Source organism: Pogona vitticeps, chromosome 6, assembly GCF_051106095.1.
Source record: "Pogona vitticeps strain Pit_001003342236 chromosome 6, PviZW2.1, whole genome shotgun sequence".
Taxonomy (NCBI): Eukaryota; Metazoa; Chordata; class Lepidosauria; order Squamata; family Agamidae; genus Pogona; species Pogona vitticeps.
The window spans coordinates 111,090,192-111,161,649 of NC_135788.1; the positions used below are offsets into that span (position 1 = coordinate 111,090,192).

Below are 71,458 nucleotides of genomic sequence, written 5' to 3' on the forward strand. Positions count from 1 at the left end.
GGATTTTGCCTTGAGATTAACTCCTGAAGCCTTTTCCATGAATGGATACAGCCACAAGGCAGTGGAGGTTTGAAATTGGAGTTTTCCTTCTCCTAGATGGGCTGACTTCCATAGCTGACATTATTGTGCAGAAACAAAGGGGAGCAGGAAGAAACACACACACAGGCCTAAACTCCTTGGAGGACGAACGAGATGGAAATTAAACAAATAAATATAACTAGCTTCTCCTTCTTCTTTGGTTTTTGCCTTTTTGTTGTGTTCCTTTGGATTTTGGCTGATAGGCTTGCACAGACTAACAACGGCTACCTCTTCCAAGACCACAGCTTCCTATAATGTTGTAGCCTTCCTATAATGTTGTATTTATTTATTTATTTATTTATTTATTTATTTATTTATTTATTTATACCCCGCCCATCTGGCCTATAAGACCACTCTAAGCGGCTTCCAATATAATAAAACAATAAAATAATACAAAATAATCTGTTGCCACGTTTCCCAGTGTTGTGTGCTCTCCCCTTTCCTGTTTCTCAATTATCTGACCTGGAGCCTATCCTTCTCTATCCCCCTTTCTTCCCTCCTTCCTTCTCTCTCTCTCTCTCTCTCTCTCTCTCTCTCTTTTTTTATCCCCCTGCAAATAAACCCACACAGACTTGGCGCCAGGAGGGGACCACCATCTTCCCTCCCTCTCCCCTCTCCCTCTTCCCCCTCCCCTGGACGCGTCCTCGTCTGCCTCTCTCCCGGCGGCCGGTAGATGGGGTCCTCCGGCTCCGGCTCAGCCTCGCTTGCTCTGGGCCGCGGCTTTCTCCTTCCTGCCGGCCCACCTTCCTCCCTCCTGCCCGGAAAGATGGATCCGCAGCGCCTCTAACAAAGACCCTTGCCAGGCGGGCGCCCACCCGCCCAGACGCCGCTTCTGCCGCCGCCGCCGCCGCGCTCCTCGCTCGGGGGTTTGCCCTTCTTTTGGGAGGAGGGGGATTCTGCCGGGGGGGGGGGGAGGGGGCTCTGATTACCCCCCCTTTCCTTCTTCCCCGGGGGGGACCCCCTTTTTTTGTTACCGGCTGCAGCAGCGCCCCCCCGCCCCGATCCCCCATGCCTTGCTGAAACCTTGCGAAGACCCCCCTGGGGGGGCAGGTGGGGGGGAGGGACCCCCTTCCGCGCGATGGGCACCCCCACCTTCCCCCCCGCCAATGGAGAGGGGCTCCCGTGTCGGTAGGGTGGCCTTTCCCCGTGGGTTTGGGGACTGGTGCATGCACCACTGGAAATATTTCATTATCTCTGGAGGCCCCCCCCCCCCGAGATTTACCTTGCTGTTTTTGTAGGAAGGCTTCATCTCCTCCATTATTCACGGGATAACCACCCCCACCCCCAATCATCATCTTCTTTTACCCTCCATCTGAACTTCATTCCCATTAGGGGACCTTGGCTTTCCTAAAACCTGCATCATTCCAAGGGGAGGCCTGGCCCTTTCCCTGTCTTCTGGAGTAACTTCCCAAAAGTGATCCCCCCCTCACTCCAACCCCAGACAGAGCAGCCCTTCCTTCATCTTGCAGATCTCATTCACGCCACCCTTTCAAAACTGTGGAGAACTCCCACGATATACTTGAAAGTTTCCCCATTTCTTCAGCCTTGATTTGAAATTCTCATCACTTCCTGAGAGATCTGCTCGCTTACGCCGACCAATAATTTATTTTGCAAACCCCCTCTTATTTCCATCTAATTTTATCTTACTAGAAAGGCAATAGATCCCAGTATTCTGAAGTGCCCTTCCAAAATCGATTCCCATTTGCTTGATTCCCAGAGAACCCCCTGAATTTGAATTTGGTCCTCTCACCATTGCTGCTCTTATTTAACGATATATGTGCACAAGGCTCCCAGAAATTATCATTTCTTTATCAAAGAAGAGGCTGAACTTTCCCTTCAACTCAGGTAAGACCCCACGATTTGTATGAGCTTGCAAAAGGATAATAATACATGGCCTAAATTCGAGTTGCACAGTGAGAGAAAATCGGAGTGCTCATCTACTTTCTATTAGATACCTCTTAAAAATCCTAATCCCAGAGGTACCTCGTTGAAAAGACAACAATAATCTTCCCCGATTAATAAGTGATCCTATCTGATCTTTTCACTTTTTGTTTAGATACCTCAACCTTCCTCCCTCCCCCAATTTATTAGATTTCTTCTGAATTTTCCTTTTAAAAAAAACCTTGAGGATGCTAAATTTAGGATGATACTCTGGAGAAAGCCCCTAAACTTACCATGAAATAGTACCTGGTGTCTTCCCAAATCTGAAAGAAGTGTTTTAGCTAAACTAAGGATTCCATAGATAGAATCATCATAATTTCAACTAAAGAATACCTAATGTAGACATCTGAGACCTATGAAACTATCTCCCACCGTGCCCCAGATCTGAGATACCTCCACTGCCCATTAGCGGCAACTCTATAGGGCCTTCTATATTGAAAAGGATCTCAGGATACCTCCTCAAACATTAGAACATAAGGTAAATTCTGGTGCTGAGGCTGTAGCACTGTTAGCAACACTCCCTGATGAGAGATTGTGGGATCCCATGAACCTCTGAACACTCAAATTTGCAGATATTTCTTCAGTCTTTTATACTTGTCCTCAAGAATCCACTCCTGGATGCCCACAAAGATCCCCACAGTTCTTTCATGCTGAAAGGACGCCTTGAAATCATCATTACACTTTTTTTGATTCTGTGCAAAATCTAAGCAACTACCCTAGAATCCGAAATTGTTCCTTCTCTCTCTCCTTCTCTCTCACACACACCCTACTTTGTCCAATGGCTTTTCAGGACCCCAACCATCCCCTGCAAGCTCAGCTTTGTAGCAATGTTTTTGGGGCACTGACGGGGTTAATACAACCCCCGTTAGCAGCCGGACTAGGTGGGGGACAGAAGTATTATTGCAATAATGGGGTACAAATAGCCTCCCCTCAGCAGCAGCAGACGGCACCCGGCAGTGCGGTGATGGTGGAACCGGAACCAGATCGGCCCATCGGTTATGGTGCTTTTGGTGTGGTATGGTGAGTGGAGCAACATTCTGTTTTGCAGGGTTGAGAACGATAAAAGGAATATAGTGGTGCCTTGCTAGACAATGATAATCCGTTCCACTGAAATCGCTGTTTAGCGAAATCGTCTAGCGAAAAGCATTTCCCCATTGGAATGCATTGAAACCTGGCTCTACTCACCAAAGGCACAGTGGAGAATCGAACTTCCAACCTCTGGTTCTGCAGCCAGATACCTATAAACCATCGAGCTAGCCAGAGAAGGGGGTATAAGAAAATCAGCTGGACAGTGGATTGTACTGTAGTTTGAAAGGCATCATGTTTTTCCCCCCGCAGGTCGGTGACAGATCCCCGTGATGGGTCACGAGTTGCACTCAAAAAGATGCCCAACGTTTTCCAGAACTTGGTCTCTTGCAAACGGGTTTTCAGAGAGTTGAGGATGCTGTGTTACTTCAAGCATGACAATGTGAGTAATACAAGGCTGGCTGTAGGCTTGAGAAGGCCAGCTCTGCACCATATTTTCTGATCACAATCCTCTTAGATCTGAATCGCCTCTCAGAGCAGGGAAAAATTACTCTTTCAGACATCTCCCAAAATCCTCAGTCAGCTCTGGGAGGTATAATTCCCAAAGTAACTTTTTTCAAGCTCTCTTTCTATTGGGCTATTCTCTCGGTGGGGACAGGTGTGTTCTGTCGCCAACACAGTGTGGCACGCCACGTCTTTATATTTCAAATGCTTCTCCTCCTTCCTCCTTTTAGGTTCTCTCAGCCTTGGACATTCTCCAGCCTCCACAAATCGACTGCTTTGAGGAGATGTATCCTTCTTCCCATATATAGGCTAGTGTAATTATTCTCCTGTTCTTACCTGTTCCATGTTGCCTCTTTGCTTGTTTGCTCCGTTTTCTTAATGCTTGTTTATTTTTCTGAAGTTGTATTTGTTTAGGTTTTCTCACCCCTTCTATTAGTTGTGTATTTATTTTTTACGTTTCCCTTTATGGTCTCTTATGTGTGTTTCTTCTCCTTCCTTTACAGTTGCTGTCAAACTTTCTGGGCATTTTGTTTTCTCATGTCATTTTTCTCACAGTTTAGGCATTTTTCTTGCTGTTATCTCAACTCATTTTATTATATGATCTATCGCTCCCACCCTCTCTTTATTGATTACTCAGCCTCTTTTTCTGCATATAATTTTCCCCTTTTCATTCCATATAAATGCCCTTTCTATAATTCTTTTGCATTTGTGTCTTTTATTATTAAAATATAGGGCAGCCTTCTGACATCTAGCATCTTCCAGATGTGATAGATTTTGTATTTTCGTAATCTTTCACGGCCACGATCCAATGGTGGTTGTAGGTTTCTTGAGCTGTTTGATCTCCAGAACACAGCCAAACAGACCGAAAAAACCTACAACCACCATTGTGTTACATTATGATGGTTGTGCCAGGTGGGGACAATGAGAATTGTAGTCTAGCATATCTGGAGGATGCTGGATTGGGAAGAGTATACTGCTTTTTTGCTTATTCGCAATTAAAATGTAGTTTTTATTCTGATTCTCATTTTTCCAATTTAGCCTGTTCCTCTCAATCAGTGTTGGCTTCTCTATTTGTTTGTCCCACTTCTCTTAAGCGTACAATTTTCATTGTTCAATTTTTCTTCCTGTTCTTCATTGCTCTTTCAGTCACATGTTCAATCTGTTTCTTATTCCTTTAATGTTGACTTGTCTGTGGTTTCACACATTCTGTACTTCTGCCTCTTAATTTTGCTAGAAGCAGTTGGTTCAATTACTAAACAGTGGAGAACCGACTTTTCTTTTCTGCCTTTGACGGGAAGGGTTGGGCCCTCAGATACCCGGTCAGTCTCCCTTCACCCTCCTTGACGATGTTCATCAGTTACGTCATCACTGAGTTGATGCAAAGTGACCTTCACAAAGTCATTGTGTCTCCTCAACCACTAAGCGCTGACCACATCAAGGTTTTTCTTTATCAGATCCTCAGGGGTAAGTGTGACGTTAAAATGCTGGCACCTTTCCTTGTAGGGGAACGGGTCTCTTGTCCATCATTCTCTACTTAGGTTTGTTTTGTATTTAAGCCAAAAACAATGAAAAATAGAGTCAACGCTCAGGTATAAGACGTCTTCACAACACTGCTTCAGAAAATTATTGGAACTGGGAATGTTGTCAGTCCACAAATGATACACAACTGAGGAAGATGCGGCTGCCGAAAAAAATGACCGATGAGATCCTAGAACACATTAATAGAACTGAAGTTTCAGTGTTACGAGAAGTCATAGGTCCAATTTATTCCCTATTAGCATGACACGCCCAGAGTCCCATATTTGGTTCAGGGTGTTACAGTTTAAGACAGGGAGTTGGAACAGAGACATGTGGTCAAGGGTATAGAAGACAAATCCTGTGTGGAAAGGGTGAAGGAACTAGGTAGGCTTAGCCTGGTAGAATGAAGACTGAAGAAAATGTGAGGGCCCTTTTTTATTAGGTGAAGAGTTATCCCAAGGAAGAGGGCAGAGTTACCTGCTCCCCCAGAGGATAAGACTATATCTAATACACTTAATACAGAAGGGAAGATTTGGTTAATGTTAGAGCAAACATGGCTTGGGAAGTCCAGTTATGGGTCCAAGATGGGAGGTGAGGCTTCCATCGCTGGAACGTCATTCATGACAGATAGCCGTCGATCAGTTATATTCTTAGTTTCCTTTGCAAAGCAGGGTCAGATGTTCTACAATTTATAACTCTGTAGCCCTAATGGTGCACTCAGGCCTGAAAATGGGAAAGGCTTTGGGTCTGATACAGAGCTTGTGAGCCCATTCAGCTGAGCGTCCTTCCATTGCTTCTGTGATTAGAAGTCTTAACAGGAGTCCTAGTTCTAGAAGCTTTGTAAGTGCAGGCTCTGTGTCAGATCTTCACACAGTGGCTAAAATCTTGTTGCTTAGTGTAGTAAATGAGACTAGGATAGACCCGTTCAACTAGTAGGGATTTGGTGAGTCATCTCCTTCATAAGTTCCACTGATGCAGAAGGGCCTACTTTACTGCAACTTACTAAGCTAAGCAACAGGATTTCAGCCAGTGCATGTGAAGGTCTGATTGACTTCCACAGAAGACAGATGTGGGGTAGGGTACTCTGCCCAGAGTAATGCTGTGATACTAATGGGAGTGGGATACAAATTGAATGAATATCATCAGAATTGAACTTCACAAGTCAGTCTGTCCCTGAAATTCAAATTCATGAAATGTTTCTCGCCTCCATCTTCTTATACTTTCTCCTCTCCTTCTTTTAGCTTCTCTTCTGGGTTTGTTCCATGTTCCACCATGGTCTCTTGCTCGCTTTCTCAAACTTTTTCTACCACAGCACTCTCTTTCTCCCCCCCCACTCTCTCCTTCTCTCCCCTCCCCCTCTCTCTTTGGTCATCTGTCCACACCTACCTCTGTTTTATTTTGGCTACTCTGACATGCTTCTGGTAGAGTTGCACCCTGATAAAAGACATTTTAGATCATTAATTGCATGGCTATTCATTGCATGGCTATTCATTCTCATCTATTACATTGGCATGTGGCTAAAATAATACAAAAAAATAATAGTTCCTCAGATTTCAGATCCTGTATATTTCAGGAGCGTAGCTACCTCTTTCAGTTATCTGCTGGTCATCTACAAGTTTGTTTAAGTGCTTATAAACTGCCTGATTAATTTGTGCCAGCCTAATCAATTACAGTGATGGCCGTGGGACTTTGTTCCAGCCGTTTGCTTCAGTAACAGCCTAGGATAATTGATGTATCTTTCCCTCCTGCCCCCCCCCCCCGCTTGTCTTCACCAGGGCTGAAATATTTGCACTCCGCTGGTGTTCTTCACCGGGATATCAAACCTGGGAACCTGCTGGTGAACAGTAACTGTGTTCTCAAGGTAACTTGCTTTCCTAGGCAGATGCCCTAGGTATAATTTTCTCTGTTACCACTAATGACTGTCAAGGGTGGGGAATCCTCCTTCAGCCGAAGGGCCAAAGCTGCTTTCAGAGAAGTGCCTGGGGACCACATTTGGGTGGCGGAACCGCAACCAATATCAGCACCTCTTACCTTAAAGCTCTTACTGCCAGTGACTAGTCCTTAAGCATCTCAGTACTTCTGTGATTGGATTAAAATTTGTATAAACTGGCAAACCACTATGTGATGGTTTTGTGGGTAAGGAGGCACAGCCATATAGAAAGGATCAGCCTGAGGTTTCTGCTCCCTGGCTCTTTTGATTAGAAATCTTGGGGGGGGGGCAAAGCTTTGGAGTCATGGTGGATAGCTTAGGGAAGACACTACTTCAGAGCCGCTGTTGTACGGCCGCTGTAAAGGAGGCAGTTTTTTTGGTTAAAGATCATTAGGAAAAGGGGTGGATAACTTTTAAGAAGCTGGAATTGACATGCCTGTATATACAAGCCTATTGCCCAGATGTATTTGGAATATTTTATACATTTCTAGTCATGCCTACTTCAGAAAGGCCACCTGGGTATGGCAGTTAAATTCTTTGCGCTGTGTACCCCCTTTCCCGTTGGTTTTCTGTTGATGTGACTGATAATTTGTAGCACGATTCGTAAGACAGAGTCTGCCTCTGCAGTAGAATCACTGGGTGCTCTTCAGTGAGTCACTTGGTTTTGTCTCCATTGTCATTATTGTTCTCCACTTACAGGATGTGTAATAAACCTGCATCATAGGGTTTTCATGAAGGCAAAGGCCATAATGACTGTAAAGTAATGGTTGAAATATTATTTTTGTGATGACAGTTACTCTGTTCTATACAGTAAGACTACCATAGGACCTCAGTACCTGCAGTTTCACTTATTCCCCTGCTGGAAAATATTGAATTAGAAGCCCAGAAATAATTTTTCCAAACTATATTACCAGAACTGGCCACTAGAGGGAACCAGAGACTGCTATATATGTTGGGTTCCTATATCCACACTTTCTGGCTTCCGCAAGGCGTGTGTGCTTAAAACTGATCTGCCACAGATACTGCAGTCTTACTGTGTAATTATATTATTTATTTATTTAAAATATTTTTACTCTGCCTTTCTCCTAAGGAAGATAATGTTATAGGAACCTGTTGCTCATCCATTTGTGGCCATTGAGATGAAGTAGAGCTTTTTTCAAGTAACAACTCCCAAAACAGAAAAGTAACTTCTCCAAGGTCTAAGGCAGAGGTCCCCAACTCCCAGTCCACAGCCTGGTGCCGGTCCATGGCCTGAGCCAGACGGCCACGGAGACAGACCTCCCCCCGCATGCTCTCAACCTGCACAGCTGATTTGCGCATGTGTACATGCTCCAGTGCACCTATGCAAGTATCACGCCACTGTTTGCACATGCACACAAGCATGCACACCCGCACGAGTGCAGCACTGTTGTATGCGCAAATGAGCGCTCGCGCATGCATACAAGTGCGGGGGTGCCCCACCTTCCCCAGCCAGTCCGCAGGGTGAAAAAGCTTGGGGACCCCTGGTCTAAGGCATAGGGGTAGCCTTTGCCTGACACTTTCTTCAGTTGGAAGGCATTTCAGTTTGTTGCAAGATCCAGCATGTAGAACAAAATGAGTCAACAGGCAAAGAGTTAAAATCTAGAGAATCCTCTGGGCTTCTCCTGATGGAGTCTAGCCTCCTGAGAGCATCGCTCTTGGCTTCCCTGACACACTCAGTCTTCCACACTGCTATGTCAAGCTGTGTATCCAAGAGGGAAGTACACAGCATATAATGCAGGAATTAAAAGGAGGGACTTACACACACAAGAGGAAATGTTCCTCTTAAAAAAAACACAACACTCCCCCCCCCACGCACACACACACACAAGAGCTGATATCATGAAGAGGAAGGTTAAAACATGCTGCTTCCTCTGGCAGCTAAGCCTCCCAGGACCACCCACCAGGATAACATGTACAGTGGGGCCTCGCATAACGAGCACACTGTTTAACAACGAATCCACATAGCGATCTATTTTTTTAGATTGCTAATGCGATCGCATTGCAATGTTTTAATGGGTAAAACATCGCATTGCGATGATCGGTAAGCGTTTCGCTTACCTATCTTAGCATTGCGATGTTTCTAAAACAGCTGATCGGCGGTTCCAAAATGGCCGCTGAGTGCCCAAAATGGCTGCCGCAACCATTTTCGCGCCCTGCCCTCGCTTACCGAGGGCACGACAATGGCGGCGCTATGGAGGAACTTTGCTGAACGGTGAGTTTGGGCCCCATAGGAACGCATTAAACGAAGTTTAATGCATCCCTGTGGCTTTTTCCACTCCGTTTAGCGATGTTTCCTCATAGCGACGATTAATCCGGAACGGATTAACGTCGCTATGTGGGGCATCACTGTACTATCAAGGGTATTTTTTTTTCATCCCGGTGACGAACAGCACACAGTGACACATTTTGGGCCACCTCTCTCTTAACTTTTGTCTTTGCTGATACCCATCTCTTGTCTTTCTCCTTCAGATCTGTGACTTTGGCTTGGCCCGGGTGGAAGAACCAGATGAGTCACAGCACATGACTCAAGAGGTGGTAACCCAATATTACCGGGCCCCGGAGATCCTGATGGGTACCAGGCACTATGGGCGTCCAATTGATATTTGGTCTGTGGGCTGCATTTTTGCTGAACTCCTTGGCAGGCGTATCCTCTTCCAGGCCCAGAGTCCCATCCAGCAGGTATCTGTAGTGGGAAAACCAGCACAAGGGGAAAGGGGGCGGGTGAACGGAAGAGCAAATAATTTTTGTAATGCTTGTAATGCTATAAAATGCCCACCAGTTGGCACTCAAGAGCAGTCCACTTTGTAGTGATTTGCATGTTGAAAATAGTTTTTATTTTCCTTAATGACATGGAATTGACATCACATGATAAGCTTCTAACAGTGTTGACTACCCCAGGGAGACCCTAAATGGTGTGAACATGCGAGTGTTGACCAGTGAGATTATTACTGAGGTGGTTTATTGGTTGCGACCATTAAAGGCTTTCCAATTTAGTTACTTCTGTTTGGTGGGAGGGCATAATATATTGTACAGTGGTGCCCCACATGACGACGATAATCCATTCCGTTAAAATCGCTGTACAGAAAAATCGTCATGCGAAAAAACCCCATTAAAATACATTGAAAACCGGTTAATGCATTCCAATGGGGAAATACCTCATAGTCCAGCGAAGATCACCTATAGAGAACTGCCAATCAGCTGTTTAAAATAGGTGTTTTGCGAAGCTTCTATCTGGAAAACAGTCATTTTGCGAAGGGAAGCCATTTTGCGGAGCCGGAAAAATCATCGTTTTGCGAACAAACGGTTCGAGAAGCAAGGACCTAATCAACGTAAAGCGAAAATCCCCCATAGGAAACATCATTTTGTGATCGCAATTGCGATCGCAAAAAGTCATTGTCAAGTTATTTTGTCATTTAGCGGGGTAAGCGTCCAGCGGGGCACCACTGTATTTCTTCCTTACAGTCAGTAGATGATGCTGTCTGAAAGTCATTGTCTCACAGGCAAGATTTAGGAAGTTGGCACCCACATCTGTTGTGATGGATAGGACTGAATCCATTTTGCTATCTGAAAATAGAGATAATTCCCACTACACATTGTCACTGGAACTCATCTTCCTTCTTCTTTATGGAGGAACTTGGATGAGTTTCAAATCAACATAAAAATGTCCAGATGCCACCCCATAAAACAAGCCACCTTCCTGGGGAAACGGGAGCCAAACAAGTTCACCTTGCCCCCAAATCCAAGAAAGAGTAGTAGCATAGGGGGCCTGTGATGGGAGAAAGGTAAATTTTAAAAGGGTCAGTTTCTTGGAGTCACACGATATGTTACTGTGTTAGAGTTATAGGAGCTTTTCGTACTTCCCGTAGCTTGCAGATTACCTTACTTTGTTTTGTGATTGGTCACCGGGAGGTACACATGGGCTGCATTTGTAAGTAGGATTGCTCTGAAATGAAGCTGTGCCAGAACCCCACCTTTGGAACACGTAATGTCATTTCAGGTTCCCACGATGTGCTGTCTGTAAGCTGCAGCTTAACCTTCAGTTGTGCAGATGGTGCTTTGAATGCTTTTTGCAAAGTGGGCTGAGAACAGGCCTTGAATCCCTGGGGGAGAAGTTGGTGTAGATCTCCACTGGGTTTCCTCCAGATGTGTTGTGACAGAACCCCCACCAGCCCCAGGCAGGGTGGGGGCAATTGTTCAACGCGCCTTGAGGGGTGCCTGGCTGGGGAAAGCCTGGAACAGAAAGTAAACGTTGTTTCCTATATCCTTGCTTCCTTGTTTGGGTGGTTGCTTCGAACTGGCCTCTGGCTTGCAGCTGGACCTGATCACAGATCTCTTGGGGACGCCTCCTGTTGCCGCCCTCCATTCGGCCTGCGAAGGGGCCCGTGCCCACATCCTGCGTGGCAATCACAAGCCAGTGAGTACAGCTGCTGGTGGCGAGAGGCTGAATCTGTGTTGGCTGGTGGGAAGGAGAGAGAGGGTGGCACCACCCTCATTCTTCATTGCTCCTGTCATTTTTCAGCCGTCCTTGTCCGTCCTGTACATGCTCTCAGGAGAAGCCACACACGAGGCCGTCCATTTGCTCTGCAGGATGTTGGTCTTTGACCCGGTGAGTTGTCCCCGTTGTGGCAAGGAAGATCTTCTTTTTAATCTACCTGGGTAGTTGCAAAGATAGAAAGGGGGAGAAGCGGTGAATAAGCACGAACCCGACCCTAACGATTCTGGAGAAAAGGCAGGTCATAAAACTAATGAAATCAGTGCAGAGGATGGTACCATGTTGAGCGTCCACTGAGCAGGAGTTCCTGCCCGTGTCATAATTTGGATTTACACCATGGATTCAAGCACTGCGGTTGCAGAAGCAGTGACCTTCCCGGAGAAAGACCACGCCCCTTGGCACAGCGGCCACATTCAGGCACACGGATCGACTCTGTGTTGCTACGGTGGCAAGACTTTTCCCCTGAGAAAAGGTGTAATAGAATATTGGCTGCTCTTCCTTCCCCACTGAAAGACAAGGCAGGCCAACCAACCAACCATTTTGGAAACAGTGCAGCCTCTACCGCAATGGCTAGAACGGACTTGGGTTTATTCTACCAAATTGTGTGAGGCACAAAGTCTTAGTACAGCCTTTGTTCTGTTAGTCACCAAGATCCTCACTTTATTTCTCACTTTGTGAACACTGGTACCTCCTTTTGCCTTCCAAAACCCATTGTTGGTTTCTTTAGTATGAATTTAGTTCCACCTTCTAAAGCCCTGGTGCCATTCAGATGGACTGGATTACGGTTTTCCTCCTCCTCCTTCTCCCTGTCCAACCAGTGTGGCTTTTTATAGGAACTGCGGCTTTCACTGGTGAGGAAAACACCAGGTTGGGAATGAGGAGGTTGATAACTACATCTTCTAAGGCGGCATCTGAACCCTAATGCAGTGCATCTAAAAACAGGATTAATTGCTTTGCTTCCCTCCAGAAATACTGCTTTAATCATATGCAGGAATGCAAGAATATTTTGTAAATATTTTGGTAAATTCTTTTTTGAAAAAAAGAAAAGAACAGAAACAGAATTCTCTCCCATCCATACATGCAAACACATGCAGACTTAATTAATCCACTGTGTCTGATGAGGGAATAAACCAGCATTTCTCTTTGAAATGCCCAGGAGTTTCATTGACCGTGAAAGGCAAAGCTTCCTGTCTTTCACTGAGAGCTTAGCAACTACTATCCTCTTAGCTGTCTAGTTTTTGAAACGTTTAGGCTAATAACTTCTGTGTGCTTATTCATAAGGCTGGTAAGCCCTAGCTAGTCCCATTGAGTTCAGCAGGCTTACTTCCAAAGAAATACACTACGCATAAGATTGTAGGCCAGGTCCCATTGATGATAAGATTCACCTACTCCGAATAGATCTGCCAATTTGGGGAGCCACTTTCTTGCCACCCGCAATGCTGAGTCTTGCTATTTTCCACCTGCAGGCCAAGAGGATCTCTGCCAGGGATGCTCTCTCTCACCCCTACCTGGATGAGGGGCGGCTGCGTTACCACACCTGTATGTGCACCTGCTGCTTTTCCGTCTCCTCAGGCCGCGTCTACACGAGTGACTTTGAGCCCCGGGCTGATCCCAAGTTTGATGGCTCTTACGAGAAGAACCTCACCTCGGTCTGGCAGGTCAAAGGTAGTTAGTCTTGTCCCAGCTGGCCTTGCTCCTTACCTGCTCTTGATTTATCCATTTGCCAGCTCAGCATCTGCTCTGAGGGTAGGCCACCTGGCGCTGTTCAGACGTTCTTCAAATGCAACTCCTATTAACTCTAGCCAACAAGTCCTGAAACCAGAGATTATGGGACCTGTGGTTCAAAAATGTGGAGAACATCAGGTTATCCTCTTACACTATGCTCCCAAAGTGTGTGTGTGTGGTGATAATGTACACAGTTACATCATCATAGAATACTTGAGCTGGAAGGGGCCTATAAGGCCATCGCGTCCAACCCCCTGCTGTATGCAGAAGTCCAGGTCAAAGCAAATCTGGCAGAGGGTTGTCTAATTTTTTTCTTAAATGCCTCCAGTGTTGTAGTGCTCACCACCTTCCAAGGTCATTGGTTCCATTGTCATACTGCTCTAACAGTTAAGAAGTTTTTCCTGATATTCAACCGAAATTTGGCTTCCTGTAGTTTGAGCCTATTATGATGTGTCCTGCACTTGTGGGATATGATTGATAATAATAAAATAAAAAGCATCATGCATAAAAGCAAACACATGAAAAATGAGTAGGTTAAAAAGAAGTCCAAAGGCAAACAGCAATCCACAGACTTAAGTTTAAGCCACCACGCAACAAAACCACTGCTTCCATGCTACTGGATATTCAGCCAAGAATCCAGTTCAGAATGCTTAAAAGGGAGTATCGTTGGTGACCATGGGTTAGATCCAGATTCAGTCATACTTTGTTGAGTAATGTTCCATTGATTTCAGTAGTCCTGCTCTGAGAATGATTAATCCCAACAGACTTACGTGCTTGTAAACCTTAGCCTACATCTCTTGTGCTTTATATATTTGGAAATTTGATGTTCCATGCCTGAATATCATACTCGTAAGGCAGCGAACGATCAGCAAACAGCAACCAAAACAGCAATTAAATCAAGACAACACAATAACTAAAACAATTAACAGCAGAGGCAATAAAAGCATACTAATAGCATAAGACTAAGGCTGGCCCTACAGTTAGACAAAATGAGGCAACTGCCTTAGATGGCAGGTGCTGAGGGGGAGCATGGTAATGGAAGCTTTCTGGCTGTTCCTCTTGAATACCTGTGTTGGAGGACAGAGCTGTGTTATTCCATATCATCAGCAATACTGATAATAATAATGTGCTGTAAAGTCAGTTCTGACTTACTATAACCCTTTCCAGAGTTTTCCAGGTCATGAGTACAGTGGTGCCCCGCATAGCGACGTTAATCCGTTCCAGGATTAACGTCGCTATCCAGATTCGTCGCTATGCGGGGGGGGGAACCCATAGGAATGCATTAAACTCCATTTAATGCATTCCTTTTGGGGAAAAACTCACCACTAAGCAGGAATTCTCCATAGGGCCGCCATTTTCGCCACCTCGGTAAGTGAGGAATCGGCGCAAAAATGCTGCAGGCGGCCATTTTGTTGATCCAGCGGCCATTTTGGAACCACCAATCAGCTGTTTTCTAAACATCGCAATGCGAAGATCAGTAAGCGAAACGCTTACCGATCATCGCAATGCGATGTTTAGCCTATTAAAACATCGCAATGCAATCACATTAGCGATCGCAAAAAATGCGTCGCTATGCGGATTCGTCGTTAAACGGTGCGCTCATTAGGCGAGGCACCACTGTATTCAGAAGTGGTTGACCATTCCCTTTTTCTGGGAGACATCCTAGGACTGTGCCACACAAGGTGGCTCTACTTGCTGGAGGCAGAGTGGGGAATCGAACTTCCAGCCTTTGGCTCCACCCAGAGACCTAAACCACTGAACCCGTAACATAGCATGCGGCCTTAAATATGGCAGAAGATGCTGTCTTGTTGCCTTTACAAGCAAGATGGAACTATCTGTCCAGCCAGCTTCTTTACATGGACTGAGAAGACAGTGGCCATTTTTCCTGTGTCTCAGCAAGTAAAATGTCGCCTGGCCTTGACAGTTAGAATAGAGCTGGATTCAGATATGTTGAAACCCATCAGCGTACAGCGGGCATAGAGGTGGGGAAAGAGCAGTGGAGGAGATGAAAAGCCTTAACTGCTAGATGTAAGAACGTCCAAAGCAACTCATTTCAAAGCATGATAAAAGAGAAATTAAAACAGAAATAAGATGGAGGAACAAAACAAGATGAGGAGAGCCCAGGTGAACAAAATGGAGGTGATTGGGGCTTGGCAGGTAGACAAAATGGGGGAAAGAATGCAGTGTTACCAGAAAAAAAAAACACAGAGGAATTCAAAAGAAGCCTTCTTTTTCAGAACTGGTGCACAGGTTCATTTTGGACCAGCAGCGGGGGAAACGGGTCCCACTCTGCATCAATCCCCAGTCAGCTGCCTTCAAAACCTTCATCCGGTGAGTGTAGGAGGCGTTTTGCCTTTGTTACATAGCTGGGACGGCTGAGAAGCTAAGAGTGCTTATGGTCCTATCCATGAGGAAGATGTAGTTGTTGTTTTCAAGAAAGAAAAACACCTCTCTTTTTTTCCCCTCCCCTTTTTCTTGGCAGTTCCACAGCATGGCACTCTTCCAAAGTGTCCAAAAAGGAAGAGAGATGAAGGTGTTTGTTGAAAGAGGTGGAAGTAAAGTTAAGGAGAAAGGAAGATGGAATGAGAAGAAAGCAGAATCAGCCGATTTTCTTGCTTGGGAGAGATCAAAAGGGAGAGACGAAGAGAAGAAGAAGAAGAAAGAGCCACTCTTCTTAATCCTGCACTCTTGAATATTTTGACTCATGGACATGGGGTGGGGGGGGGAAATGACTGTCTTTTTTATTATTAATATTATTTGTGATCGGGCTGTTGGTAAGGGATGTTTCAGTTTTGGTTTGTTTCTGTTTTGCATTGATGGATGTCTTTTTTCTGTCCACCTTTTACTATTCTGCACTGGAAACCCCTTTAGGTTGTAGGTCTCTTTGTGCAACCTTCGTCCTTGCCCATAAATCTGCACTGTTCCCTGACACCTATATTTTCCCCTTTCCTCACCAAGTTACCTGTCCCTCACACAGTTTTGTGAGTGAGGCTGCATTGTGTCAGTTCCGAAGGGGTGGCGATGCTGGAGTGAATATGTTTGCTTTCCTGAATATACCTGGGCCGTGTCTCCTCTAAATCTTATAATCTTCCACCCTTTCCATATCCTTCCTCATCCCTGAAGCCTTAGGATCTGTTTGTGTTCTCTTTATTACATGGCTATGTATCTCCATTACTTCAACAGTGGTATCTTTTTTTGCTTAACCTAGATTTGCAGAGAGGGCTTTGAACTTCAAAATGTCTGGTATACAGTTCCTGTCGTAGCCACCCAACATGGCCACAGGTAAAGATTATGTGAGTTGTAGCATAGAATAATTAGAGGGTCAGAGTACTGATGTAAAATTTCCAAAACTGTCCTTTTTTTCGGGAAAAAAAAATAGAGAAAATAGGGGTGTTTTTTTCTGGAGGAAATGGGAAATTTTCGGAATTTTACATCTTTAGGTCAGAGGTTCTTCTGCTTTGCCATAGATTTCCCCCCCCCCCCAAAAAAAAATGAATATAGCTTCAATACTTTTACACCAGGGTTAGGCAACTGTTGTCCTCTAGATGTTTTTGGAGCACACCTTCTATAATCCTTTAACACTGACTATGCTGGATAGTGCTAAAGAGGATAGTAGGCAGTGGCGTACATTTGGAATCGCCAGTGCTCCTTATGACAGTCCTCTTAGCCAGCCTCCCCTGCTTAAGGAGAGTCTAGAAATAAATGTAGCTGGATTGGTCTGTACAAGGAGCAGGTCTTCTGTAAAGTTAACAGCTCTTAATTGCTCACGCAAAACCCAACCAAGTCTCAGATAGTTTGCATCAGGAACAACAGTTCCTGGGAAACACTTTTTTTCACCGAGCTACTGTGAGGGTTGCCGCAAAACTGAGGTAGAACAGGCAAGCCTGAGCAGGGGCGAGATAAAATTATCATCTCTGCTACTCGGAAAGTTCTGGAACTTCAACCTGGTGAGCTCCGATGCCACTTCATCCCTGGCCAAACGCCGGACCACATGGAGTCCTCTCCACTCCTTATAGGTGTGAGAGAGAATGAGAGCCAAAAGAAGCTTTGTGTGCTTCCAATTGGAGGGGGGGGGGGAGAAGGCCATTTTGAGAGGGGGGGGATTTTGAATGGTCTGTGGTTGGATGCCTGGCACTCTGTTGCCCCACTGTTTTCGTGCTCCAGATGGCACTATCCTCAGGGGTGGTCTCTCCCTCCCCCCCCCCGAGACTGCAAGGGGAAAATCACCTTGGGTAGATAATGCCTCTCCCAGCTCCTTTGCTGTTTTCTGCTCTAATTTGCCATCTCCTAAGACAGCTTTTTAAAAAGAATTGCTTAGGGTGTCATATAAGTTAGGCCTCCATCTTCCCATAAGAGTCCATTCCTGCCTCTTCTGTAGCCAGATAGCATGACCCTTTCCATTCTTCCTAGCAGCTTCCTCATTAAATATATTCCTTCACTATTTTCATACCCCTTTTTAAAAAATCTACCTCTTTTCTCCTAGTGGTTTTTTCTTTTTTTACGTTTTGTGTATTAATTTGTTTGCTTATTTTCCTGGTGTTACGTTTGGTGCGCTTTTTTTAAAAAAAAATGCTCCTGTTTTAATTTGTTTTGCCGGTTTCCATTATTAATTTATGATCACAGCAGTTTTTCTGTACTCGTTAAAATTCTGAGAGCTTATGTGTCTGTGTGTATGTATTCTTCTCTTCCCCCTGAAAAGGGAGTCGGGGAGGACCCAACCCTGAAAACTTGAACTGTCTTGGCTGTAATAATTTTTCCCTCCCTAATTTAATCGTGCTCCATGGTACCTGAATTAAATTTATGCTGTGTATTTTTCTCCTGTGAAGTTTATTTTGGGTTGGGAGAGAACCTTTTCCTGAGGAACGGGAGACGTGTTTTCTAGCAACGTAAGACTTCCAGGTCCTCTCTCTCTCTCTCTCTCTCTCTCTCTCTCTCTCTCTCTTTTGTTTGTTTGTTTATTTGTTGGTGGGGGGCTACTGAGGCTGCATCTGCTTCACACTGATGGTGTGTGTATGGATGAGGTTCGGAAGTGCCCTTCTGTGGGCTGTCAGCCTCAGACGACATGCTCAGGAAGTGATGTGAACAGGCCCCTATCGCCACCACTTCCTTATTTCTACTGTTGTCAAAGACGAGACTAAACTTTGCTTTTGTCCCGGAGCTCCCCTAAAGCAGTGCTGCCTGCATTGCTGCAAAGAAACCAGCCTTGAGAGATTTGAGGTGAGTTATATTCACCCTTTCCTGCCCAGTCTCTTTCTCCACTGGGGGAATTTGCTAAATGGGACCCAGTTGGCAGGCTTCTCTTCCGTCTAATATCCCTGCTACTGATGAGATGAAGCTAGGAAGCTAGCTGATACTGGGTCAGGCCACCGATCTTTTTTGCTGATACTTTATGGTTAACTTCGACCGGCAAGCAACATTCCAGGGTTTCAGGCTGGATTCCTTCTTAGCCTTGTCTGAAGATCTTTGATCTTTCTTGGTGGGGCCATACCTAAGGATTTACCATGCCTAACTCAGCTTAGCTTCAGAAATTGGACAAGAACAGGCATTTTCCAGGCAGTATGGTGGTTACCCAAAAGCTTAAGAACAGTAACGAGAAGTGAATATTGAGTCAGATGACTGGTTCGCCTTAGCCCACTATTGTCATCTCCAGCTGGGAGGGGCTCTCCAAGGGTTCAGCTAGGATTATTTCCTTGCCGTTCCTGTAGATAATGGGTTTTCCCTGGTGGGTTTGCATTAAATCAGGAAAAGCATTCACCTCAGAAAGAAAGAAAAACAAAGAGGCCTACTGTATAGCCTGCTTTTTATAATTATTTTTTTTAATCCGTGACCTGGCCTGTGGGCCTTGTGGCCGGAGAGGACTTAAAGCTAGGTCTCTTGGTTCATGCGAGCCAACATTTTAACCAGTCTGCTATATGCACTCTCAATTCCTCAGGCTCTAGGAAGTTGGGATTTCTGTAGTCTAATGTCTCTGGAGATCACCAGGTTGGGTCAGGTTTCCCTAAGAGCCCCTTCAATACCCTAGTTCTGCAGGAGTGCACAGAACAGCCTTAGCCCAACTTGGCACCTTCCAGATCTGTGGAACTACAGATCCCATCATTCTGAGCCATGAACAGTTGGCATCCTAGCACATTTAGAGGGTGCTAGGTTGCACAAGGGTGATGTAGATCACTGGTTCTTAACCTTGGCTTACTCAGGAGTTTTGGACTGCAACTCCCAGAAGCCTTCACCACCAACTGTGCTGGCTGGGGTTTCTGGGAGTTGCAGTTCAAAAGCATCCGAGTAATAAAGGTTAAGAACCACTGATGTATATGGCAGCCTTGGATGTGAAATTAGAATCCTTTTTAAAAAATCAGTTTTCAAGTTTTTTTTTTAAAAAAAGACCTAATGGAAAGCGGTTAGGGGCAGCATGTGGAGCAATATCAAAATACGAGAGTAAGAGTAAGCAAAACTTTGAAAACAGTGTTCAGCTTTGGAATGCTTGTCATTCCTTGCTCTACCCTGCGACAAGCTTAAATATAAATTATGCAAATATATGCCAATGCAACCATTGATGGTTTTTCCGTTGCTTGTTCTGAATCTCCACACTTCTATCTGGAAAAGAACAAATATCTAGTCTCCCATTTTTGCACAGTCCATCTGACAAAACAATTTTTGCTCCAGGTGAAACTTTGTTCCGGCTGCACTCGTCTAGCCCTCCTGATCCGTTTGCCACATTGGTGCTTGCTGCGGGTGCCGTGATGCCTCCCCCCACGGTGGACTCTCCACTCAGTGACTGCAGCAACTGCTTGCTCATCATGATCATACTTGCCATCATTGCAGGTGTATTCATAGTCATTTCTGCCATCCTCTGTGAACTAGTTTTTCGTGGGTCTCTGTCCCCGGAGAGAAGAGGGGTGAAATCCGTCTGGAGGCAGGGTGGGGCTCTGTGGATTGAGCCAACCCAAAGGCACAAAGAGCCGGATGTCTTTTTGAGGCCATCAGAAACTGTCCCCCTGTGGATCCAGCGCTCTAATAATTGGTTTCTGCATGACCAATCAGCCCAATCAATTACATGTGATTCCACTGAGGACCTCCAGAGGGAGACACCTAGTCCATGCAGTTGTTCTCCTTTGTGGGATGAAGATGAACACATTTGGGGGGTCCAGCCAAGAGTAACCCTTCAGGAGCTCGAGGGTTTCTTCCGCCGGCATATTTAGCATACACTGTGACTACTTAAGACCTGGCACCACCGCTGCTGTTTCCTGAATCCAAGAAAGGTCAAATCTTATTGTTGTGTGCGAGATACAAAAATTTGCCCTTTACAGTGTTTGCCCAATGGAGGAACAGAAGGAATGCAGGAAGATGTGGGGAATGAAACATGAACAAAATCCAGAATGGTAGCTCGTGCAAACGTTCAAAAACTGATATGAAAGGCATCAAAAACGAGAATTTTAGAATTAAAGTGATATTTTATGTCAAGGAACAGTTGATTTGGAGAAGGAGGCGTGTAAAAAAAAGTCAGTAAAAAACAGAAATGAGATACATCCCAGCTTTCTTTAAACATGTTTTTCCGTATCACACATCCTTTTTGAAAATAATTTTATTATGTTTTCTTCCATGTATCATTTTGACCTTTGGGTGGAGGAGGCCGGCACTTATGAGCCCAAACGAACCATCTTGTCCTCTGTCAAAACATTAAGATTAACCTTGAAGATTCTGCTGAATTTCCAGACTAGGGAAAGAAGACGTTGTGTTGTGGTGGCTTGACTGTGGAATGCTCTTCCGGGTCCTTACCCTGGTGGCATCAACTGAAAACCTTTGTAATTTATCTGGGGTGAAATATGCAGTGTTTAGAAAAGTTACCTTCAGGGAGTATTAACTCCGAAATCACTTTGGCAGCATGAGGGCTGGGGGATTCTGGGAGTTGTAGTCTTGGAAAGTAACTTCAAAACTCTGGAAATCCCTGGCAGAGGTAATACTACTTCCTAAGGCCTGCCAAGTCACAGCAGCCAGGATGTACACATGTACGTGTATCTTTGTTTTCTCCCTCCCATTGGGAGAGAATTTCAATTTACTAGGCCATCTTTGTGTAGCTTCTTAGCTGATCGTCCAATGCTGCATGATTGCAACAGCAGAAAAGCTTCCTATCATCTGGGAAGGGATATTCTATGTGCAGAGCTCCCTCTCCATAATCCAGAGCATCCAGCATTCCCACCAACATCTTTTGAGGCATCATAAGAACTCCGGCCAGCGTGACACTGCAAAAACAATAGAGTGCCATGGGACCTTGTGGGCTCATAAATTGTAATTAATACAATCCTCAGAGACTGCAATTCTACCTCGTCTGAAGATGTGGGCCACAGTTCATAGCAGCTTACATAAAGTGAAACCTGGTGGGCTACAACAGGCCACAAAATCTGTGTTTAAAACAGAACAGCAAAAGAGCTATGTGGCCCTTCCACACAGTCGGAAGCCAAGTGGTTGATATCTTTGTTGTTTTCATTGCAACTTACTGCAGATGAACATGGCCACTCTTATCAATTAGACAACTTTTTAATCTTCGAATAATCTGTGTCTTCTATTTGATATGTTGATGAAGCTTTAAAAATATTTATTGCTGTGTTTTATGTTTTATTCCTCTCATCGAATGGCTTTCATGTGGCCAAGTGATAAAAAAAATCTTGTGTTACGAGAGAAACAAATTGTTTTCTGTAATAAATAAGGAAATAAAGTCCTGCTTCCAGAAAATGTGATTTTTAACTTTCTGTTTGAGTGTCAAAGAGGCTCTGAAGGATGGAACATTCCTGGCTCCTGAGGAGAGCAAGATGTTGAAGCTGCCAGCATTTAGAGGCCAGGATGAGACCCTGATGTTGAGATCTGGGGAAAGAAAACCTTCCTAATCTCAATCTTTGTCCCCTCCCTCCTCTCCTGAGTGTCTCCTTGGTTTCTTAATGTCTTCTAATGAAGCACCTTCCAAGGCTATATAGATTCTTCCAAAATCATAATATATCACACACTGTTGTAGCTAGGGCCTGATGGATTTAGCGGTTTTCAGGCAAGCTCTCTTTATATGGGTATAAATGATATCTGTTTCGAAACACAATTTAACATTTCTCTCCCTCATTGGCATTACATGTCTTACAACTACTCCTACACTTTTGACGTGTTTGAGCAAGAACAACGAAAGGCTTGCTGACCTTGGAATTTAGAAAAGAAATTGTTTTGTATTTTAAATTCTCTTAAATTATAGAATTTAAATCCCTTTAATCTAGACCAGCCTTTCTCAATGGGGGCTATATCCCTCGGGGGGGGGGGCTGACACATTTGAAGGTGGTCACAGACTAGAAACAGTTCTTCACACACCACGTTATAAGGTTCATTAAGTGGCTTATATAATCCTGATTCGGCATATATTTCTTTCATATTGAGTTTATGGCTGTGGCAAAAAATAAAAATAAAATAAAAGGCTGAGAATGGCTGATCTAAACTTTAGGAAGGTGCATGGGAGGGTTGTGTTATTGACTGGAGTTTCTTTGTCCTGCCCTCACAGCAAACATACTGATTCAGGAGTAAACACCATTTTGTTGCAGAAAAATATATTATTTTTTAAATATAAATCAAATAAGCATCTGTAATCTTGCATATGCCTGGTCAGCTCCCCTGACTGGAAAATGCTCTTGAACATGAGAGAGAAAGGATATTGAAGCCACCAACATTGGTTCTGAGCTGGAGCCGTGGATTTTAGCCCTAAGGTTCATTCCAGCTGCCATATGTTTTGACAACAGCTGCAGAAGTAACAAATTAAAGATAATGTAATTATCTGTGAAGAACAACAGTGGGTGTGGAGTTAGTAATGCAGCAATTAAGATGCATTTCAAAAACATCATAATGGACCCTTTTAAGGATACAACATTTCCTAATCACATTTAAGGACATTTTTAGAGGTTTTCAGTGGAATTTTTCAAGTATTATTCCATTTTCATCAACCCTATAATTTTTTTTAAGTAGAAAGAAAGCAAAAGTAAGAACTCGTTATTTAAAATTCTAGTACACATTGTCACACATGGCTGGTCTGAATGGGCTTTGCAACGTGTTAGATTAAGAAATTCTCATTGGAAAGTAAAATTTCAAGCTTTGGATCCTTGACACATAGAGACACAGAGTGCTGCCTGGCAGTGACTCGGAACATTGATCCACCAAGCCCAATATTGTCAACATAGAGCAGGAGCAGCTGTCTAGGTTTTTAGGTTGTGTTATTTCCTAGGTGTACCTGGAGACTCCCAAGCCAACCTCAGATATGCAGATGATACCACTCTGATGGCAGAAAGTGAGGAGGAATTAAAGAACCTCTTAATGAGAGTGAAAGAGGAGAGTGCAAAAAATGGTCTGAAGCTCAACATCAAAAAAACTAAGATCATGGCCATTGGTCCCATCACCTCATGGCAAATAGAAGGGGAAGATATGGAGACAGTGACAGATTTTACTTTCTTGGGCTCCATGATCACTGCAGATGGAGACAGCAGCCACGAAATTAAAAGACGCCTAGGGAGGAAAGTGATGACAAACCTAGACAGCATCTTAAAAAGCAGAGACATCATCTTGCCGACAAAGGTCCGCATAGTCAAAGCTATGGTTTTTCCTGTAGTGATGTATGGAAGTGAGAGTTGGACCATAAAGAAGGCTGACCGCCGAAGAATTGATACTTTTGAATTGTGGTGCTGGAGGAGACTTTTGAGAGTCCCCTGGACTGCAAGGAGAACAACCCTATTCATTCTGAAGGAAATCAACCCTGAGTGCTCACTGGAAGGACAGATCCTGAAGCTGAGGCTCCAGTACTTTTGTCATCTCATGAGAAGAGAAGACTCCCTGGAAAAGACCCTGATCTTGGGAAAATGTGAGGGCAAGAGGAGAAGGGGATGACAGTGAATAAGATGGTTGGACAGTGTCATCGAAGCAATCAACATGAATTTGACCCAACTCTGGGAGGCAGTGGAAGACAGGAGGGCCTGGCGTGCTCTGGTCTGTAGGGTTCCTGAAGAATCAGACACGACTAAACGACCAAACAACAACAACCTGGAGACACCTGGGAGCCTCCCATCTAGGTACTAACCAGCTCCTCAGATTTCAAGTGGGATGTATTGGATAGCGTGATGGACTTACTCAGGAGAACAGGGTTCAAATCCCCGTTCAGCCATGGAAAGTCACGGGGGGAGTAGAACTGCTAAAACCACTCCTTAAATATCTCACTTTGAAAGCCCCGGTAAGATCACTTTAAGTCAATTCTGGCTTCATAGCATGCAACAACAGCAGCAGCAAAGTCTCTAAAATCAAGAGAAATTGAGTGTGTCCAGAGCAGGATGTGGTTCACCTGGGCAGAAGAGACAGATGTTGCCCTCTTAAGTTGTTTAACCAAGCCCCCACCACTCCTCCCTAGTTAAACGAGAACACTGGCTGACTCTTACCTGGGAAGGAGCATTCCCCCCTCCACATATGTAAATCCTAAATCTAGCCTTGGGAGGTGCATGAGAGGCTTGTGTTATTGACTGGAAATACATCCTGGAACATGTCCTCCACCACCTCCATCCATGGAAGTCCCACCAACTGCAACACGGCTCCTGCTCAAGTGTTGATCATCAAGAGAAGCCTTCCTCTCAGTCCCGCCACCTGCACAGGTGCGTTTGGTGGGGACACGCGAGAGGTCCTTCTCTGTGGCTGCTCCCAGGCTTTGGCACTCCCTTCCACAGGAGGCCCGTCTGGCCCCATCTTTACTCTCTTTCCACAAGCAGGCGAAAATCTTTCTCTTCTGGCAAGCTTTCCCTGAGTGAATGGCTGCTGAGTGGGGTTTTAAACATGGTTGGTAGTACCTGTACACTACTTTACTGCATTGGCTGTGTTTTGGTGCTGCTTATGTTTTTTCATATCGTATTCACCGATCTTTTTACTATTGTATACTGACTGCTATTAGCTTAAATACTGTCTTTTAATGGTTGTAAGCCACCTTGGGTCCTTTTAAAGGAGAAAGGTAGGTTAAAAGTAGTTTAAATAAATAAATTAAATAAACTACCTAAATCCTGCAGCCAAGCTGACTCAATAAGGGGTGGTGGTGTATATAAACAAATCCTTGGAATAAAGACCTTCAATAGCCTGAATCCCGAGCCTCCACCTCTCCCAAGCTCTCTATTTTCACTACATTTAAAGCAGGGCTGTAACTATGGTGGAGTGAGTAGGGCTCTGCCCCACATCATTCAAATCTAGAATCACCAACCTCTAGAGATGAATGTACTGATGAGTGTTAGGAAAATAATCGTCATCACCGTTCACTTTCCTTCCTTCAAAAGCATTAAGCTTCTCTTCTCTCTTTTTTTTTGGGGGGGGGGAGGGCATCACACTCTCCCTCCTTTTTCATGGCCTTCTCATATCCATGCCTTGTAATGTAATGGCTGTTAGGTAGCGCCCTGTTGTCTGCTGTGTTGTAATGGCTACTTGTGGTTCTAGTTTAAAAGCAGAGTTTTATCATCCATGCCTCACCAAGTTCTGCGGAGAAAAAGAGAAACTAACAGAAACCCCAGAAATTAATCTTTGCCACTCTGCTACCAATGCTTCCCGTATCTTTCTGTTACATCTGGTTTTTTTCGATATTAAACAGTTGATGATCCGTTATCGGGTTATCCCACATTGCCCAGCAGTTGGTTTCCCCTTTACTTTCATTTCTTCCTCTCTCTCTCTCTCTCTTTCTTTTCTGCTTTAAACCGTGCCCTGACGTGTCAAAAAATAACAGGATGAAATTTTTTCTGTCTTCCAATATCTGTCCTACGTGTGCATTATATCATGTTTTGAGGGCGGCTGGAGACTCCAGGGAACAGGGGAATTTATTTATTTATTTATTTATGTATTTATGTATTTATGTATTTATGTATTTATTTATTTATTTATTCATTCATTCATTCATTCATTCATTCATTCATTCATTCATTTATTCATTCATTCATTCATTCATTCATTTATTCAATTATTTATTTATTTATTTATTTATTTATTTATTTATTTATTTATTTTGGGATAATCAAGGGTCAAAATCCAAACTAATTCAACAAAAGTTACATTTTTGCACAGTTTTTTTACTTTCAGCTTTAGCTGACTGGAACTATTGGCATGCACAAAACATGTTACCTTAGATGAAAGAATCACTAAATCAGGGGTATGAGCTAAAAAGCTAACTCAGACCCTGGTCAAAGGGATAAGATCAGATGAGAGAAGTTAGTTGGCATTGCTCAGTAAAAGGTGTGCATGCTAAACCAGTACTGCATGTAACTTCTAGATGGCTGTTAGTGGGAAGAAAATAAAATCAGTGGATTTGGGTTAAGATTTAGGTGCATGCTTTTGAGGATCTAGACTAGACAGACAGATGGGGGACTTTGAGCTGCATTTAATGAGGAAATAGAAGAGGAAAATAAAAAGTTTAAGTACATAATTACATCCCATCAAGTCAATTCCAACTCATGGTGATTTTTTTTCAGGGTTTTCTAGGTATAGGGTATTTAGAAATAGTTCACCATAGCCTTCTTCTAGGGCAGGGGTGGGCAATTAATTTCTGTAGGGGGCCACATGAAAAATCTGAACTCTGTTCGGGGGCAAACCAACTTTACTTAAAAATAAAATGAAACAGTGATGTTATGATTGTTTTTATTTAAAACTTGTTAATCTTCACAAATACTAAAGAGGTTTTTTTTGCGGTATGTTAAAGATAAGCAACTGATCAACTTTAGACAAAAAGCTATAAATGGTTTTGATGTTCAACTTGTTCATTGAGAGAAATCCAGTCTGTCTTGGGCTTGAACAAGTGCTTGAACCCTGGACTCACGGGCCATATGTGGCCCTTGGGCTGCACTTTGCCCAGGTCTGTTCTAGGGGCACTGTGGGACTGTGCAGCTTGCCCAAGATCATACAGGCTAGAGATGTATATTCCAGTGAACACATGTGTGTGCAGAATTAGGAATGATAATTCTGCATCTCAAATTTTATTTGGCATTTAGAAATTTTTAAGCAGCTTTTCCCTTTGTTGTCCTCAATCACTAGGATTCAATTATCCAAATTTAATATATATGTGAGAGAAGCTCCAATCCAATTGCTAGTCCCAATGACAGCAGTCCCACTGAATCTATGGAAACTTGATAAATAGGTCACTGTGGATACAGACTTCCGTCCATCTGTCTATCTGACCCACTGAATCAATGGAACTTACATTTAGTGCTTACTCGCCAAATTCCCACAGATTCAGTGGGACTACTGTACAGTGGCATTTCTTGTACTCGTCTGTTTCCATTCTAGTCATGTTCTCCTTTTAAAACAATAAAATATTGAAATAATAATAATAGTTATTGCAGGATGTGATCCTTAGGTCCAAAAGGGACACTTTCCTCTCTAAGACCCTCATGGATTTTTGTGTATAACAGACAAGAGTTGCAACTGTGCAAAATGTATATGTGGCAAATTAAAACAATACACGGTGGAATCAAGTAATTAAAAACTTTTTAAAAGAGCTATGAGGAAAAAGAGTGTACAGCGACAAAACTGAATAAAATCAGACATATTAAAACAAATAGTGGCAGTTGCTTAAAACGCCACCCACCCATCCTTAAAAGTGCTAACATTCTGGATGTTTTGATGGTCTACAGAAGGCAAAGGATGTCCATGTCTGGGGGCCACCACCAAATGAAATGAAACCCTGACGGGAAAGTTAAATGGGCAAAAGCAACTCGTGCAGAAGGCAAAAACCAAAGAAAGATTTAAAAAAAAGTAAAGAAGACAAAAACAATGTGTCACCTTAACGACTAACTGCTATATTTTAATGTGAGCTTTCATGGACAAGTCCGCTTCCTCAAATATATGAGTGGGACTCGTGCCAAAGTCACGCCTTCAAAAAAATGACAGGAGGCGGACATATGAGGAGAGATAAGTGCTTAATTGATGCTTCACAGTTGGGCAGATGTGTTCTTTCTGACCACAACCAGGAAAAGAGAACCATCACCTGGTAGGGCAAAACTCTACTATTCACCTACCTGCATGTTTCTTTTCCTTTTATATGCTATTCTCTCCCCAGCTTCAGTGTTTGCCTGTTAACTAGACCCTTGGTTTGGCTGTGGCATGTTTGCATTGCAATGTTTAGCATCATCCTCAGAGTCATGCTTCTACCTGTCTTCCCCTGCTGCATTTCTTTCCTCTCTTATTTATATCTTGGTGGGGCAGAGAGTGGAAGTGTTACCTGTTGAATTTTTGCCTGCAGCAAGCTCTTGCTTGCCTATCCTGCTAGGGAAAAGAAAAAGAATTGAGTTACTTTGTCCTGCCTTTGTGTGTGTGTCCTGCATTATGGATGCAAGAGATTGGAGATGTTTGCACTCTGCGCCAGCTCAGAGACACTCCTTGTTTCATCCTATCACCTAGAAGAAAATCGTGGTGCTATAAAAAGAAATAATAAGTGTTTCCAGGCACCAAGTGAATATTTTGTTTCACGCTTCAATCTCCCTCCCTCAGGCCTAAAGCTTTGCCCCCCAGGAACTCAGATCTATAACACTGCCATCCCACAAAGCCACTTCCTTTCCATATACAACGGTCGCTTCTTCTTTTTTCAGTATTTCAACACTACTGCCACCTTCTCAGTTTCATTTACGCCTTCCTGCCTGGCCAAGTAAAAAACTGAGGTGTGGCACGCAAGAACCTTTCCTCAAAAGCCGGGCCTTGTTCCGTCCTTCCTGGAAGCCATCCTAACAAAAGGTAAACTGGGGCGCAGCTGAATGGGTGGGAACAGCAGGCTGAGGGGAGCATCACGTCAAGATTGGGAGGGATGGTAGAGGTGTGCCTGCAAAATGGACGGGGCATGTGGGCTGTGTTTTGGAATGGCGTTAGTTGGGTTTGCTTTGCATTCTTCTTTTTCTCCAAGGGCCTTGGGGTGAACTCACTACCTTGTGAGATAGGTTAGGATGAAAGAGATTACGTAGATCTATCTGCTATTATCAAAGCACCCCAATCCACTTCCCTCTTAATCCCTTTAAATGCCTCTTAATCCCTTTAAATGCACCTCTTAATCTCAATGTTAGGGACAAGCCATTCCCCCATGTGCTACCTTCCAGATCTCTCTGGGGCAATGGGAGTTGTAGTCAATCATATCTCAAGGGTACCAGACTGAGGAAGGCTTGCACTAATTGCCTCCTGCTGGGATTAAGAGATGGGCTGAGATGAAAAGGGTGGCGTTACGCATGGAGACGCGGCGACACTTCCCGTGCAATAGGGTGAGATGACAGAAGGAGAGGGGAAGGCAGGGTCTGGGTTTTTGAAAGTGCTGGTCCTGATGTGTGTGGTGTGTTGGGGCTCTGCTCCAGGCATCAAAGTATCTTGGACCGGTACTATAGTATGCGCCAAACGTGTAGAACAGCAGATTTCGGACTTGCAGGGTCCATTTTGGTTTTTTGCTAGAGACCCCCAGATCTACAAAAGACATGAGCCTAAAACTAAAAAATTCAGAACTTCCACAAGTTCTGTGCCCTCGGAACTGTCTGTGTTCCCAGTTCTTTAACACAAAAATATGTACCCAGTTTCCTTTATTTAAAATACTTTCAAGTCATTTTGTTGCTGCTAAAACCGGAGCTTGGATAGGTTAATTTAAAAGGCTACAATTCCCCAAATTTCCCAGTCAACATCTTAATATTGGCTGGCAAATTCTAGCAGCTGTAGTCCAAAGACATTAAGCTTAGATGTTCTAGCAACATGTTTGTTGTTATGTGCTGTTGTAAAGTTGTGTCTGCCTCATGGAGACCCCATGAATGAACAATCTCCAAAATGTACTGTCCTTGACTGCCCTGATCAGTTCTTGCAAGCTCAAGCCTGTGGGTTCCTTTAGGGAGTCAGTTCATCTTGTATTTGGTCTTCCTCTTTTCCTGCTGCCTGCAACTTTTCCCAGCATTATTGTCTTCAATCCCTGCCTTCTCATGATGTGACCAAAGTAGGACAGCACCAATATTTTTTGTCCCCAGAGATAGTTCAGGCTTCATTTGAAATAGGACCCACCTGTTTTTTTCTGGCAATCCAGGGTACAGTATCTGCAAAGCTCTCCTCTAGCATCACATTTCAAACAAATAATTTTTCCCCATCAGCTTTCTTTCATGTCCAGCTTTTATACCCATACATAGTGATCATAGACACAAGAGTGTGGATTATCTTGGCCTTGGTCTCCAGTGACTCATCCTTTCATGTAATGACATTTTCTAATTCCTTCATTGCTGCCCTTCCAAGTCTCAGTTTTCTTCTGATTTCTTGGCTGCAGCCTCTCTGATTCATGATAGAATCAAGGTATACAATATCTCAAACTATTTCAATTCCTTCATTGTCAACACTAAAGTTGTGTAGTTAGAAATTTTTCTGTCCCCCATGACTGTTGCCGTACAGAATCATCCCATGTAGGCTTTTGTTCCACTTAAAACAAACATATTAAAAATCTTGTAATCCAGACTGCTTCATGGCTACGTTTTCCACACAAGAGATGCTGACTACATTTCTTAGTATTTTCACTGTTCCTAAAGGCCGAAAGCCATTGCATGGATGTACAGTACCATGACATTTTTCTTAGTCATTATTTCCAAGCTGACAAACTGAGTGAAAGTGTACGCCCCACCTCCCCCTCAGTCTCTCCCACGTTTTCCTTTGATGAGCTTCCTTGAGTTGCCTCAGAAGCGACAATGAAGCACTGAACTTTGTGTGTTTTTGCTATCTTGCTTCCTTTGTAACACCCGTAAGGGGAACCCACAGATATACATCAGGGGAAGACGAGCAAATGCATGCTTCCAGTAATGCACAAGGAAAATGCAAAGACAATGTGCTTTTTTTTTTTTTTTTTGCATCTATGGCTTAATCAAATTAAAACCAAGGATGGAAATCTGGAATGACAAATAACATAGGCTGTAACCACATTGACAAAAAGTGCAGGAAACGTTACTGGATTTGGATTTCTGATTCATGTTGTTGTTGTTGATCTCATGACACAAAAGCAAATACAAATCAATCTGGTATCCCCCCCCCACTCACCCCTCAAATCCATAGTTTTTCCCTCCACTCTTGAGGCTTCTTCTTTTTTTTCCAGTAATAGATCCATTCTCATCTGTTCAGGCATTGTGATAACTTGAACCCAATACAGAAAAGTGTGTGCTGTGGTTGGCATAACGGCATGGCAGCTGATGGAGGAGGAAGATCCATCCCTCCTTCATCCACAAATAATGCAAAATAACAACAACAACAATGTATTCACGAAGGCTTTCACGGCCGGGATCTAATGGTTGTTGTGGGGGTTTTGGGGCTCTTTGGCCGGGTTCTGAAGGTTGTTCTTCCTAACGTTTCGCCAGTCTCTGTGGCCGGCATCTTCAGAGGACAGCACTCTGTGCACCAGTTGCACTAGGGCACCTAGACACCAAGAGAAGAGGCGGGGGAGGAATTTGCCACACTGTTCTTGTTTACAGCTTGTTAAGGCAGTTTGCCTCCACACGTCCTGCAGAGCTACAGGAAAGCTATGTTAACAAGTTGTAAACAAGACAGCTTTTTTCTACTGCTTATGCAGCCAGTTAATGTGAACAGACCCAAGTTAACTCAAATTCCCAGTATGACTTCACAGCGAGTGAATCCACACTTCTCTTGCTGCATGGTTGTACCTCTAAATTAGGTGTTTCCCCTTTACACCTCCTACTCAGTTATCCTGAGCTGCTACTGTATTTGCCTATTACATTCTTTCTTTTCCAATCACTTTTTTGCATCTTTCAGTTCCTCTGGTTTTGCTAGTTAGGATATGACCTAAGCCTGCAGATGAATGGGGATGTGAGTAGCCAGAAATTTGTCTCCCAAACTGTTAAGTGCCAATACATACGGCAACCCATCAGTGGTTATAAATGTTTTGTTTCCTTTGTCTCAGACAGCAATCAGCTTGCTTCCTGTCCTTCTTCCCAAACAGCACTTTATAGCATAAACTGGTGTTATAAAATTCCCCAGGCCTTGCAAAGTTATAGATAAAATTAGATAATTTCAGCAATAGCACCCCCACCCACCCAAGTTGTCGGTTACCATTATATAGTTTCAGTGATGGCACCGCTTCTAAAACTATATAGTTACAATTATAAGCTACAGTCATGGGCAGTGTTGTAGAGTTTTGAATTTGTGCTAAAATCCCTCTTTGCTATGTGGTAGAAGGACAGAGATCCACAGAGGAGATTAGCTTCAGGTTTCTCAGAGATGCACCCCTTTCTCATTTACAAGTATTTAAAGTCTCAGTAACTCACCCTGAGATATTTGTAGGAGAAAAAGCACAAAAAAGTCTACTTACAGTTGATTGAAATTACAGACTTGTGCATTTTACTGCACACATACTTAACAACCAACTTGAACAGATAAACACCAAATAAACAGTTAAACCACACCACTTCCAACAGACTAATGAGAGGGAAGGAACACTTAGCGCAGTGGTCCCCAACCTTGGGCCTCCAGATGTTCCTAGTCCAAGAACATCTGGAGGCCCAAGGTTGGGGACCACTGACTTAGCAGAAAAGCTGTCAGCCCAGGAAAGCGGGGAGGTAGATGGATAAATAGCAAGAGGTGGATGCCACAAATGTCGGAGCATGTCAAGAATAAGTTCAAAACTACTTCTGCAAAATAAAAATGTCATGATTACTTGTCATCTAGGGGAGAAGAAAGCTCTGGATGACCACCCATTCTCTTTGGTTTCCATAGGTTTGTAGCAGAACTGACAAACCACTACCAATTGCCATCTTGAATGACTCTTAGCCCCAGGGTGGTGACAGATTTATATTGGGGGGTCAGGCAACTGGTACAGCTGCAGTTGGCCAGAGTACAGGTAGTACATATATTTTACAAGTGACATCTGGAGCAGCCAGGATGCAAAACAAGCCTGTCTCTCCCCGGTCAAGTGGTCTATGTCCTCTGAAGCTTCGAGAGAGCAACACACACATCCTTAGTGGGGAGAGAAAGTCATCCTTAGCCAGCTGATCCTAATGTTCCAGGGCTTGGTTGACATGATGGAGGGCATCATGATGGGACAGTCTAGGTGGACGGGGGATTCCACAGAGGGAAACAGCATCTTTTTCTGGCCTGAACCTTTAACAAACTACAGGGCCTGCTCCACTACAGGAAGGATGCATTCTAGCAACCCCCTTGAACCCTGAATTAAACAGTGGGCAATAGATATTAAGCAGCAGCCAGAGGAGGAGGGCAATGCCCACCAACCTTCCATTCCATGCAGCAGCAGCTAGTGAAGAAAGATTGGCTAGCGCAGAGGGGGTTACACAGAGCAGGAATAAATTAGCCATGTCCATAACACCCCAAACAGCAGTATTAACAGTTGTGTTCAAGAGTCCAAGTTCCTCATCCCTGCGGCAACAGGGCAAGCTTTCCGAGGCACTCAAGTATGACAGGGGCAAGTCCTCCAGAGACACCACCCCAAAGGAAGAACGCGACAGAGGCAGAGGCATGTGTGCCGAGGAGCTCTGCAAACCACATGAGACCCACCCCTTAGTGTACAGACTCCGGAAGGTCCAAAATGCCTCAGGAAGATTGTTAACTGGGACTGGTTACAGGGAACATAAAAACCCCCTTCTTACAACAGCTCCGCCAGCTACCAATATGTTTCCGGGCACCATTCAAAGTGCTGGTTTTTAACCTATAAAGCCCTAAATGGGTCCAAGCTTTCTAAAAGACCACGTCTCCTTCTATGAGATCATCAGGGGGACTTGGTGGGGAAATGGGAGAGGGCCTTCTCTGTTTCTGCTCCCACACTCTGGAATTCCCTCCCATGGAAAGCCAGGCTGGCCCCATCTTTGCTGTCCTTCTGGAGGGAGGTGAAGACCTTTCTCTTCAGACAGGCTTTTCTTTAGTGACTGGCAAACTGAGAGGGGGTTTTCAAATTGGATTGTTGACTCTGCTGCTTTTAAGTGTGTTTTTAGTATTGCTTTTATTTCCTGTTTTTAATTGATGCTCCTTTAATTCTTCTAAAATGTTTGCATACTTCATGTTTTTAGCTTTCAAATATTGCCCTTTTGATCATGTAAGCTGCCCTGGGTCCTTCAAAGGCACGGTAAAAATATTTTAAAGAAAGAAAGAAATAAAATTATAGGGCTGAGAACGAGCCTGTTTGGGGATGCCCGGCCAAGTTGGCAGGGAGGCTGCTGTCCATCAACCAGTCTGCCCAGTGAGAAAGTAGTGTTCTCCCACAAAGGGGACATTGTCAGCTCACATTGCTTATGCCTGGAATCTGGATCTATAGAAAAACCTATTTTCCTTAAAGTCAACGTACCTTTGCTGGGCTTCCCTGAAGTCCCGTGTAAGTAAGAGAGAATGGCACACTCTGCTCACAGTATGTACAAGGTATGCTATGCTTTCGGCTACTGCCCCCTCCTTCTGCGTCTTTCACACTTCTAGCTGCTACTCTAAGGTTGTGCTTACTCACTCAACGGTGCTGTGCTCCATGCTTTGGGCACAGTTCCCACCCACCACAGGCTATTTGTTGCTTCAGTCTGCCTGCCAGGGTATTCACCAACCCTCCAGTGCAACCTGCCCTCTGCTTCCCCAGGGATGCTGGCCTTTCCTGCTGTTATTCCCACTCTTCAGGATTCAACCAGTATGCCCAGTTATGGCCATTTCATAATACCCAGGCACTGCTGGCTATTTGTGCCCATTCTTTTGGTTTGGCACAATCACCGGGAAGGTGTCAGAAGGAGAAATCCTTTCAAGATGTTTTACCTGTTTCTGTCTTTTCTTTTTAAGGGGGATATAACAGCACAATAGTGTTCATATCTGAGTGTAATGGAGCTCTAGATATCCAGGAATTCCAAATTTTTTAAATTCCAAATTCTGAATCCAAAGGGCTGGAAATCCAAATTCTGGGGGGAAAAAAATCCAAATCCAAATTTTGGTGCTAGTGTGCAGTCCACCAGAGTGGACTGGTAGCCCAGATAGGCAGGGTATAAATCAAATCAAATCAAATCAAATCAAATCAAATCAAATCAAATCAAATCAATCAATCAATCAATCAATCAATCAATCAATCAATCAATCCCTAATTCAGGTTAATGCCATAGAACTCTTGCTCTTTGATCTTTGCAAAACACCGTTCTGGGGGGAAAATGCTACAACTTCCTTTGCTTTTGTTCTCAGGTAATTGTTGGTGCTTGCTCTGCACAGTGCTAGCCCAAAATAGCCAGCACTCTGGAATTCTACTACGATGGAGACACCAAGATCCTTCCATGGGCAGATATTTGGCTACAGCATCCTGTTTGGCTTCTATATACTTTTAACTATGGGCACCCCTGTTAGAGGAGAAGAGAATACCAAAGTTTCAAATCCTGACAGCAGTATCATGCCCAGTGTTGTCACTGAGTCCATTGTCACATCTGAACAAATGGAGAATGGAAGCAAGACATCTCTTCCAGAGGACCATCCTCATTCTTCATTGACTTCTCCTACGGTGCTTTCAGAAGCAACTGAATTATCTCCCAAAATATCTAGCCACAAAGAAACGAATTTAACAGTCAAAAAGTCTCCACAACATCAACCACCCCCCAAAACTGAAGAGTTGGCCTCCCAACATGAAGAAAAGGTTTCAGAACCTTTGGTCCCATTCACAACGACACTACGTTTTCCTGCCCAAAGCAGCACTTCAGCTGAGCAGGGAACTATACCTCCTGCTATTAACACCCAGAGCACCATTGGGCAGTCAATCATCATTACAACAAAAGCAGGCATCATAGAAAAGCCCCTTACAACCACTGGCGGGGTGAAGGCTAAGGTCAACACAACGTTGAGGAGTAAGTTCGACCTGAAACCATCAGAGAAGCCAAGACCAACAGAAAAAGAAACCAAGAGGACAACAACGTCCAGACAACACGTGCCGGATGACAATGAAAAAACTTCCTCCACCACCCACAGCTCAATCACGGTGGCTTTTAACACAAATGGATCAGAGCTTAATTCTTCTGAGCCACAGTCTTCAGGGAACAGCCACACTGGAATAATCTTGGCAGTTGTCTTCTGCGTCTTGTTTCTTCTGGTCATCGTTGCTTTCTTGTTTCGTCGGCGCCAGCGCCGCTCCGGCTCTACGAATTTCAACGCGGCCGGATGGGCTGGGCAGGTTGCCCTGCCGGATGACTCGGGCTTGGACAGGGATACAGAGCAAGGGGCCGTGACAGGGCCAGCAGGGGAAGGGGAGACAAGACGCAATACCCTGGTCACCTTCTTTGGGAAACGTCAGTCGAGAGTGCCTTCGGTGGCCATGGAAGATATCAGTGGAAAAGGAGAGCAGGAAGAATGCCAGCAGCTGCTCAATGCAGGTGCTGGCACAGCCTGTATTCCAGAAGGCACTGGGGAAGCCAATGGTAAATTAGCAGAGGGCTCCATGAAATCTTCTCAGGAGGTATCCGCTTCTAGCACAGCCAGAGAATCCTCTTAAACAATCAGTATAGGACACACCCACTGCTTAGGCTCCTCCTCCTGCCCAGTATGCCCATGTCTTACAACATTGCAGTGCTCTTACAGTACCACATTCCTATGTCTTATGCCTCTGACAGTAGGTCAGAAGTGAGAGACATTCTGGCCCAATCTGCCTCTCCAGGATTCTCCAAATGGCTGTGCCCCCTTTTTCCTATTACATTGTTGTTTGATGGTTTCTCAGGTCCTGCATGGAATTTTTTCCCATTCAAAAATGCTGAAATGTCGTTCTTAAGGCTGAGGAACCGGCAATGAGAACATTGAGCTAAACTATTGTGGTATTTTTAGCCCCACCTTTTTGCTGTTGGGCCTGCCCATGACTGCAACGCAGCCCTCCCAAGAACTTTTTTGAAATGGAGGTTGACCCTCAGGCTTAAAAAAAAAAAGATTTATTGCCCTTGGAACAAATGGCAGTACTCTGCCTTCTTATTTTCATCACCTTGATCCATGGTGTGCGGTTGGAAGAGCAGGAGAGAGTGAACCTCTTGCTCCGCCCTTGTTCAGAAATTTGACCACATCCCTTTTCCTGTTGATATAGAATACGTAGGGTGGAGACCAACGCAGAGACAACTCAAACCTTCCCCATCTCCCAGGCACCTCCACCAAACCTCATTTGGGTGGTTTCCCAGGTTTTGTACGGAAAGCACTGTGGGTCGGGCTTTAACATCTATACATGAGTCTACATAGGGGAGAAAAATCTAAGTCTGCAAAGAAGGTGCTGGTTGTGGATGTTGCGTGAGCCCTGTGGCACAGCGATTAAACTGCAGTGCTGCAGTCAAAGCTTCTGCTCACGCTCTGAGTTTGAAGCCAACAGGCTGGGCTCAGGGTTGACTCAGCCTTCCATCTTTCTGAGGTTGGAAAAATGAGTTCCCAGCTCCCTGGGGGGGATATAGTTTTCCTTGCATAATTATGTGGTAAACCACCCAGAGAGTGCTGTAGCACTATGGGGCGGTATATAAGTCAGGACAATAATAATAAGGCGGTTTTGTTTGTTTGTTTCCAGAGAGCTATTTGATTAGAGTTTTCAGAAAACAGTTCTCAAAACCGATTGGCTTGCTGCATTATGATGACTAAAATGGCTGTGGGTGACTCATGGGCCTTTATGTCTAGAACACTCTTAACACACGAGGAGGAATGAATAGGAAGACTATCCACTAGCTCAAAGTTTCAGTCTTGTCATTTCAGTGTTTTTTTTTTCCTTTAGGCATTCCTGAAAACCTCCTAAATCTGGAAGTAAAATGTATAGAGGCTTATATACTGTATATATATATATATTTCCCCCTTTTTAGTGCAGGTAGTGGTGAGTCAGGGATCTGGATAGAGAGCCAGCAATTAGAAGTTCGATTGCCCATTTTGCCCCTTGGACAAGCTGTGCAGCCCCCGAGCACCCCTCAACAAGAACAGTGAACGGCTTCTGAACGCTAGGAAACCCTGGGAAGGTTTGTTGTAAGCTAGAATGTACTTGGCAGCACATAATTATTCTTAACCCTTCGAAAAGGGCTTACTCCTTTGTATCATCTCAAAAGTAAAAATTTACCATAATTTAAATCACTAGGTGGATTCCCCCCCTCCCAGCTAAAAGAGCTTCTGAACAATATAGGTGGAAAAGCAAGGAAGCCAATACACAAAAGTAAGTTTTATTTAGAAAAAAACATTGTTTACATTCTGCCATATAAGAGATCAAACAAGGGATAAAATAGTATTTTGTCCAGTACATACAAAATACATTTGCCTCCGTAGATACAAGGCGTATTGGAAATCCTGGCAGGCTAAATTAGCTCTGCTTGAAAGACAACTCATGTTTCAGGGTTTTTTCTAGGTGACCATTCCTTGATCTTGAATGACCACAGTGCCTTGTGGGATGTAATCAATCACAAGCCATCCAGACAAGAACTGTTTTGCTAAGATACAGATTTATCCTCTGTACAGTTGGATCCCCAAATCTGTGGCAGATCAGTTCCAGAATCCATCGTGGATGGCTGAAACCACAGATATGAGGGAACTTGACATACAAGAGAGTGGGACAAAGGCTGCAAAGAGGTGCCCTTGTATGTTGTATGTGGAGTTAAATTAAACTGTGGATATCAGTCCTGTGGATATGGGGGCCCTACCGTATGTCAGAAATTACAGGGCAATCCTGTGCATGTCTCCTGAGAAGTAACAGGCGTTTCCACTCAGGTCAGTCAAAACCTTTACTCCCAGATAAGTGTATACAAGATTGTGAAGATACTAGATTTCTTACTAGCAGGTCTTTAGAAGCTAGATCATAGTCATCCTAATATACCAATTACAGGTACCTCCTATATGAAAGATGAATTAAATCAAAATGGATTGGTTAGACAGCATGGGATTTGAGATTCTAGTAGAATAACCTTTGTTTCTCTGGAGCAGCATTGTGAAATGTTAGTTAGTTAGTTTGTTTTAAATGATAACTCCCCAAATAATCCAGCCATCATTGGCTCGTCCAAAAGGAAAGCAGTTTCCCCTATCTCTGGTATGAAGCAACAAAACTGACAGCAACTTCTGACACCTTCAAGACTAATATCTTGTTCCAGCATAAGCTTTTGTGAATGAACTAGAGATCATTTTAAATCAGATTCACCTGCTGGGCTCTAGTCTCAGAAAAACCTGTACTGTAATAGGTCTGCTGGTCTTCAAAGTGCCAGAAGCGGTGGTTACTGTTTTTGGTGGAATCAGAGATAATAATCATCACATGCAAAATAAAAAAAGCAAAGTATGCTTTGTTTTAGAATATGCAGTAAGGGAATGTTTCTGTGTCTTACACTGTACTAAATTGAATTCACTGTCATGGCTCCCTACCCATCCACCCCCCCAAAATTCCCCCTGCAGTTTTCTGAAGGTACAAGAGCACTACAGGAAAAATGCCTTGATTTCCAGACCAAGTTACAGATCCCAAGATTCCTTAGAGAGGAAGCCAGGGCAGTTATTTGGGCTTTTGCTACAATTTAATCCTGTATTTAGCCTAACCAGCCACAGTACTGTATTCTCCTGCACAAGACCCAATGAACTGAATGGGAACTGCTGTGCTAGACCCGGTGTACCATTGCTGCATTACTCCCCCCCTCCCCAACCTCCCATTCGGCTTCCTGACATCTCTTCCTGTGAAGAGTCCACTGTAGATTCTAGTGCTGCTCAATATTGTTTTCATATTTTGCAGAAATTTATTTTCATGTGTGCATTTGGCTGCTTTTAAGTGTACCAATAAAAATGTTTTAATTTTGGAGAGTATAGCCTACGATGAATGATGTTGCGACCAATCGATCAGTTCAGGCAATGTGAGTTCATATTTATTCAAATCAGGATGGTGGTGACAAGAGGGAGGAATGGGGAGGAACTGGGATATTCCAAACTCTTTCCTACATTTAAAAAACAAGGCAAGCAGCCTAAGGCCTAAAAGCGGAGTGGAAGGAGAAATGCGTAAGTATTCCTCTGCTCTGACAAAAGCTCAACACTGTGTTCCTGTGCTCACACTGGCCATGAGATAAGACAGACAACCAGCCACACAATGAGAAGCCTTCTGGATTGGACAGGGGCACTTCTGTAATTTCCATTCTATTCCACATTTTGCTAGGAAGATAGCCCCCATCTCTAATCTTTTTTTAACCTTGTTGGTGGCTGTTTTGATTGGCAAGTCTATTATTATTATTATTATTATTATTATTATTATTATTATTATTATTATTATTATTATTATTATTATTATTATTATTATTATTATTATTATCATCATCATCATCATCATCATCATCATCATCATCATCATCATCATCGAAAAGCAGGTAGGTAATAGATAAAGCTGCTTGCACCCACTGCTTTTACCAGTGAATATAAGGGCTGGAATAACTGACAAGTTCTAGTCTAGAGTCGCTATTTAAACTACATATTTAAACTACTTTGTAAAAATATAATGGCACTATGGGTACTCTTCTATGAAGTCAAAGGATCCCATTTGCTACAAGATTGTTGTAGATCTTTTCCTTTCCCCTCTCTTTGAGTAGAAAAAGCACACCTTTACAGCCCTGATAGACTGGGTGACTGCAGTTCTTTCTGGGCTATCAATGGTTCAAAGGTAGAGACAACAAAAACAGGGAGCTTATTTATTTGCCTCTTATATCTCATAATTCCTTCAAGGAGCTCCTAACAGCACACACAGTTCTTTTCTGTACTTTAGAACATCTCTGAGAGAAGTTAAACTGAGAAGCAGTGACTGTCCCAAGATTACCTAGTCAGTTGCATGTATGAGTGATGGCCAGAATCTGGATTTTCCAAATTTCAGATTAGACTCTAATTACTTTGCCTCATACAAGGACAAATTGGTGGCATATGAAGACAAACTTTAGATCCACAGCTGTTCATTCCCCCAGTCCCCCCTCTCCAGATGCCATATTTATTTTCCTTCCCACTAGAAACAATTTGAAAGTCAACTTAATGAGAAAAGGAAAGATTACAAGGGCAAGGGTGGGAAACACTATCCTTCCTTTATGATCTGCTGGTGGAAGCCCAGCAAAACTTTGGATCTGATGGTCACTCTGAGACACAGATTGTCCTCCCCTGATCCCAGGCCTGTTAGATTGCTCTCTCAATACCTTTAAATATTAGACAACCATCACTTACATCCTGGCTATTTTGCAGTACTGTAATTCAGTGCATCGTAATAGCAGATCTCCACAATATTAATGGCAATAGAATTGATTTAAAATACTCCTGAACAAGCCTTCTTATGCCCTGGGCAACTGTCCAACACCATTCTTGCTATATCCATGTCCCTCAGTTAGTACTGGACATAAATGACTTCCATAATTTCAGATAAACTATATTTCAGTATACACAGCACATCCCATAGAGGCTCAGTCGGACTGAGATCTGGGGAATTTGGAGGCCAAGGCAATATCATGAAATCTTTGTCGTGTTCCTCAAACCATTCCTGAACAATTTTTGCAGCATGGCAGGGTGCATGATCCTACCGAACAAGGTCACTGCCATCATGGAACACGATTGCCATGAAGAGGTTTATGTGGCCTGCAACAATCCCCAGGTAGTTGGTACATGTCAAAGTAACATTCACATGAATGCCAGGACCCAAGGTTTCTTATCCAAACATTGCCCAGATGTTCTAAGTCATCTAGCCATCACTATTTGGTCCTTGTCAGTCACTCAGATCTTTTCACGTGCCCATTTTCCCCGCTTCTAACACACGGAATACAAGAAATGACTGTTCACTTACTGCCTAATATATCCCATCTCTTGAGAGTTGCCATTGAGCAACGATATTCATTTCATCTGTCAGTGTTTAATGTTGTGACTGATCATTGTAAGCACACAGTATACAACACCTGTATTGAATCTGCCACGTCATCTACCTGGCCTACACTTTCCTCTGTATCCTTCCTTGCCTACTAAACCTAATGTTGTTGCTAGGTAACCACAACTATTCTCCCATATAGAAGAACTTCCCTCCAGATGGGTTGGGCTGCCATTCTCATTGTTCCCAAACAGCATGGTGATTATCTCATCAGAAGGTGACCTCCTTTGATGAAATACCTCCAGATGGCGCTGGGTGCCAAGCACGAAGCAGGAGATGAGTCCAACATGAGGAAGATTTAAATAGTCTTCAGGGTATAATTATTCAAGCAGAGGCCTGCTTGGGCATAATTAGGCTGGCTTCCTTTGCCATGCTGCAGTTTTTCTGAGGCAAATTTGTAATGCATATAGAGACAACACGATACATGAAGTTTCCTCCACCCATGGACATAAGCACCACCAAAGATGCAAAATAATACAATTTTAATAACACCTCTTAATCTTAAAGGAAACAATGACATGTGAAGATCAAAATTACTTGACCTTGTACTGTATATCCTCCTGTTGTTTTCCTTCTACAAAATTACCATTTAGGAGGTGTGTCTTGTATGCAATTACCATTTAGGAGTCGTGTGCTGGGACTTCTGTGGTGGAAACTGGTCCTTGTCAGTGTGTGGACACAAAATCAAATTCCCAATTAGGGACCCAACACAAGTTAATGCAGACTAAGTATTACACCACAATGGAGCCTTAGGCATCACTCTGGAAATAAGCTGGAATGGGGCATTTTCCCCGGCTAACCTTGCACTCCTTCCTCCATCTATTAACACTGCCTCTTTTTCCTTTTGCTTAAAACTAGCTCAGTATTAATTCATTGATTATATGGTGGATTTAAAAGAAACAAAATTAACAGCCTCTCTCTGCCTTCTTTTCTATTGTCTGCTTGTGTCTATCAGGCGATTTCTTTTGAACCACATCCCAAAGAGATTTTTTCCTCCTTTGATTGCGATTTTATTAAAAATTAATCTTGAAGTCACTATAGGTTTTGCATCAAAGTAATGGGTCAAGAGCATCTTGCATTGTAAACGCCAGTCTCACAATCTGATCTGACATATTTAAAATCCATGTAATAAATTGTCTGAGCCCCATTCATACAATCCCACACCCACTTTTTCCCAAAATCAGAAGTGACTACATTGTTCTGATTTTCCCAGCTGAGATTTTCGATGTTTTAATATGGGGAGGAGGATAATTCAGTGCAGAACTATGCCCTTAGAAGCCTCCAGAGATGTGATTCTCCTTGATGGATGGATTCCACCCATCACCCATAATAGGGAGGCTTGAGTATCAAAGGACTTAAGGAACTCCAGTGGGTAATGCAATTGGACCGGTGTGCGGCACAATTCTCTTCTTGATCTAAAGTACAGTAAGCACCTTCCTCTGCCATGGGAATCTCTCTTAGCTGTGTGTCCCTGGTAGCTGAAAATCTATAAGCTGTTTATAAATTATAGCTTTTTTTAAAAAAATGAAAATAAAATAAAATAATTTCCAGAATTGTCTCTCACCGCATGCAGCTCAAAATAACAAGCAAGTTTGACTTGGATCCTGCATGGTTTATCAAACAATAGATGATGAAGGGAGATCTGTGCATTCTGATAAAGCGGTTAGCACTAAAGCTCTAAAATATTCAGTGCATGTGGAATGATTCTGTGTAAAGATGTTTGAACTGACATTCAAATCCTTAAACAAATAGTAATCAATATTCTAGTCTTGGAGCAGGTGGGTGGTTTTAGTCAAGGGTCAGAAAATTCTTTAATTGAGCGACAGTCATACAGCAGTCAGTGAATAGGTTTTGGGAAGCTCATGTTACTTTCTGAAGAAAAGCAGCAAGTGATATATACTCTCTCTTTTTCTGTCCCTCAAAGTTAATTCATAGTACCCTAAGCTATTCAAGTTATTTTGGTACCTAAGACTGAAAATCTTACAGTCACCACTTACCCCCTCATGACAATAAGCATACAATAACAATAAATTAAACAACTGACCCTTTTGTGTTATCCCAAATCTGAGTTGGCTACCCAGTGGTCGCTGCCACATCCTGCCCAATGTTAGGGCCTCTTAACAATTTCTGTCAGCTTGCTGAGCTTGTTGAAAGGTCAGTTTTTAACACAGAGGTACATATAGTGTAGATTTTGCAGAACTGCAGTTTCCGTGGCCTTGAATGTCACCCTCCCCGGTAGTTTAATTTAGCCACAAGGAGGAGATAACTCAATGCACATGGCACAAATATGTAAGTGCTTTGTCTCCACCTCCACGATAAATCTCCTTTCTTGTCATCTACATCTGCCAGGAGTATATATTCACACACATTATCTCAGAGTCTTCTCAGCTTCTCTTTGTTGACTTCAGCAATTCACCAACCTTCCAGTGTCTTTCACACCTAATGGTTAACCTGTGTTGTGGTGTAGCTTCAGATTTGAGGATGCCAAAGAAAACATATCTACAAAGAGCATCCACGTGTTGTTGTTTTTTTATACTTCCCACAGTGTTACAGTAGATCTGGGGAATTTCTGGGAATAGCAAACTATCTGGGGTGTCAGGCCAGGAAAACAAAAAGAGTGAGCCTAATGCTGCCAGGTGCTGGCATTACTCCCTCAGAAGGCAAGTAGGGCCTTTCAGGAGTGAATTCTCTATTCAAGAAGAAAACCTGGCAGATAAAATATTAAGATGTCAGGGAACAAAGTTAGGATAGAACCTTCCCCTTGGAAGGTAGTTTTCTACATGAAGGAGGGGATACATTTTGTTTTGTTTTATCCTGGACCCTATATAAGAAAAGATAACCAGGGAACAAGGATGAACCAAAACCTTTCACTTTGACTGTGATGGTTCTGTGTAGAGGGAGACTTTTTGCAGCCATTCCCAAGTTTGACTGTACAGAAATTGCTAGACAACAACACCCTTCCATTGGCTCTAATTATTGGGTGTGTTGATTGGGAATAATAAGAATTAAAGTCCAGAAACAACAAGCCTAGGAAAAGTTCATATATTGAGTCAGGCAAGTCTGAAGTAGTACCAGCCTGATATATCCTGAGTAACCCTCACTGCTCTTCCACACCCCCACCTCCTTCTCAGACTCCTTCCTTATTCTCCTCATCACTACCTTCTTCACCATCCTGCTCTTCTGTGTCTTCAGGACAATCTTCATTACTTGCTTCTTCTGTTTCTCCACACATTCGACGACACCTCTTATTCCAGCAGAACCGAAGATTAAAGTAGCCACTACAGGCAATTATGAAAAGAATGGCAGTGAAAGCCAGCCCCCAAAGCGCAACCCGTTTTTCAGCCCTTGCTTTCACCGTACACTCAACAACTGGGGGGCAGCTGACTGCTCCCGGGGAACATATCCATGTTTTCCCTAAAAGAGTGGGCATCTGGAAGAGAATCACAACACAAAGGAAACTAATCTCCATAGCTAGAAGAAGCCCCACCCAGATATCAAAAAGCGGTACGCCACAAATATTAGTGATGGAGCTCTTGGCAATCTCTTGGGGCCCAGAATGGGTCTCTCGATGCCTGTGTCTGTCATGAGTGCACTCTGCATCACAGCAGGGTGCACATGGAGGTTCGTATTGAGGAGCCATATGACACGGATCAGCATATGCGCAGGCTGCATCGTCATGGCAACAGACTGTAGCCACAGTAGGCCCCGTCATTATATTCTTCCCACCAGTGGGCCTGCAATTAGAATCACCGGCCATCCATGGCTGGGTGCATGTGTTGCTTCCATAGCCCATGTCACTTCTGCCAGCAGCATCCAAATTCCTGTGGTGTTTGGTATGCATCTTATTTCCCTGAACTGCCCTACGTTTGATGGCCATGTTTGCGTTGTCATCCAACTGAGGGGGAACAGCAAGTTGTTCCATGCTCCCTTCAGTGTCTGGTGTGCATTTGGATGCCATGCTATACTGGCCATCTTCACAGTACCTGGGGCCCATCTTGCCCTGGCTGGTGTATCTTGTACGTGTGCCTGCATTGTATGCATAGTCTGGACATTTGACAGCTCCATATTCTTCAGGCCGGATGGTCTCACCGTGTTCCTCATTTGTCTGGCAGTGGGGAGGCATTTTACTTATATAAGGTGAGCTGTTAATGGGAACAGGGATACACTTGGTGGGTGCACTGTATTGCCCCTTTTCACCACTGTGGGGTGCAACATGATTTTGCCTCATGGGATTTTGGTGCGTGTGCATTCCATACTCATCTGTTCCCGTGCAATGTGTGGGCATCTTCATTCGCCTATTGTCTGTGGGGCATGTGCCCATTTGGGGCTCAGGCATAGCATAGCAGTGGTCAGGCATTTTGGGCTGGCCCATGTGCTCAGCATGGACTGGCATGCCATACCCTCCAGCATCACAAGGAACAACGCCAATCTCAGCACCATGTCCACCAGCCGTGTGGGCCAAAGGTGCCCCAGGCCAATCGTCCCAATGATGCCAACTACTATAGTGGGGATGGTGGATATGGTGCATATGGTGATGCGGGTAAGCATTGTTGCCATAGCGTCTAGGGAGACCACGGCGCCCGACCCAGTAGACATGGGAAAAGTCTGTCCCTGCTCCAGGAGGCGAAGTTTCGACAATAGCTAAACCTTTGTCTTTATCCCGCTTCTCGGTCTCTCTGCCATTTTCCTTCTTTTTCTTTTTCTTGGGGCGGGTAAGCCTCATGAGCCCCACCAGAAGGAGCAATGCGAGGAACACCAGCCCCCATGTGCTTGATATAGACACTGGGAAACGTTGGTTGTGGCACACCGCTAAACAGAAGAATCGTGACCTGTCTTCTATGGGTGCCACAAAATTGCAGGCCACGTCCTCCCTCACCGAATCCCACGGGCCGTTGGAGAAGAAGATGGCCACAATGCGGAGGCCTAGCAGGAAGTACCATGGCCCCAAGCCCTTACAGTCGAGTGCACCAGAAAGGGAGGACAGCAGCGGTCGAAAGATGTGGATAAGACCGGAAAGGATGATGGACATCTGTGGCAGGAGAGAAAGGAAAAAGAGACATTAAGTCAGGAGATGAACTGAGGCAGGCCATGGTGGGGATCTGGCTCGAAACCTCAACCCCACCAACCAACCTGGTCACCATACTTATGCCATGTGACATTAGCCACAGAAGGCTGTGGGGAAAGGGTGGTATTACATTCTTGAACAACTAGCATGCCTTCACCCCTAACAGCATCCAGGACACATCTGAGTAGCAATCTAGTTAGGTTTTAATCTGACCAGCTCATTAACTTCTTCTTGTGAATGTTCCATAGGCACTAGAGTCCTATGGAACATTCACATTCTCTGAAATTACATTACAGTATTTCCACTTTTAGGAAGCTTTTTAGATAATTTTGCCCTTTATCTGAGCTCCTTTGTTCTCCTTCCTGTCTTCTATTTATTTATTTATTTATTACATTTATAGCCCGCCCATCTAGTCATATAAAGACTACTCTGGGCGGGTAACAACATATCATATAACAATTTAACAATTTAAAATCATAACAATATATTACTAAGTAAACAATGATCCAAGATGGGAGAAAAGCACAAGATAACAAAAATCTGTTCTGCCTCCTGTGTTCTCCTGGATTGACTCTTCAGCTTCAGCACTGGCTAGTAAACAACTCAGTGTTTTGGCAAACTCTTTCCATACCACATAAACCACGTATGCTACAGGGAGTCGAGCAGAGTTCCACCTTCATAACCTACAGCCCATCAGTGACCTTGCCTACTGTCTTCTTCTCTTCTTTTACTCTGCTATTTCATCTAAAGGTCATTCCCCCCACCTTTTACATTTACATTCCAGAAATTACATGATTTCTACTTTTAGGAAGCTTCTTAGAGTGGAATTAGGTTTTGGAAGAAAAAAAGATCATATTTCACACAGCTTCAATTCTGGCACAAGAAGGATTCCACTACAAAGAAGAGATTAGTTGTAGAAGGGATGCCCACCCACCAGTGACATATTATGTCACCATTCTCACTGATGGGGAAGAAAGTTTGGGCCCTACGTCCTTTGCTCGAGGGTAGATGAGTCATGTCATGTTACTTCCGAGCCCTGGTTGAGCGGATGATTAGGAGATGATCTTCCAGAGCCTCTTTCTGTCTTTGGAAGATGAATGCATATAGAAGGTGAGAACCATTCAGCTAATAAAGGCTAAACTGGCACCCCTTCTCCTCTTTTTTTAAAAATTTAAATGGCAATTGAAAACATTTTTTCCAACAGGCTTTTAGTATTTAATATTTATTTTTAACATAGTTAGTCACCCTATACTTGCTGGTGCTATATCCTTTTTAACATGGTTTTTTTCCTAACATGTTTTTAAATTCCTTAATTTGATTTATGGGATGATTTTAATATTCTTATATTTCATAATTTTTAATGTTTCTTGTGTGTGGTTTTAATTCCTGTCTGTTTTAATGTTTGGTAAGCTGCCTTGAGTCCCGCTGATAGGAGAAATGCAGCACAGAAATACAGTAATTAAAGAAATAATACAAGATAGCAGATGTAAGAAAGGAGTAAGAGAGGAGTAGGATCGGCCTAAGGCACATTGGTGCCTAAACGAAACATCCACTCCAGTATCACTCTGCATACAAAAGTGTTGCCTGAATTGGCACTTCAACTCCAGTGTCCTGCAGTACATCTGATGCCAGTAGGTTAGCTTAGGAAGTGCTGGACAGACTACACAAATCTGTCCTTCAACATCTGGTTGACACTCCTTGTTTTTCAACATCTCCTGATATCTTGGGGACCTCAGAGCTTTGGAACATTCCTTTTTGGGACACTTCCAAAATCCAAAAATCTATATGGACATGCTGGTGGGGGGATTCTGGAAGGTGTAGTCAAAAGAGTATACTGTACTCCCTTTTGGCACTGCTGTGGTAGTTCTAGTTTTGTTTTTTACATGATTTGTAGAGCTCCCAATTAGCCCGTTCTGTAGCCCATGTAAATAGTTACCAAAATAGAGCCGTGGATAGTCTGATCTGAGGTGACAATACTATGATGTATTTGGTGGATTATGGCATCGACAGGGACAATGGAGAACTTTTCCTCTATTTTCCTCTACTCTAATATTTTAAAGTGTTTAAAACTTATTTTCTTATTAATGCAGCACTGTCCTAGATAAATGAAATACATTGATGGTATTATGTGTATCATGCTAGGTAGATGCATTGCTGTTTCGCTATGTCGCTTTATTTAACAACAAAAAAGGGAAGCTGCTGCAGCCCGCTGAAGGATGGCTACAGGAAAAGAGAAGGGGGCAGGAAGAAGAGTGTTTGTAATTAAAAGGAGGACAAATCGGGGTGATCCAAAGCCTTATCTGGACCCTTCCCACAGGAGAAAAACATTGATCAGTGTCAACGGAAGGATTATTCATGTGAGATACAAAATAGATTGCACTAAAGATAAAAACCTTTTAATCGTGAACCAGAATACTCCAACTTCCCATGTCTGGATGTGACCTATGTTATTCCTTTTTCTTTCCTTCTGAGCTGACTCCTGTCATTTATTTTGTCTACACCCACAGATGATCATTGATACATTCTATTAATTTATTTAGCTTCCTGCTCACTACGCCCAGAAGGCAAATACTGTATTGCCCAAGGCAACAGACAAAAAACTTTATAAATATTAATTTGTATTATACATCTGATTCAATTTTAGTGAAACATATTTATGAGAAGGACGTCAAGGCATGCATATATGTAAAGCTGGTTCCCATCTACATAAACAAGAAAAAAATGTCGCTAAATTCAGGGACTGACAGATATATGACACCAAAACAAATAAAATCACCCATCCCCAAAACAACATCCCCCCATGGTGAAATACATTTAGTGAAATTTAATGTGAAATGATACAGGGACGTGGTGGCGCTGCAGGTTAATCCACAGAAGCCTCTGTGCTGCAAGGTCAGAAGACCTGCAGTCGTAAGATTGAGTCCACGCGACAGAGTGAGCCCCACTCACTTGTCCCAGTTCCTGCAAACCTAGCGGTTTGAACGCATGCAAAATGCAAAAATGTGAATAGGTACCACCTCAGTGGGAAGGTAAATGGTGTTCCATGTCTAGTCACGCTGGCCACGTGACCACGGAGGATTGTCTGCGGACAAATGCTAGCTCTTTGGGTTGGAAACGGAGATGAGCACTGCCACCTAAAGTCAGACATGACTGGACAAATTGTCAGGGGGAACCTTTACCTTTACCTTTTTAATTTGAAATGATGGATGATGGTGTGAATAACCCACACTGTTCAAACATGCACTAATGAGGGTAAGTTTCAGCTAATGATTGAGAATGATTTTATGAAGAACCAAACAAAATGTGTAGCACAGTCTCATAATATAATCCTATGACAGCCTTCAAATGGACTACAACTCCCTGAACCCCGAAACATGCTTTCTAATCTATGATGCCACAGCATAGCAAGTCCAGGGGACCCACAAAGCTTGTGGGGATTGCTGTTGACCATGTCCTGTTTAAGGGGTTCTGAGAAGCATCTGGTTTAGGACACATCGAAGAAGGGCACTATGATGTAAAACAAGATGATGGACTTGGTCTCTTTTAATATGCCTTCCTCAACCTTGAGCTCTCCAGATATACTCAAATCAAGCCTGTTTTGGCCATGCTCAGTGGGGATAATGGGAACTGTAGTCCAATATAGTTGGAGAATGCAAGATTGAAAAACACTATACAATATTATATTCTTATACAGTGGACCCTCGACTTACAGACAGCTCGACTTACAGACTTTTCGAGTTACAGACTTCTCTGGCCGCAAAATTTAGGTTCGACTTGCAGCCAGAGAATCGATCTACAGACCAGAAAAAAACCAAAATGGAAGAAAAATGGAACAAAAAAGGCTGGTTACGGGATTAATCGGTTTTCAGTGCATTGTAGGTCAATGGACACTTGATCTACAGACTTTTCAACCTGCAGCCACCGTTCCAATCCGAATTAATTCTGTAAGTAGAGGGTCCACTGTACTAGCTGTGTTGTCCTTCTCTATTTGGGACTGGGGTTTGGGGAGCCACTATATGATGGAAAACTCCTGCAATGCTGAGAGAAAACATCCATTGTGACACCTAACGTGAACACTGTATGCATGCTTCTTTCGCAGTTGCTCCAATTCCATACAACAATTTGTTGCTTCAGAGTTAAATTAGACTTTACACTTAGCCTGCATTTAGAGAGACATGCCTTCAAATTATTAACGATGCCTGTTTGCTACGGTACACATATGTATCTTGCATTTGGTGTGCTTTTTTGTGGAAAGTAAACAGGAGCTTAATTTGAAAGTCTGATTGCTGAGGCATACATCTTTGAGGAAACCTCATTGGCAGGAAGGAAACAGGTTAATCAGAGATCATTTCCATCCCGTTTAATGTCTAGTTTGTCCCTAAGACTCTGTTCTGGAAGAATCATATGTGCATCTTGTAGGCCTAGCTCCATCTTGGAATCATCTTCTTGCTAAGCTAGAGAAGGAAGAGGAAGAAAAGTAGGAGAAAGAAAAGAAGGAAATTGCCAAACAGGTAGAGGAGGAGGCAAGCAACTAGCTATACAAAGGGGAAGCCAATCATTTTGCCTCAGGCTGTAAAAACACTGCCGCGTTTGCTTGTTATCTCTCTGCTACGTACTTATAACTTTGCTTTTCAACTAAAATTTGCTACAAGGAACAACTGACAATTAAAATACACACAAGTATCACCATAATTGGGATACGTCGGGGTATATATAGCATACCAGCCAAGATTCCTGGCAGTAGGTGATATATTACAGATCTGGTCTCCTTCCTCCAAGATGACGGGGCTTAAGGACCTGAAGATGGGTTCAGGAATGGCTACCTATCTGTCATTATGTCAATCCACAGAAGCAACCTACCTGAATGGATTGTTAAAGACAAAATCCTAGGCAGTCAAGGGGGCTACCTACATCTACGCCATTTTGAATTTGGCATTTCGATGACTAAGGGCATGATCATATAGGGAAACAGATCATGATTTGGACTGTTTTGGAGCGCTTTTTCTTTCCTGACAGTTACACAACGCACTGGGAAATGCACTTCAGTCGTGTTCAAGCTAAACCTGTTGGAGTCCAACTGGAGGGGTTCCATTTGGTGGGGAGGTGGGCAGGCTAATTTTTGAGCAGGCAGAAAGGCTGCTTTAAGAGAGATTTCTTCATCAAAGGTACACTTTCCAATGTGAGGGGGTGAGCAAATTTGTAGCTATCTGATTGTACCTTAAAACAGGCCCCATCCCTAAAAAGACAGAGTTTTACAATTACTTCAAGCCAGTTTGCTGGAATAAAAATTATCAGCTATGGGAACTATGGGAATTCAACAGCAGAAGGAAGAATCCAACACGCCAACCCCCAGGAACGGTTAACATGTCCTGTGTGCTTTGTTTCTGGACTCATCAAGGATCTCCCCAGGCAGCGCATCAACATTAAAACAGGCGAAATCTAAGGATGTCCTTCAAATAACCATTTTGGGGAACAGTATCTGGCTGCAGAGCCAGAGGTTGGGAGTTTGATTCCCCACTATGCCACCTGTGCTGCTTGCCCAAGGCCACGCCAACATGGGCAAGCTGCACAGTCTCAGGACACCCCCAGAAGAAGGAAATGGTAAACCACTTCTGAGTATTCTTTACCTCAAATTCAATGAAGAGGGTCAACATAAGTCAGAATGGACTTGAAGGATTATTATTATTATTATTATTATTATTATTATTATTATTATTATTATTATTATTATTATTATTATTATTATTATTATTATTATTATTATTATTATTATTATTATTATTATTATTATTATTATTATTATTATTGAATCTTCACTGGATGTTTCTTTGTCCTGACTTAGACTATTATTGGATTTGGTTCAAACAATGCTTCCCGCCCCTTTCTACATCTAGAGGCAGGTAACCAGTTAATTTTACTGCTATTATACTGTGGCTTTTTGTTTTACTAAAAAAAATTACATAGGATTCAGATTTATACTGAAGTTTAGGCCCATTGAGACTTGTTAGTCTACTCAAAGCATGCCTAAGGCAGGGCTGAACCCATTGGATGCAATATTTTTATTTTTGACCTGTGGCTGAAGTATTTTAGAAAAATCAATAAATGATGTGGAATTTTCTTGGGCTCAGACTGGTGGCTGTCAATGCTCTTCCATTCTCTGGTTCCCCTCAAAAGTAGCCTTCTGACACTGTAGTCACACTTCACAGCCTCTTTTTTTAGTTGTGTTGACTGGACTTATTCCGCACTGCTATAGCATCCATAACAGCCTTCCCTGGCCCACTGCCCGATAGGTCGAACTGCAATTCCCATCACCCTAGCTAGCCAGCACCACTGATGGGAATTGTAATCAAACATATCAGAAAAAGGACCAGATTGGAGAAGGCCTACCTTCAATTTACGAAACACACACACACAGAGAGAGAAACATACCTGGTATCTTGGCTATGCGGGCCTCCCTTTCTTCTTCTTAGCAGTCCCTCCTGCTAAAGCACAGTAGATCCCCAACTTTGGAGTGTATATCCCAGTTTGAAAGCTGTCAAACTACTTGTCAGCCAGAGAGAAGCAGAGATAAAAATGTATGGCACCAGCTGCCGAGATATTGAGTCACTCCCTGTGCAGGGATCCAAACCCTGCCTCCAATCAGGTGGTGTTACTTCCACTGCCAGAGCATTCCACAGCCACCCACAAGGCATCACTGGGTGTCACAGCAAAACTGAGGCCTATTCTGATCATCAGTGTGATTAACTTCACTACACAGAGAAGACCACATCCTCAGAGATGTTGCAAAGATCTATCTAGCCTACACAGAGCAAACCACAAAGACTGCCCCAAACCGCATAAACTTTATAATGAGGAAAACATGGGCAAGCTCCTGATAATGCTGAAGATAAGAAAAACCTGTTCATCTCCTGGAAAACCAAGGCCTCCTCCTTTTGGTCTTTAATGTTCTCCACAGACCCATGTTGTTTGCAAATACCAATGTTGCCTGCCTGTCTAGAAGCCCATCAGTTTTGCTTAGGTAAAGGTAAAGGTTCCCCTTGACATTTAGTCCAGTCGTGTCCGACTCTAGGGTGTAGTGCTCATCCCCGTTTCCAAGCCGTAGAGCCAGCATTTGTCCGAAGACAGTTTCCGTGGTCATGTGGGCCAATGCGACTCGACACGGAACGCCGTGACCATCCCACCGAAGTGATACCTATTTATCAACTCGCATTTGCATGCTTTCGAACTGCTAGGTAGGCAGGAGCTGGGACAAGCAACAGAAGCTCACTCCGTCACGTGGATTTGATCTTACAACTGCTGGTCTTCTGACCTTGCAGCACAGAGGCTTCTGTGGTTTAACCTGCAGCGCCACCATGTCCCCTAAAAAACTGACAAACACTGCCAATTTCAAAGATTTTCAGAACTGATGGTTGAGGCAGCTAGGGAAACTCCTGCATTACGCAAGTAAGATATCCCCGGAGGCCACTATGAAGAGAAAGATCTACATTCTTTCCCATTGCTAAGAAATCCACTCTAATACAACAGGGTTACAGGGTTACAGTTTTACCACCAGAAGTAATTTCCAAATGCTGCTACTCAGTTTAGGATCAATATTTTCTAAAAGTTTTGCTGCATGCTTGAAGTATCAACTGTGGCCTGTGTTTATTCCCTTCAGCGCCCTGCTTCACCTTGCTGCCTTGCGGACCCCATGCTGCAGACAAACTTAGAAATTTTTCCCCCTTATAAATTATTCTCTGCTATCCTCGACTGGCTTCAGGTTTGACCAGGCTTTGGACAAAAGGGGTGGCAAATAGACCCTAGAAGGCCAGCGTGGAAGGTGGGCAGCAGTACTACCAATGCCATGCATCAGTGGGAAAGGGGAAGCCATTTTAATTTTCCATAGTGCCCCAGTGTAAGGATACATTGACAGAATGATAGAAAATTAAAATGGTTGTTAGATCTGGTTTTAGGTGCTTGCTTGGAGGAGGGTGGCCACTTACCTGTCACTAGAAAAGAGGCCATGCATCAGCAAAAAGAAAAGCAGATAAAAGAGAATACTGCTTTGCATAAAATTGCATAGGCTAATTTATAGGCAGATGCAAAGTGAAAATGAGTTTTATTATTTAAATGGAATTGCAATGCATGTCACTCAGGTGGTAAAGTCTGTGGCCAGGTGACCTGAGTGCTTGCTGACTCTGCTCTCCAGGGGCTCACCACAGATGGACAGCTTCAAGGCCTCTGCTCCCCTGTACTTTATCTTAACGTCAGACTTAGAATCGACAGGCTTTCCAACAGAGAGCCTCTTCAAAAGAAACATTGTCCACAGGCAAGGCTTCAAACAGAAGATTGTCCTCACTAAAAGAGGACACACGGCCACTTTGCCTTGGAATGCTAAGCTGGAGAGGTTCCTTTTCACCGAGGAGGGGACATGTCATGGCAGCTGAGGGTCTGGGCCCCGGGAAGCTGACCAAATATGCCTGGTGTTAATAATGGCTTTGTGATGCTAGGGTGGCCACTTACACATCACCAGAAAAGAGAATATACACAATTAAACAGAAGAACAAACCAGAACACTGATTTTACTATAATTGCATATACTGAGGTATACATACAGATGCAAAACTGAAAACAATTACAATCGTTTGAAGAGAAAAGGTGTCTCAGTCAGGTGGAGAAGATGACAATGATGGGCCTGTCCAGACAGGGAAATTTGGAGCCCTCTGGTTCACACTTAAAAGGTTCTTATCTTCAGTGCGATCTAATTTATCTTTCACTTGAGCGATCCTTCTGTTCACATTGTGAGATTTTCATGTTGTTGTTGTTTAGTTATTAACTCGTGTCCGACTCTTCGTGACCCCATGGACCAGAGCACGCCAGGTCCTCCTGTCTTCCAGTGCCTCCCGGAGTTGGGTCAAATTCATGTTGGTAGCTTCAGTGACACTGTCCAACCATCTCGTCCTCTGTCGTCCCCTTCTCCTCTTGCCTTCACACTTTATTTGTTTGTTTGTTTGTTTGTTTGTTTGTTTGTTTAACTTATATGCCGCCCACACTACCTGAAGGTCTCTGGGTGGCTTGCAACATTTAAAATATAATAAAAGGGCAAAATAAAAGGGCAAAATAATTAAAATGCTATTAAAAATACATACTCTAAAAATTGCCATCAGACCCACAGCTGATATTATTTCATTTAAAAGCCTTCTGGAACAGGAAGGTTTTGACCTGGCACCAAAATGTCATCAGCGTTGGCGCCAGACGAATCTCAGTTGGGAGGGCATTCCATAGTTTGGGAACAGCTGCTGAAAACTTTCCCAACATCAGGGTCTTTTCCAGGGAGTCTTCTCTTCTCATGAGATGGCCAAAGCATTGGAGCCTCAGCTTCAGGATCTGTCCTTCCAGTGAGCACTCACGATTGATTTCCTTCAGAATGGATAGGTTTGATCTCCTTGTAGTCCAGGGGATTCTCAAGAGCCTCCTCCAGCACCACAATTCAAAAGCATCACTTCTTTGGCGGTCAGCCTTCTTTATGGTTCAGCTCTCACTTCCATACATCGCTACTGGAAAAACCATAGCTTTGACTATGCGGACCTTTGTCGGCAAGGTGATGTCTCTGTTTTTTAAGATGCTTTCTAGGTTTGTCATTGCTTTCCTCCCAAGAAACAGGTGCCTTTTCATTTTGTGGCTGTTATCAACATCTGCAGTGATCATGGAGCCCAGGCAGTGGCACAGGATGGCATGGAACTAATACTTATGTACTGTATTTAATTTGTTGCCCTCCAGGCAACTCACAACATGTACATACTCCTGTGAGAGCAGCAGCAGCAACAACAACAAGCAACAAGAAGAGCAGTCTTTAGAAACAGCCAAATGGCATCAGTAAGCCAAGATGCCACTAAAACAATTGTGGCATGCCACTAGTATCGGTTATTCTCAAGAAACTTGGGTAAAACTGGATGGACTGAGACTGACATCTAAGAGATGGTAAAGGGCGCACCAACATATGTCTTAATGAGGCAGTGCCACAACTGGGGAACACTTAAATCAGTTGTTGTTGTTGTTTAGTCGTTAAGTTGTGTCCAACACCTCGTGACCCCATGGACCAGAGCACGGCAGGCCCTCCTGTCTTCCACTGCCTCCTGGAGTTTGGTCAGATTCATGTTGGTAGCTTTGGTGACACTGTCCATCCATCTCGGCCTCTGTTGTCCCCTTCTCCTCTTGCCCTCACACTTTCCCAACATCAAGGTCTTTTCCAAGGAGTCTTCTGTTCTCATCAGATGGCCAAAGTATTGCAGTCTCAGTTTCAGGATCTGTCCTTCCTATGAGCACTCAGGGTTGATTTCCTGCAAAATGGATAGGTTTGTTCTCTTTGCAGTCCAGGGGACTCTCGAGAGTCTCCTCCAGCACCACAATTCAAAAGCATCAATTCTTCGGCGGTCAGCCTTCTTTTTCATATAAATCTTTAAATCACTGGTTAACTCATGTGTAGGTGTACCTGGTTTATGCACAGGTAAGGTTAACTTGGTTAACTTGTAAGATCACCTGGTTTACTCACAAGTAAAGAGGCAGCAGCAGTGGTGATGAGACACCTCATAGTGGTGGTACTGGCATGAGGGGAAAATGTTGGGGTGAAGGTTAGGAAGACAGAGGAGAAGGAATCCCTCTTCCCCCTCCTTTTGTCTCCTTAGCTGAGGCTCTGCCTGGACTGCGCTGCCTTTTGGGGGGTGGAACCCATAGAGTCAACATAGCCTCCTTTCCCCCCTTTTCTCATGCTATAAAGTAAGTTGCATATTGAAAAAGCAATGTATTAACCTAGCGTAGTGCTAGAACTGCACTGCATCAATTAGGGAAATATTTATTAAAAAGATGAAAATAGAGGAGATTTCTCTGTCCTTCCAGTTAATGTCACAACCCGCCTTTTATGTCAAAGGGTTGTCATCTCTGATAATGCTGCCCACAGCTACATTTGAGTGAGAAATAACCATCCACACAGGCTACACAAGATAATAAGGACTGCGCTAAATCATACCAAAAAGAATACATGTCCTAATGCTATGCCAAAGCGGACAGGATGGCTGGATGTAAATAGAAACACATGTGGACACAATCATTTTGTTCAAACCAAACTGTACCAAGACCAGTCCACATACCGATCTATATGCCAGTCTGAACAGGCCTCATAACCAGTTGACTTTTGTGCTCGCTGAGCCTGCTGTCCACTGTTGCTAACTGTGGATAAGCAATTTCAGCGTCTCTGATCTGCCCCTTGTGAAACACATATCTTTAAATAAGAATAGATCAAAGAGCCCTTCCAAAATTAAAAAAACTTTCCCAGCAACTCTTCAAATAGAGGAGTGTCCAGCTTGAAACAAGACATATGGTTGTCCTAGCTGCTGATAATCATGCTGTTTATCTTTGCTACCTCTTTATTGTGGCTTCTGGTCCTTTTTCAGCTTTCACATCATACTAAACATGTTTCTGTGCAGTTCCTATTTAAATGATCAGAAGCATACTGTATATTAGGAACTGCCATCTCCCCTCTGGGCTGACTAGGCATCCTTCAGTCTCGAGAGACTATGGTAATGTGCTCTGTATCGAGGACTTGGAACAGCATCTAGTGTGGCTGAGAAGGCCAATTTAAGAGTGACAATCCCTTCCACACTGAAGACAAATACAATCTGTCCCCTGTCCAGCTCCCTGTTTTGCTTGTTTCTGGACTTCGTCTTTGCCTCGGCCTGCTGAACAAGTGTCTCTTCAAATTGGGAGAGCACGTGATGCACCGCCTGCCTCCAGGCTGAACGCTCAGATGTCAGGGTTTCCCATCTGTTGAGGTCCGTTCCTAAGGCCTTCAGATCCCGCCTGTAGATATGCTTGTATCACAGCTGTGGTCTCTCTCTGCGGCGATTTCTCTGCACTAATTCTCCATACAGGAGATCTTTTGGAATCAGCTTCTGGGCTGGCTCACATAATAAAATCATAATAAAATCACATAATAAAATCACTTTCAGTGTGACCATTCAGTTTCTTGTCACTATTAGGCCATTGGCAAGCCAGCACATGGGCCCAGTGGGGTGGAAGTGGGGGAGGTTTGATAGTTATGCCAAAACCGTATTGTTTAGTTTCCCTAAAATGGCTGTGGATGATGACATCATCCAGGTTGTGTGGCATACAAATTGCCAAACAGAATTCTGACCAATGTGCAGAGAGCCTTGAGTTGGTCGCCATTTCCACATCTTGTGGTAATGACTTCCATAGGTAAAAATACACAGCTTCAAAATATTACTTTTCTGGACTTCAGCTCCTTAAGGCTAAAGGCCAAAAAAGTAACTTTTCAAACCTGAGCTTTAGCTGTGCACTATATGACAACATATTCCCTTTTCTTTGTCCTGCATTTTCCACCACTTAGTTTCATTGTGCTCCTGGATTATAAAAAAAAGGTTTTAATTTTTTTTCTTCCTATGTGTCTCCTTTCACAATGTGAATAATTCCACATATCTGTCATGCCCTTCTTTGCTCACCTAAATCAGTGGTTCTTAATGTGCGCGATAATGCCCCCCAGGGGGTGATTTCATTTTTCAGGGGGGCCGTAGAACGAAAAGGGGCGGCATGGGGGTGCTGGAGCAGAAGGGGGGGCGGTAGGGGGGCGCTGGAGCAAGCCAAACCTGTGAAGATGGCTGCAGCCTTTTTACAATGTGCATGAATATATATTTTCCTCCAATCTTAAGTTAGTTTCAGAGTTTTCGTCTTGAAATTTTTAGTTCCTGCATTGCCGTTTGTTTTTATGCCCTTTTTATATTTCTTTTTGCGTCTTAAAATTCGCTTGCAACTAAATCATTAAATGTTTTTGGGGCATTTCATTTTCTTAGAATTGAATTTTGTTTTCAGGGGTCATTGGATTTAAGTGTCCTAAATAAATAAATAAATAAATAAATAAATAAATAAATAAATAAATAAATAAATAAATAAATAAATAAATAAATAAATAAATAAGAAAGATATCATCACCACGGGGGAGGGGGTGATGATAACTTCCTCAATGGCTCAAGGGGGCGTTTCTTTCAAAAAGGTTAAGAACCACTGACCTAAATGTAAGAGAGTCCTAAACATTGCAGCTATTCCTCATAACAGTGGTGCTCTTTTTGGTTGCTCTTTTCTGCATCTTTTCCAGCTCTTCCTCAAGATCTTTTTTGAACGGTGGTGACCAGAACTATAAACAATATTCCATCTGTAGCCACAACATAATTTCATGAAAACTTACGTAAAGTGATTGCGAAACTGGTCATTTTAGGTTGTAGTAGTTTCTGTAATTATCCCAGTGAATTCTCAATAGCAATACATGCCAACAGGGCTGGCATTTCCCTCAAGTTATCTGTCATCACCACAAGATTGCTTTCTTGGTCATTTTCCACTAGCTCAGATATGATCAACATGTATGTAAAGTTACATCTCTGGATTGCAAGAACATTTATTCCTGTTATCTGCTTCTCAACTTTAATTGTCAATCCAGAAGAGAGGAGTACCTGTCCTGTTACATATGAATGCCAAATTAACGAAGAGTTATTGAAGAAGAACTTAATCAAAACATTTTCTAAAGACCAAGTACACAGAATCTACCAGATCATCTTATTCTTGCTTATTCTCAAAATTTAATTAGACAGGACTTACATGTTCTGAACTCATGTTGATTCTCCTTCAACGAAGCTTGACTTCTATATGCTTGATAAATTTGTCTTGAATAATGGCTTCCACTCTTCCACCCGGAATAGATGTTGAGAAAAATGACCTGTAATTTCTTAGATCTCTAGTAGCACCCCTCCGAAACAATTATTGTCTGTTAACATTTGTGAGTTTCCAGTCCTCAGGCACAGAGGCTCAGATGAAAGCATACATCTGGAGATACCAAGCCTGGGAGTTACCTGCATAAAAAATGTACGTTTTTATCAAGGCGCTTTGGCACTTCAGCTAATGCCCATTTATGCCAGGGAAATGAACATAGTCATCATGAAAGAACACCTGTCGTATCCATGAGAGTAAGACAGATGAGAACATCCAGTGATAAATGAGATGGAAGTGCAGGTAACAGGAAGCGTGAGAGAGTGGTTCTTCCTGCCCTTCCTCTTCTACCTTAATGCCACATCTTAAACTATGTTTTTCTACCAGGCAGTGGCACAGGATGGCATGGAACTAATATTTATGTATTTAATTTGTTAAAAAAGATTGCCTTGCCTCTGCACCCAAGATTGCCCTCCAGGTAACTCACAATATGTACGTAATTCTGTGAGAGCAGCAGCAGCAACAACAACAACCAACAAGAAGAGCAGTCTTTAGAAACAGCCAAATGGCACCAGTAAGCCAAGATGCCACTAAAACAATTGTGGCATGCCACTGGTATCAGTTATTCTCGAGAAGTTTGGGTAAAACCGGATGGACTGAGACTGACACCTAAGAGATGGTAAAGGGCGCACCAACACGTCTTAATGAGGCAGTGCCACAACTGGGGAACACTTAAATTTGTTGTTGTTGTTTAGTCGTTAAGTCGTGTCCGACTCTTCGTGACCCCATGGACCAGAGCACGACAGGCCCTCCTGTCTTCCACTGCCTCCTGGAGTTGGGCCAAATTCATGTTGGTCACTTCAATGACCCTGTCAAACCATCCCATCCTCTGACGTCCCCTTTTCCTCTTGTCTTCCCACTTTCCTAACATCAGCGTATTTTCAAGGGAGTCTTCTCTTCTCATGAGATGGCCAAAGTATTGGAGCCTCAGCTTCAGTATCTGTCCTTCCAATGAGCACTCAGGCAGAGAATCACACTACATCTTAAAATATACGTGTGTGCGCACACATATATATTTGTGTATGTATATCTTATCTGCAGTGATCATGGAGCCCAAGAAAGTAATGTTTCTCACTACCTCCATATCTCCCCCTTTTTTTGCCAGGAGGTAATGGGGCCATTGGCCATGATCTTAGTTTTTTTGATGTTGAGCTTCAGACCATTTTTGCGCTCTCCTCTTTCACCCCCATTAAGAGGTTCTTTAATTCCTCCTCACTTTCTGCCATCAGAGTGATATCCTCTGCATATCTGAGGTTGTTGATATTGCTTCCAGCCAACTTAATTCCGGCTTGGGATTCATCCAGTCCTGTCTTTCGCATGATGTATTCTGCATAAAAGTTAAATAAACAGGGGACAATATACAGCCTTGTATTCGCGAAGGCTTTCATGACCAGGATCTAATGGTTGTTGTGGGGTTTTCGGGCTCTTTGGCCGTGTTCTGAAGGTTGTTCTTCCTGACGTTTCGCCAGTCTCTGTGAGAGCATGGACAGAGTTCCTACTCCAGTCCTCTGAAGATGCCGGCCACAGAGACTGGCGAAATGTCAGGAAGAACAACCTTCAGAACACAGCCAAAGAGCCTGAAAAACCCACAACAACTAATATACAACCTTGTTGTACTCCTTTCCCAATTTTGAACCATTCAGTTGTTCCATAGATAAAGGTTCCCCTTGACAATTTGTCCAGTCATGTCCGACTCTACGGGGTGGTGCTCATCTCTGTTTCCAACACATAGAGCTAGCGTTTGTCCGAGGACAATCTTCCGTGTTCACGTGGCCAGTGCAACTAGGCACGGAACACTGCTACCTTCTCACCGTGGTGGTACCTATTTATCTACTCGCATTTTGCATTTTGCATGCTTTCGAACCACTAGGTTGGCAGGAGCTGGGACAAGCGACGGGGGCTCAATCCATTGCATGGATTCGATCTTATGACTGCAGGTCTTCTGACCTTGCAGCACAGAGGCTTCTGAGGTTTAACCTGCAGCGCCACCACCTCCCTCTCAGTTGTTCCATATCCAGTTCTAACTGTTGCTTTCTGTCCCACATATAGATTTCTCAGGCGATAGATAAGGTGGTCAGGCACTCCCATTTTTTTAAGAACTTGTCTTACATTTACATCAGGTTAATCCCCAGCTTTTCTACAGAGAGATGAGAGAGATAAAAACTCAAACAGGAAAACTATTAAGAGGAGACATCAAAACAAGCTCTCCCATTGTAATTAAGGAATTAACAGGGTTTGAAGATTTCAAGTTAAAAAGAATACGTACAACACCTGGTTTCTAATGCCATTGTTGATGAATATATACTGTATATGTACGTATATATTAATATATGTAAATGTGTGTGTGTGTGTATAGAAAAAGAGGGAGACACAATTATTTCACAAGAGGAGAATACATTGTGTGTGTGTGTGTGTGTGTGTGTGTGTGTGTGTGTGTGTGTGTGTGTGTGTGTGAAAGAGAGAGAGAGAGAGAGCATATGTGCACGCACACACATATGTATTCTCCTCTTGCAAAATAATTGTGTCTCCCCTCCTCTTTTTCTGCATAATTTAAAAAGTTTGTGAAAAAGTGGGAACTGTATTTCACAGGGTTGTCCGCATCATGAGCATAACAATAAAGTAAGTTACAGGCAGAAGTACAGGTGAGGGCTCAGAATTTGATCATGTGATGGTGTTGAGAAAGGAAGGGATTCGTTTGAAGCTTCTCTGTTTTCAAAGACTGCCAGAAAGACCACTGGTCTTTTTTTGACCCATCCACCCATCAAGATTACCCATGGAAGTTCTGCTCAGCTGCCCTCATGAAGTGTGAGGGGAAATAAATTAGCATAGATATGGGGCCAACCCAAGAAATTGCTATGCCTGAAGTGCAGCAGCAAATGTGAGTCCATGCTAACTCAAATCAAGGTGGACAGTACCCAAAATGTGCTTCCCTTGCACATGACTGAAAACTAGCTCTCTGAGATGGCTACCTCCTTGTGTCTAAAGGCAGGAATGGACTGGCCCTTCATGTACTGTATAAGATTCTATGACAAACGTTACTGTTCATTTGGAGAAACAAATATTCTCATTCTGCTGTCTCAAGGCTTACCCACATAGAGCATTTGTTTCTCTCCATTAAATATGGATCTTACTAGCTCACACTTGTCTTAAAACACCTTTCTCTTTTGAAAAATTGGTATCTTTTAAAGGAAATGTTTTTAAAACTGAAAATCTTGAACAAACCTTTGAAACTCCTTTAAGCCCCTTAAGAGTATCTTGTCCTCTCCCTCCCTTGCTTTAATACATTCACACTGAATCGAAAGCTTCTGATGGATGCAGATATTTGCTGCTAATCTACTTGAGAAATCAGCTGTTTTTCAACACCTTCTAGAATCTGGAGAAAATTTTATTCTTTGTTGGATTTTTTTTTTGTGAGGAGTTTCTGTTTGTTTAAGTGGAATAGTGCTAAACTGAAGCTTTCAGATACAACAGACATCTACTGCAAATCCACTTCAGAAATCAGCTTTTAAAAATAACCAGTTCCTTGATAAATCTTGGAGAAACCCTTTCAAAGTGATTTTTTTCTGCTGAATGTTTGCTTGTTCATTTAGCAGTGGAATAATGCTTAGCTGAATGGCTTTGATGAGGGGAGCTGCTTGAACTCTATGGTACAAAGTAAAAACATAAAAAACACTTATGAAAGGTGATTTTAAACTACAGAAAAATTGGGTTTTTTTGTCACAGTTGGTACCAGTTTAAGCCTTGCATCATCTGGACTTGGGAAAAATATCAGTGCACAAAATAGAGAATTAATGCTTTGTCTAGATGAGGCTCGTTTATAAAGGAAGAGCATTCTTCACATGTTCTCACAGACACTGTATTCTACCTGATATAAAATGTAGGAGACTGTAATTTCTGAAGAGCAGTGCCTTCAGACACCAAGTGAAAAAAGCGGCTTAGGTGAGAAAGGTGCTTCAGAGAAGGCCCGTCTTTTAAAGGTGGGTTTGAAATGGTAGGATCGGGTAAGTTCATCTTCTGAACATCTTCATCTGTGGAAGTTAGGGAGATGGAAATGGGGTTCAGACAACGTGCTTCCTCTGTAATAGTACCCAGAGTACCTACTTATACATCACCAAGGAGGACACAAGTTTGCATAACTACTGATTTCAGTGCTGGATGAATCCAGTGAGGAGGAATTAAAGAACCGCTTAATGAGGGTGAAAGAGGAGAGTGCAAAAAATGGTATGAAACTCAACATCAAAAAAACTAAGATAATGGCCACTGGTCCCATCACCTCCTGGCAAATAGAAGGGAAGATATGGAGGCAGTGACAGATTTTACTTTCCTAGGCTCCATGATCACTGCAGATGGTGACAGCAGCCACGAAATTAAGACGCCTGCTTCTTGGGAGGAAAGTGATGACAAACCTTGACAGCATCTTAAAAAGCAGAGACATCACTTTGCCGATAAAGGTCTGCATAGTCAAAGCTATGTTTTTTCAGTAGCGATGTATGGAAGTGAGAGCTGGACTATAAAGAAGGCTTACCGCCGAAGAATTGATGCTTTTGAATTGTGGTGCTGGAGGAGACTCTTGAGAGTCCCCTGGACTGCAAGGAGAACAAACCTATCCATTTTGAAGGAAATCAACCCTGAGTGCTCACTGAAAGGACAGATCCTGAAGCTGAGGCTCCAATACTTTGGCCATCTCATGAGAAGAGAAGACTCCCTGGAAAAGACCCTGATGTTGGGAAAGTGTGAAGGCAGGACGAGATGGCTGGACAGTGTCATCAAAGCTACCAACATGAATTTGACCCAACTCCAGGAGGCAGTGGAAAACAGGAGGGCCTGGTGTGCTCTGGCCTATGGAGTCACTAAGAGTCAGACGTGACTTAACGACTAAACAACAACTAAAAATTTAAGACATGTAGTTTCTTCGGGCATTACTCCAATTTCTAACACACACGGGTAGTACTTCTACCATTTTTCAATCTGCAAAGTACAGATTCCATTTTTAGAGTCTGGCTGAGGCAACTGGTGCCATTTTGGGGTGCAAGATTTTGCTTTGTGATTGTTACTGGTTAGCAGGGGCAATTTCTTCATTGACCTATGTACTCATGTTTTTGCTTAGCTGATCAAATCACAAGAAATTACATCTCAGTAATATGAGTGAGAGGAGGGTGGTAAAGCCAACAACTGGAAATGGAGTGGAGCTTAAGTGAATACAGTGATTAAGAATACACACTTAATTGTGGATAATTTGAAAACAAGGTCATTAAAAAACCACTCCCATTAGCCCAGGAATGTCGTAATATTGTTTTTTGGCATCGTATTGTTCGAAAGCTGCAAGGTGTCAGTGCCCATTTTATTCCACGTGTTGCTTTTTACACGTCATGCACTTACTGCCCCAGCATCAAACATTCCACCAATCGGCAGGAGACAGAAGCAGGACAGAAAGCAAGACTTATTCCTCCAGGCTTGACAAAAATGACTTGCATTCCTCCTCTGCCCTTTTTGCTTTTGCGTCTCGTAATTTTAGATTGTTACCTGCCAGCAAGGATTATCTTTTTACACATTGACTGAATGTAAGACACTCCGATACGCTGCACTGTCTGAAAAATAGGATTAAAATGCTAGGGGGATAAATCTTAGAGAAATAAACAGAGAATCATTCTTAAATATGCGGCCTCTTTTCTTAAAGAGAGTTGACTTCCACACTCAGGACAGTGATCTGAAGATGGACAACAACAGTGATCTGAAGCTGAAAAAACACATACATTGATTTAAGTTTTACATTTGTACCAATGCAATATCTGCATCCATTTGGAACAATTCTCAGTTCCAGCCAGCCGTCAAGTTGTGCCATGCCCTGCTACAAAATACTGTACTCTTACTGGGAGTCCTGCTTCCCTACAGCTTAGTTTTCTTTCTGCTCCTGTTGATATTTTGTGGGTTGTTTTGCCTGCTTTGTGATTTTTTAAAAAATATTGTACACATTTCTGAAAGCCAATGAGTCCCATTTTGTGGAGAAAGGAAAGCTATTATTCTCATAAAATTCCCGTCCATTTCTCAGTGGCTCCATTTTGGGTCTATTTCAGTTGACAACAAATGCCTAACTTCAGTGCTAGAGGGAGAACAACAGATTTTCTTGATATCAAAAAGTGAATCTGGAGGGGATTTTTGTCAAATATTAAGAGTTCTGTAAGCAAACTGAAGAAGCTCTTCATGTGGCTGTCATGGAACCCAGAGCACTGGAACATTTAAGTAAACATCTTATTTTTTTAATGAGATTTTAATCTACTGTCAATAGAAGCATTTCCCCCCCCCCTTTTGCTCCCAAGTCTAATTACACAGAACTGTAAGGAACAATTGGCATGATTTCATGACAACTTGTTGAGGATGGATCAACCTCGCCTAGAAATCACAGTTTCACGGCACAAGAGTACCTTCTTTACAACCTCCCAGAATGGAAGTATTTCCAAGGAGTCACATTGCCTTGACCTTCACAACAAACTGCTGATGTTAATGCAAGTAAGCCTAGAGGGACTGATAAATGTTTACTCGTTTTATTTCACCAAGACAACCATATTTCACTAAAGGCCAGGAATGTGGGAGACCTGGATTCAAATCCTCACTCAACCGTGGATGAATTTAGACCACTAACAATATCACAGCCTGCCCTCACAGGGTTGCTTTGAGGATAAAATCGGGGAGGAAGACATTTGTACACCGCTTTGAACTTACTACCGGAAAGGTGACATGGAAATGTAACAAACAAAGGGCCTGTGTCCACATTGTGAAATTTGGCGCAATCCAGCCATGCTTAAAAGGTCCTTATCTTCATTGCAATCTCTTTTAATTCAAGTACCCGTCCAGGAAGACAGAACAAAGAGCTATTTTGCATCTCAATTAATCATCCCAAAAGGACTGCATGCTCTAGCCCTGTGACAGAAAAATACAGGGTATCTCTTAAAGGGGAAGAATGGTTCGTTTTAAGTAGAAACGCAAGCGGACAGATCTTTTTTTCCATGCCAAACTGTATCAGAAAGATATGGCCAGCTCTTAGAGGGGAAGGATGGCTTATTTTACGTGGAAACACAAGAAGATGAGGACTTCTTTATTGTGTCAAATAGTACTATTAGGCAACCATATGCCATAACTATATGCCAATGAGGAAACTTTGAGTTTAGATGCAATCCTCACAGTAGTAAATGGAAGAGGGAGAAAAAAAAAATTTCTAGGAACAGCAGACAGTTTGCCTACATAGCTGGACTTTTCTGGGGTGGGGAGCATGGCTATGGGGTCTGACCTAATGAGCAGGTTCTCCCCAAAATGTACTACAGCAGCAACTTAGGGATTTTCTCTTAAATGCCACAGAAGAAGCCATGTTTTCAGAAGGCAAGATGTCAAAACAAACAGGGAAAACATACTGATGGTGAAAATCTTTGGAGTTATATGAAAGAAAGTGAGAGATAATAAGGTTTAGGGGATTGACATGATATGCATGTCATCACCTGACTCTCCTTCCTGATGATTTCCATCAAATTAATGGTGCAGTGGATAAATGTGTCAACTCTTCTCTCTCTCTTAAAGCACTCCATAAGTCACAAGGCAAATGTGTCACCAATTACAGTAAACTGAATGTTAAAAAACCATCAAGCCAATTATATTTGTCCAACTCTTTTTATCCACATGATGCGAAAATGTATCTTTCTATACTGGCTGAGCAAATTTAACCACTGAAAAGTTTTGCCACCTGTCAAAGATATGGAACCAGATAAAAGGAGGCGCTCAAGTCATGCTTTTTGGGTGCTGCTCAAGAAAATGCCAGTTGATTTCCTGAAGGCAGTTTGGGGCTGACAGGTTAAAGTCATTTTTGGATTCATACTTGACTGGCATCTGGCAAAATGACAGCATTGCTATCACCCTTCTTGGCACCAAGGTAGTCTTTGCTGCTTGTCAAAACCTCTGCTTTTCATTTAATCAGAATGGAGCGTGTCACACCAAAAAGAAAATGTACCCAAGAAGAGTTTGAAAAGGAAGATGAAAAGAAAAAAGGAAGATTAATGTTATGGACTTTTTTCCCCACTTGAGACACTTCTATCCTCCCTTCCAAAAGCTGTATCAGAAAGATATGTGGCAGCTTCTTTTAAAGGTCCATGATGAAAATTCTTAGGGTCAAAAACATGGGGATTAGAAAGCTCCACTATAGGTTTGACCTGCCAAGGAAAATTTCTATTCCAAATGAGTGTGGTTTATCCTGAAGGAGACTAGGACTTACCAGATTCAAGTCTGCACTGCATTTCAAAAGCTATGTCTTAACAAGTGCTTCTCAGAGGAAGACATTTGCATAAACCCACTACAAATATATTTTTCCTGCTGCAATTTTGTCACTGGACATGTTTTTTTTTAATTTTTAAATCTCTCTTTAAGACCTAATGAAAGTCTATCAATGGCTGAGATCGTCTTGGTGCAGAAATGAACTCTATATAGGAAGGACTGCAGCACAAAACCGCCCTCCCCATCTGCCACTTTCTCTGGAAGAACAAATACACATGGAAGGAGAGGTGAAAAAGCATAGATCATATATACAGTACTGTAGTAGCAGGCGCTACATTGTCTAGGCAATAGGATAAATACTGGAAAATGTTGTGCTGAACCAGATATATTTATTGGAGTGTTGTTCTGCAGGGACAAGCCCTGAATTGATGTCTCTCAAACCAGCCGGGCTTGTCCTTGTGATTGTGCAAAACATATTGCTCCTTTTCACACATTCAGCAGCTGTGATCATAGCTGCCCCATTTCCTAGAAAACCCAAAACGAAGCCACTTGTGATCCTAGGACCGATCAAAGTCAAATCAGAAGCCGATTGATCTGTTTTGGTCTGCTTTTGGCACGGTCAGGTTTTTTCTGTTTTCCAGTGACTACATAACATACTGGTACAGTAATAGCAAACCAGTGTGAGACTTTTCCATGGCAAACCACACGTTGGGATCAGCAGTAGGGTTTTTTTTTTTAGCTCAGTTAGAATTGCTCCATTTTAGTTCAGCTTCCAGAAAGCCAGACACTGGTGGGTAATTCAGCAGTATGCCATTTATCAATAATTTGGTTTTTAAAAAAGATTTCCTCTGCTCCACCATGGAGGGGGAGAAAGGAGAAGATGTGGAGGGGGATCTTTTTTGTTTCTGTATTTTATAGAATCCAGCGCTATGTCACTTGGATGGCAAGCCAATTCAGCACTATGCCACTTACCAATACTCTTTTTAAAAAAAAAAAACCAGCTTTCCTCCACTCCCTGCAAGAGACAGGTGAGTGTGTGGGGAGTACGGAGTCTAAATTGGATTGCTTTGAGGTGTGATGTGACTTCTTTCTCAAAACCATCCAGTGCTTCCATGAGGATGTGAGGATCACTCTAAAAGGCATATCATACTTTGAACAGATCCTATTTAGCCCAGTTCAGCCCAGGCTAATTTGACAATCTAATCACACCCTTAAAAAGCCTTCTCCACCTTTTGGGAAAAACAGAAGGATAAAATGAACCACGAGCATGACTGGCAATGAAGAGACATGTGTCCATCTGCTTTGTGTATTGTTAGAAACAGATAGGGGGCCAAATACCTGTTTCACCTGTCTATTTGAAGAAATGAATGGGAATTCAAACCAATAAGTTCTAAATGAATTTCTAATCAAAATTCATTTGTTTAATTCAGAGCTCATTTGAATTGGAGGACTTGCAGCGTCTGTGCAAGTTAGTGAGGAGGTTATGGGGTGGAGAAAAGAAATGTATCGGCATTGAAGTACACAAGTTTGGAAACTCTCTAACTGTAGCAAACCCATTTTAACAACATGTCTAAAAAAGCTACTAGAAATCCAATAGGTCTTTCTACACTGTGCCAAATCAAACCAGAGCTTAGAAAAGTTACTTTTCTGGACTACAACCTGCAGAATTTGCAACTGAAATTTATTTAAAATATGTTTAGCACAGTTAGCATAGTTAGTTGCACTACAGTAGGGTCATTCAATCTGCAGGAATTTGATGAGTAAAATCCTCCATAAATTCCATCGATTCAAATGGCCCTACTCTAGTTACCACGTTATTTAACATAGTAAGTCAAAGCCAGAGTAGACCTATTGAATCAGTGGAAACTTGCAGAGAGCTGACACACCAAATCGCCATTAGTTAAATAGGCCTACCCATTGCAACGGCAACAGGATTTCAGCTTATGTGTGAAATGACCGAGGCACCATCTTGTCCTTCACCTCAGGCTAGAAAAGATACATTTCACAATGAAGTAATAAAATCACGTTTAAAAGCTTTTAAAAAGCATTCCTTAGCAGCTTGCCTGGATGAAATAGTCTTTGCCTATCGGCAGAAAGCAAACAGACAGAGGAAAGGCCCAGCCTAGGGATAGGCTTTGTGTGTGTGTGCGTGCGTGTGTGTGCGCGTGCATGCGGGTGCGTGCGTGAGTGAGTGAGTGCATGCGCGCATACACACTAAAAATCCCATAATTTTCTATTCTGGGAGTTCTACCTGACAGATATTTT

General features: G+C 43.1%; 3 protein-coding genes and 1 long non-coding RNA gene across 5 annotated transcripts; 3 read left to right on the top strand and 1 right to left on the bottom strand.

Moving 5' to 3' along the window:
- Positions 1-1,305: 1,305 nt before the first annotated feature.
- LOC110081806 (serine/threonine-protein kinase NLK2) lies at positions 1,306-18,050 on the top strand. The gene is made up of 11 exons (XM_020798836.3): positions 1,306-3,039; positions 3,358-3,487; positions 3,780-3,835; positions 4,907-5,013; positions 6,843-6,928; positions 9,488-9,697; positions 11,331-11,432; positions 11,538-11,624; positions 12,977-13,175; positions 15,473-15,566; positions 15,718-18,050. Exons 1-11 carry the CDS (start codon positions 2,798-2,800, stop codon positions 15,764-15,766), a joined length of 1,362 nt encoding a protein of 453 aa, XP_020654495.2. The 5' UTR covers positions 1,306-2,797; the 3' UTR covers positions 15,767-18,050.
- Positions 18,051-18,340: 290 nt separating this feature from the next.
- Positions 18,341-21,962, top strand: LOC144583399 (uncharacterized). The gene is made up of 2 exons (XR_013537156.1): positions 18,341-18,452; positions 19,896-21,962. It is a non-coding gene; the product is annotated as an uncharacterized LOC144583399 (long non-coding RNA).
- Positions 21,963-28,146: 6,184 nt separating this feature from the next.
- Positions 28,147-39,987, top strand: SPN (sialophorin). Of its 2 annotated transcripts, XM_020798880.3 has the most exons (3): positions 28,147-28,245; positions 28,844-28,985; positions 35,415-39,987. In XM_020798880.3, exon 3 carries the CDS (start codon positions 35,482-35,484, stop codon positions 36,703-36,705), a length of 1,224 nt encoding a protein of 407 aa, XP_020654539.3. In that variant the 5' UTR covers positions 28,147-28,245; positions 28,844-28,985; positions 35,415-35,481; the 3' UTR covers positions 36,706-39,987. The 2 variants fall into 2 exon arrangements, with proteins under 2 accessions (XP_020654539.3, XP_020654540.3); XM_020798881.3 differs by lacking the exon at positions 28,844-28,985 and having other exon boundaries at positions 28,150-28,245.
- A 4,261-nt stretch (positions 39,988-44,248) lies between these two features.
- Positions 44,249-53,701, bottom strand: LOC110081839 (uncharacterized). The gene is made up of 2 exons (XM_020798900.3): positions 53,561-53,701; positions 44,249-47,095 (listed from the first exon to the last, which is right to left on the bottom strand). The coding sequence occupies exon 2, from the start codon at positions 47,093-47,095 to the stop codon at positions 45,194-45,196; it is 1,902 nt and encodes a 633-aa protein (XP_020654559.3). The 5' UTR covers positions 53,561-53,701; the 3' UTR covers positions 44,249-45,193.
- Positions 53,702-71,458: the final 17,757 nt, after the last annotated feature.

What these genes read in the sequence shown, in the direction of transcription:
- LOC110081806 (XM_020798836.3), top strand. Translation starts at nt 2,798, where the DNA reads ATGGCTTTTCAGGACCCCAACCATCCCCTGCAAGCTCAGCTTTGTAGC. An exon ending in ATCGACTGCTTTGAGGAGAT is followed by an intron (nt 3,836 to 4,906) that starts GTATCCTTCTTC and finishes GATGTTCATCAG; the next exon opens with TTACGTCATCACTGAGTTGA. An exon ending in GCCTTCAAAACCTTCATCCG is followed by an intron (nt 15,567 to 15,717) that starts GTGAGTGTAGGA and finishes TTTTCTTGGCAG; the next exon opens with TTCCACAGCATGGCACTCTT.
- SPN (XM_020798880.3), top strand. Translation starts at nt 35,482, where the DNA reads ATGGAGACACCAAGATCCTTCCATGGGCAGATATTTGGCTACAGCATC.
- LOC110081839 (XM_020798900.3), bottom strand. Translation starts at nt 47,095, where the DNA reads ATGTCCATCATCCTTTCCGGTCTTATCCACATCTTTCGACCGCTGCTG.